Source organism: Tiliqua scincoides, chromosome 1, assembly GCF_035046505.1.
Source record: "Tiliqua scincoides isolate rTilSci1 chromosome 1, rTilSci1.hap2, whole genome shotgun sequence".
In the NCBI taxonomy this organism is placed as follows: domain Eukaryota; kingdom Metazoa; phylum Chordata; class Lepidosauria; order Squamata; family Scincidae; genus Tiliqua; species Tiliqua scincoides.
In genome coordinates, this window is record NC_089821.1 from 210,341,612 (window position 1) to 210,413,700 (window position 72,089).

The 72,089-nt window shown below is 44.5% G+C and overlaps 1 long non-coding RNA gene and 1 pseudogene across 1 annotated transcript; one reads left to right on the top strand and one right to left on the bottom strand.

Moving 5' to 3' along the window:
• Positions 1-16,536: 16,536 nt before the first annotated feature.
• On the bottom strand, positions 16,537-59,694 carry LOC136651743 (uncharacterized). The gene is made up of 3 exons (XR_010794543.1): positions 59,616-59,694; positions 18,312-18,499; positions 16,537-16,848 (listed from the first exon to the last, which is right to left on the bottom strand). It is a non-coding gene; the product is annotated as an uncharacterized lncRNA (long non-coding RNA).
• Positions 42,868-42,984, top strand: LOC136637526 (5S ribosomal RNA; annotated as a pseudogene).
• Positions 59,695-72,089: the final 12,395 nt, after the last annotated feature.

The following is a 72,089-nucleotide window of genomic DNA, read 5'->3' on the forward strand; positions in this document are numbered from 1 at the left end:
TGATCCATCTCTCTTGATGCTACTAGTACTAGATGATGTCACAGAAAACCTCTGGTGTTGCTATTCTGCTATTATTGAGGAACCAGGAAGCCAAGAACCAGTCAACTGAGGGCTAAGGGAGACTTTGAAGAAGAATCTTAGACTGGATTTTCAATTTCCTTGAGAAACTGTTCTGAAGTAATGCTTTCATCTTTGTTTGATTATGTGCAAATGATACCTCCTTGGTATTCATGGGATGAGATCCTATGTTCCCTATTGGGGAAAGCAGATGAGCCCTTTCTACTTCTGGTATGTGGTGATAAAAGGTACGATCTACTATTCAAATTATAGAGAGGTCAGGGCTTCCCACACTTCTTACCATTTGTTCAGTCCTCTTTGACTACTATTTTTAGGAGGCTATGGGGTCATAATATGACTAAATTGGGAAGAGGCTTGCTGATGTTATTAAGTCCCTGTTGTCCTATCATTTGAGCACTGGTAGAATCCATCACTTGCAGTCAATGGCTAAACTCTCCCAAATTGTTACTAGTACTCGATTGTGCTTCAACTTTGCAAGAGCATATTCTGTAGATGAGGTTGGTTTGCTTTTATGCTGAATGTATACCTTTCTTGAGAATGAGAATGGCTTTTGTACCTGGATCACAGTATTTTAATGAACCAGTATCCCTATGCTTGAGCCATGCTTGCCATGACATATTATTCTATACGTAGAGGAGTTTGAAAATGGTGATATTTTCTTACTCAAAAGTATGCCTATTGCGTGTTCAGTCAGTTTTAGGATGTGAACCTATCTTACTCACTAGAAACAAACACCCCTATCTATAAGCATTTATTTCCCTGTTGCAAAGTGCACACTCTTTGCTCTTGTTCATCAAAGAGCATTAAAAACTCGATGATGTAAGCCAGTGGTTCCCAAACTTTTAGAGGCCCTAGTGATTTTCAACCTTTTTCATCTCACAGCACACTGGCAAGGCACTAAAATGGTCAAGGAACACCATTCGTTTTCATGACAATGGACAAGGCACATTATGCTGCCAATGAGGGGCTCACATTTCCCAATGGCCCTACTAATAAATGACCCTTTTCCAAATTTTCTTGGCACACCTGGGGACCATTCATTGCACACCAATGTGCCATAGCACACTGGTTGAAAATGGATGCCCTAGAGGCTGCTGCTTGATTTATAAATGCCAAGGGGTATGGCTATAATGGTGATTAGGCAGCAGTGTTTGCCCCCCCCCCAAGTAGCAGCTTGTTTAACCCTTGATGCACATAGCCTTATCTGCCCTGTCCAGAACCCAACAAAAATTGGGTCATGACCCATTGGTGGGACCTGGACCCACAGTTTGGGAACTGCTGATATAGGCTAATCTTGCAAGAATTGTATGTGACCTTGAGGTCATTTCCAGGATCACAGTTTTATGATTTTCCATTACTGTGCTGCTTGTATCACATAACCAGTTCCATGGTAATCTTTCCTAAAAACCTAAATTAATTAGAACTTAAGTAAATATGCAGACTCTTGATGAGATATTCTAACAGATACTGAGATTGGAGTTCCTGAATAGCAGAGCCTGTGGGGGCAAAGAATGACAGATCCGTCAAAACCATTAAAGGAGAATGATGAGCATACATACACAGGATTGCATTTACTGATAAAGTCAGGAAGAGTGAATGTTGACATTTCTGTGTTGCTGTCTGTTTCGATTGCATTTTAAAATTTGATATCGGTGGGGATTTTGCTGTTTTGTCTACATGTGATATGCACAGTGGGGAAACAGCGATCCACTGGATCAATCAATTCCTTGAAGGTTATACGATTTGCTGGTGGTTTCAGGGTGGATAATTAAAAAAATATGCCTTACTGCAGGCTGGTGAAAGATATGTTTGCTGACAGGGGCTTGTGGGAAGAGGTGGACTTCAAAGTGGTTGCTTGTTCAGAGCATGGAAAATGTATCAGTGAAGACAAATATTGTCAGAGTACAGGGCTTGTGGTTTAAGCTCAGATGAATGAACACATCACTTCTGTAATGATACAAGGGAGAAGAGATGGCAAATCTGGCTTCTCTGGGAAAAGAGAACTTTGAGTGAATTCTAAAGGCATTATTTCTACAGAAAGTGCTTTCAAATTTACATCAAAAGCAGAGTACAAAGCTCCTTCTTCTTTCTTCCTGGCTCTATCCACCCAGCTCAGCAAGTAAACACGAGAAGGCATTTTAATAGCCAGCGGTTCACTGTTTACCCACCGCTTTATCAAACAGGATGGCTGCAGAGAGTAATCAAGGCTTCATATGGATTGCATTATTTTGATGCATAGTGTCATATTTTCTTACTGGTTCTGATACGTCAGTGACTTTCAGTTCCTTATCTCAGTTTTGTGGCATATAAACTGTAATTGACTGTCTCTTGGGACACAGCAAACTATTTTCCCCTTTGCTCTGTCATTTTTCCAAGCTCTAACAGTGTCATCCTCCCCCCCCCCAATAATAATAGGGGGGGGAAATGCAACGCATCTTCAGCTTAGGCTCCGTGTGTATTAATGCAACTGGGGCTATTAACCTCAGCTCTAGTCTGTTGATTTATAAGTTCTGTATTCTGACATTGAACAACTCACAGGAACTGTTTTTACCAGTCCATGGGATAGGATAATAAAAGGTCCCACAAAGGCAGGGAAAAGATTCCACACACTGTAATAATTTCAGTATGTCCCTGAATACATTTTAGCTGCAATTACTCTACATTAGTACAGATGGGCATAAGGCTGAGCACTTCAAAAGTAATCATTGTTTTCTTTTTTTATTTTCACTAAGGGAAACACTTATACACGTATTTGCAAAAAGTAAACATAGGGCAAGCTAGTGGTCTGAGAGGCTGTGGAGATGATCTATGAGCACTGGGGCACATTTATTATTATCATCGCTGTTGCAAGGGCGCCCTCCAATACCCTTCAAAATAAATGATCTGTTGATTGAAGGAGGGGTGCCATGATAAAGGCACAAATGACTATCTGGCAGCCACTGCCAGGGTGCTGAGGGCTCTGGGGCAGAACCTTGTGCTTGGCTCTCCATGGCTCCACCTGCAACCTGGTGCATTGGGTGCTGCCACTGCTATGAGAACTGAGGCTCCAGGGGCTGACCTGAGATACCACTGAGTTATGAGCACTCCTTGCTTCTGTCTCTGATTGTCCTGATAATCTGTCCAGCTGAGAACTGCATACTTGACATTGGCTGACATGAGATACTCCAGCAAACCGCATTTCTCAATGTCAGCTGAGTGAGCTGCTATAGCTGCAGAGCCTTTTACTTCTGAGTAGGCATGCGTAAGATTGCTCTGTAACTAAATCAGGACAGATACTCTATACCAGTGGTTTCCAAAGTTCTATTAGGACTTTGGGATTGCCGTAAGTATTGGCAGGGCAGCGGGAGGGCCCAATTACACCATAATGATTGCACTAGTACTGGGAGCAAGGTGTCTTTTAACTTACTTGGGAGGTTGCTCTGGCTTCCGGGAGGGTCCAGGAGTCCCCTCTGCAGGCCTCCCCACTGCTCCAAATAGCTCCCATCGAAGTCAAGTTAGACATCTTCTGAATTTTTGGCATGCTGAGCCCTAGAGGTTCACCATCACTGCACTACAGCATACATTTCAATTGAAAGTTCATATTTATCTCTCATTCCTATCTCCCAAAAGTAAGTGAAGGTACTAAATTTAGTCAGGCATAGTTATATAAAAGTAAACATATTTTCAGAGATGCTATGAGCACCTAACTTGTTTTTGTTAAGAGGACCCCAAATCAGAGGTCCAAATGGTTACTTTCATATGTGCTTCAGAATTTGAAAGTTACACTTTCCCAGAAGTAGCTCTTAACCCACCTCAGCTGACGAAAGGAGCTGGTCTTGGAAACTCCACACACAGACACACAGAGCTGGGCTCATAATTTTGCATTAAATTGAGTAACAAACATAGTATGTAAAACTAATAGATAAAAGTACAACAGCAGAACAGATTCAACATAATCGGCTATGAAGTGAACTGAAGATTCACGTAGGGACATTCAGTGTGCATAACAAAGAAGGCATTATTGGCAGCTTTAACACAATAAAGGCATCATTACTTGATGATGAACTTACAATTTAGATACCAGAGATGTGTAAGAGTCAACTGTTATGTCTGTTTGATCTATAGTGTGGTCAACAACATTAGCCAATGAATAAGAAAAAAAGCTGTTATGCAAAAAGCTGTGGAATGATATGATTGCCAAATCTTTCTTTATGGCTTTGTATCAAATGAAGAAATAGGACAGTGCCTGGGTGTAACAAATGTGACACAAGCCATCAATGACATTGAGCATGGATGGGTAGGCCATGTGGCTTAGCTGCAAAACAACAGGTGGACTTCTAGCCTTACAGTTTGGATTCCCAGAGACTGATAACTTTCTCTTAGCACAGCTTTGGCCAATCCAATGACAAGACTTTTTGGGCATCCATGGAAACAATGTTCTCAAGATAGAACAGGATGGTCTGATATAAATTTCTCTTGAAGGAAGTGCAGAAAAGGCAAGTCTACAAATAATACAGTATTTCAAGTTGGTTTAGTTTTTGGACTATTCATTCTGCTCTGGTTTATTTTAGAGAGGGAAAGGAAGTATTAGGCTGTGCTCCCACTTTTCAACTGGTTATCTTTCTATAAACAGAAATGAAGGTGCATGGGCTGCAGCTGAATGTCATGATTCTTGGGATGTGGCTCCATTTCTCGGCGTTCTGGACCTGCTGGAGATTCCTGCAACATCTTATATGTAGGGGCAGTCTAAAATGGTAAAAACCAAGTAGCAGGGAATAACTCCGAAACTGGGCTTATAAAATGATAAAACGCAATATCCTACACCATAACATCAAAATTTACCTATTAAAGTGGCTGTGGAGTGTCTGTGAACCATTCTTAGTTCTCCTGTGTTTCTAAGCCCATAATGCAGCTCTGCTGCTTTCTCCTATCTGGTTGTAGAGTCTTCTGAGCATGCCCAGAAGCTGCCAGGGAGTCCTATAGAAAGTGAAACTGAAACTGTGCATTTTCTGGAGAGTCCAATGTGCCTCAGTCTGTTAGGGCAGGCCAAGAGGAATGTGACACCACCAGAATGGTCCTGATCCGATGAACACAGGCCCCCAAAAAACACCCAAGAAGGAAGTCCCTCCCTCCTAGCTGACAAATGTACAGGCGTGCGCCGCTTAACAAATGTTCGCTTAATGATGGACTGCATATATGACGGTGGTCAAAGCACAATAAAGAAGCTCTTAATGAGGCAATCACATCTCCCACAGCCTGCAGCAGAGTGTCTGTTTACACAACAGAGAGGCTCTTAATGCAAAGAAGAGGCAATCTATCTCCAGTAGCCTGTGCAGCCAGCTAGTGTCTGGCAAGGAGCGTCTGTTTACACAACAAAGGCACTAGATTGGATTGAATGTTCACTTAAATTATCTAATCGCATAACAATGGGAATCGGAGAAAGTATCCCCATCGTAAAGTGGTGCACACCTGTATTGAGCCCTATGGAAAGCAAAGCGATACACATTTACTCACAAGTAAGCAACCATGCCTCAGTTCCAGTGGAACGCCAGGAAAAGCGGAATGGAAGGCCACCAGAACGGTCCCCATTCTATGAGCACGAAGCTTAACAAACGCTCCAGAAAGCACGTTCCCCACCTTGGTAAGGTTGTTGGTGTTTCCCCCCCCCCTCCAGTTTAAAACCAGTTTCCTCCCCACTCCCACACACACAGCAATTCTATGCTATGTTCAATTCTGTTGATTTAAGTTGCTATCTTCTCAATGTTTTAATGTTTCTTCTTTGTGTTTGGCTGCATTAGGTTCATTGTAGTTGTTCATTTAAGTAGCATGCAGATCTTAAACAGGTAGTGGACTATGTAGTTGTGCTCTTCGGGGGGGGGGTTGCTGTGTTTTATGCCTGCTTTATGCCTGTGGCTATGTCTGCTAACAGCCACAGGCATAAAACACATATATACTACCTATATGACAGCAGTTACACTTCATAAAAATGCTTTAAAATTGATTAAAATGTTTATTTGAAATAAAAACACACCACTGCCTTCAGCCTTTTTTTTAAAGAATAACACTGAAATTCATGAAAAAAGAAAACCATTTTAGACTGCCCCTATTTATATGCTTAAAGAGTATGATGTATGCTCAGATATATGTATTCTTGTGAGAATTGGCCCTTGCTGGAACTTGATGCTGATACAATCAGATCAACCAACCTTCAGAATTACATTTCTGAACTGGTCTTCAAATACCCTATTCAGACCCTAGGGGAGAAAGATTCTTTTCAAATTGATCTTTCCGCCAGAGTTTCTGACTGAAGTGCATGGTTATAAATGGATTATAGACACTCTCTTCCCCTTATTTCAATGGGAACTCTTCTCATATACTAATGTGTTTAGGATCGAGGTGTTAGAAGGAAGACTGCTGAGAAAATCTGAAGTACAGCAATAGAAACATCTCCCCAGGGACCTACACGATGAGACTTTTAGACGCATACACAATTAGTTCTGCAAAGAAACTGAAGTGATGCAGGCTTATTTTTAAAAGAGATTTTTAAAATTGCTCTTTTCTAGCACTTATTTGTGCAACAAGAATCAACAATGCCTTTAGAAAATAGTAATTCTGAAAGAGAAGAAAAAGAAACTAAAAAGATTAAGTAAAAATTACTCAGTAGAAAGCTGCATGCAAAGTTTTGATTTCTTTTTGAACTGAAACATGCAAACTTTTAAAACGCTTATTTAGGATAAATCAACAATCAAAGCAGTTTCCTGTGTTTTATTACCATTACAATATTCATTAGAGGCTTTTAAAAAATTAGCAAAGTTTTAAATTTTGGTGGCTACAAGAATATATTGTGTTTTTCATCAGCCTATGCTCCCTTGACCAGAATTACTATCAGTCAAAGAGATACACCTGAAATGAGACCCTAGCATCAGTCCCCATCTCCAACAATAGATCCTGTTACTCTAGTTAAGCAATTTTCATCCTTTTTCATCTCACAGCACATTGACAAGGCACTAAAATTGACAAGTACGCCATGATACCAGTGGAAGGCTCACATCCCCTAATGGCCCAACTAATAAATTACTCTCCCTGTCCCTCCCCCAAACTCCTGCAGGATGCCTGCAGACCATTCATGGCACACCAAAGTGTCACTGCGCAGTGGTTGAAAATGGCTGCTATAGTTGAAACCAAACCCTGCCAATGGCCCTTCATTCCTTGGTACAGTGAGAGTGACCTTAAGCTATTTATTGAATGTTGAATGGGAGACTAAAGATTTACTGAATGTCAGTTGGTTCACAGCTTCTAGCTCCATTGGTGCCAGTCCTCAAAAAGCTAGGAGGGGACAGTGTCTTTGTGGGATTCATTGTACTTGCAAATTCCATTCCAATGCCATCTATTTTTGTAAATTTTATAACCCCCCTCCCCTTTGTGTGCTTTTCTAGGAAACCTATTTATTCTCACAGACTAGTTGTCATTTCTTAACTGTTGAGTATTACTAAGGATGGATTTTCAACACAATCACTGTGTTCCATCTGTGACATGGTGAAGGTGATGTGAGTTGATACTGCTGAGTGATAAACTAGCTGCATATGCCCACATTGCTAGGCAGCAGGTCCTCATTTGCCATAAAGCCTGCCATTCTTTTTGGCCAATCATTTTGATCAGTATTGGTCATGTTGCCTTTCTGATTTTCTTCTCATTCATGTTTTGGTTCCTTCTTCATTATTCTAATGTTCTGCTTAACAGGTCTTCCCCTAGCTAGGTAGTATAGATGGGTGAGGACAAGATTTAACAATCATTCATCCTGAGATCTTATCAGGCCTTCTTTTTGATTCCTGCACTTTCTCTCCACAGTCAGCAGTGGGAAAATATGAAGGAAAAATTATTGCCAATTCAATTTTTTTAATTGATCAGTGCAAGATCGACCCATTAGAATTTGTGAATCTTCTTAAAAAATTGGAAGCTGAAGCTGCAAGAGCCAAAGGCTCAACTTTAATCAGGTTGTATTATATCCTCCTCATCAGGGATGATATTGGAACCTTCTACCCATGGCGTTTGTTGGACTAGGCTCTCTGAAGAGAACACCCTCACTTTCTGAGGGCAGGAGGTCTGGTCTAGACGGTAGAGCCTCTGTTTGCCTGAAGATAACAGCTGAAGGTCGCCAGTTCGAGGCCACCGGCACCGTGAATAGCGAGACCTTGAAGCAGCTGACAAGGCGAGCCGAGTTTTTCCATCTGCTCTTTGGCCGCCCTTCAAGTGAGATATGAAGGACTGTCGGCTTGCATGGGAGGAAACTGGAGGCTAGAATGTGATACCAGATCATAAAAGGATCCATCTGAAATGTTGTGGTTCTTGAAAGACAGAACCTTCTTCAATTGTAAAAATCCCTATAGGGATTTCGTATAGCCTGCCTGTGTAAACCACCTTGAAATAAAGTCTGAGGAGAAATCTGAAGACCATGAAAGGTGGTATATAAATACCTGTATTATTATTATTATTATTATTGTTATTATTATTATTATTATTATTATTTCTGAAGGCACTGAAAACAGATGATGATGATAACTCCCAGCACCACTGCACACAAGCTGCACTGAAGGCAGAGAACAGGCAGCATAAAAAATGACATGGAGAGTACTTCCATAATAGAAATAGAGAACCAAAAGTAACAGAGCAATATCTTGAAAAGTGTGGTGGCTTTTCATCATGTGATGAGTTTGCTGCCTGACTGCAGTGAGTAGGCCTGTCAACTGTTTCTGCCTTCAAGTGGTGCCTGATCAAGGTCAAGAATGCAAAGACCCTGTCTAAATCATACCACTAGCATACTGTGAAAAACAAAATTACATTTACCCATGGATAAATCTGAGGTGGATTCCTGAGGTGGAAAGGATAAGGAATTACATACACAGTAATGCAGTGAAATGATTCCAAGTATCATCACTTAACCATGAGGAAAGCATGTCATTTAAACCCCTTAAAAGAGAAGAGAGAGAGAGAGAGAGAGAGAGTGTGTGTGTGTGTGTGTGAGAGAGAGAGAGAGAGAGAGAGAGAGAGAGAGAGAGAGAACAGGGCCTCTCTGGATTTACAGAACTTATTAAGGAACTGAAGAATGAAGTAGCTGATCTCTTAACTAAAATATGCAACTTGTCCCTTAAAACGGCCACAGTGCCAGAGGATTGGAGGATAGCAAATGTCACACCGATCTTTAAAAAAAGAAGGAGAGAAATTATAGGCCAGTCAGTCTAACATATGTTCCAGGTAAGATGGTGGAATGCCTCATCAAAGACAAAATCTTAAAACACATAGGGCGCAATCCTAACTTGCGCTGGAACAGGCAAGCAAGGAGGCTGGCGCTGTATCCAGCGCAGGATTGTGGCCAGCAGCGGCTTAGACAGAGGCAAGGGAAAACTTTCCTCCTTGCCCCTGGGTAAGGGCTGCTGGCCACAATAGGTCTCCTCAGACTTGTGCCAACTCCTTAGGTGGCAGAAGTCCAAAGGGAGCGTTCTTCCCTGGGACAAGGGTTGGGATCCTGTTTAACTGCCAGATCCCAGCCCCACCTTCCTCTCCTTGCCCACCAGCCCATGGGGCTGCCCATCGCCCTCCCTCTCCCCACCCAGGAATGCCTCCCTCCCTCCTCCTCCCCGCGCCTACCTTTTCACTTGTGTCGGTACAGGCGGGCCAACACAAGCAGCTGAGGGGAAGCTGGCATGGAGGCATCTCTCAGCCTCTGCAGGCCAGCGCTTCTCAGAGCGCTGGCCTGGCTTCCCCTCGAGGAGGCGCAAACATGCTTTACTATCTAAAGGTTTGGATTGCGCCCATAGACGAACAAGGCTTGCTGCACAAGAATCAACATGGGTTCTGTAAGGGTAAGTCTAAAGCGTAAACCTCTTAGAATTCTTGAAAAGGTCAACAGGCATGTGGAGTGGAAGAACCCGTGGATATTATATATCTGGACTTCCAGAAGGCATTTGACACACCTCACCAAAGGCTGCTGAAGAAACTCCACAGTCAGGGATCTAGAGGACAGGTCCTCTCATGGATTTGGAACTGGTTGAGGACCAGGAAACAGAGAGTGGGTGTCAATGGGTAATGTTCACAGTGGAGAGAGGTGAAAAGCGGTGTGCCCCAAGCATCTGTCCTGGGACTGGTCAGTCTGTTCATGACCTGGAGACAGGGCTAAGCAGCGTGATGGCCAAGTATGCAGACATCAAACTTTTCCGAGTAGTGAAGACCAGAAGAGATTGAGAAGAGCTCCAGGAGGGAGCTCCAAACTGGGAACTCCAAACTGAGAGACTGGGCAACAAAATGGCAGATGCGTAAGTAAATGTAAAGTCATGCACATTGAGGCAAAGAATCAAAACTTTACATATAGGCTAATGCAGTGGTTCTCACATGTTTTAGGCCAGGACCCACTTCTGAGAATGACAATCTGGTCGGGACCCACCGGAAGTGATGTCATTGACCTGGAAGTGATGTCATGACCGGAAGTGACATCATCAAGTAGGAAGTGCCATCATTGTTATGCCAGAGCCTGAAGTGATGTCATCAGGCAGGAAGTGACATCACTGTTCTCACATAGGAACCCAAATGGCAAGTGATAAAATAAAATACTGCAGCTCAGAAGCTTTGTCCAATTCTCCCCCCCCCCCACTACCAATGGCTTCTCAGAGCACAGTAAGCCACAAATTGAAAGTCAGGCTCAGAAAATTGTGTCTTGCTCAGTATAACTTGAAAAGCCAAACAAACAGCAGTCTGCAAAGAGAGCCCAAGGAAGGATTGCCTACCTTGCATTTCAGAGACCATTCTTTGCAACATACATCTCTAAACAATGTCATTAACCAGCCTCTTAGAATTGTATTGCATACCGTGCACATGTTGTATTAACAGGACAATCCAATGTATGCCTGCTCAAAAGTAAACCCCATTGTGTTAAGTTGGGCTTAGTCCTTACTCCCAGGAAAGCGTGCATAGTATTGCAGTCTAAGGGTATGGGGACAGAGGGATGGAAAGGGCTGGAGGGCAGGGTTCAGTCATTGCAGAGGTGTGGGTTTTTTTTTTTTTTAAAGAACCAGAAAGAGAGAGAGGAGGCAAAGGCATGTGCAGATAAAGGAAGTAATGTCACAACATAGACCACTAAGCATCACACTGCAGTTCCAACTTGTGTGAGTGCATATTCCCCCCCCCCAATTAATTTGCTTAAAAAAAGAAAAAAGATCAACCTTCAGTCTGACTGCCCCATTTGAAGTAAGTCAGTCTACTGTTCCTATCCCAGAAGACCAACTGAAAAGCAGTCAAGTAATATTTGAATCTACAGTAGGCTATTTACACTTCCCCTAAGTGGAGGAAAGATGAGGTCAAATTATATTAAATAAATAGTTGTATTTTGTATCTGTGTGATCCACCTGACTTGAGAGTAAGTCCCACTGAACTCAGAGTAGGGCTTGCTTCTGAGTAGACTTCTGAGTAGATCTGCAAAGGATTTGTAGTGGCTCAATTGGAAGTTAATCAGGAAGCTCTTTGTGGCTGGAGGGGCAGGGGCCTCCCTTTGTTATTCCAAGGAGCAGAGAAATGGCTCTGCAAAGAGAGCCCCCCAGCCCTGCAATGACCAATACTTGGAGGCAAGTAATTGTCCTGTTGCAAGTATTTGTCCTGTTGCTGCAAGTAATAACAAAGGCAGGTAGGGTGACTCCCTACCACTTCAATTGACTCCCTGCCACCTCAAAGTGGGATTCAGCCTTGGAAGGTGAAAAGAGGAAGGGCAGATCCTTCAGAGGTCTTGAATAATTAAGGGGGGGGGAGATTAGGGGGACATTCAAATGGGGGAACATTCAAAAAAAGAGAAGGGCTCTGCCACCCCATCCCAAGGATTGCTGCAAGTAACAAAATAAGAGGTTCACTGCCATGAATAATTAAGGGGGGGGGGAAGAGAGAGCAAAGAACACTGTCTTTCCAGGCACTTTCCAGGCACAAGAAAAAGCAAAGCATGCAGCCCACCTCTACATCGATAAGCACACACTCTGACTAAGCAGGCTCAGCCTTGCTCCTGTGCCTCTTTTGCTCCTGGGCGGAGCTTACTGCTGTTCCAGCCAGGGAAAGACTGTAACAGCTTCAAAGGTGGAGCCGACAGTCTATTTTGCCAGGCTCCAGTTTCCAAGATGGCAGCACCCACTTCGAGTGCCAGATTCCAAGATGGCGGCTCATACCTTCTCCAGACCCACCTGACATCAGCTTGCGACCCACTTGGTGGGTCGCGACCCACAGTTTGAGAAACCCTGGGCTAATGGGTTCTGAGCTGTCTGTGACAGATCAGGGGAGAGATCTTGGGGTACTGGTGGACAGCTCAATGTAAATGTCGACCCAATGTGCGGCGGTAGTGAAGAAGGCTAATTCTATGCTTGGGATCATTAGAAAAGGTATTGAGAATAAGATGGCTAATATTATAATGCCGTTGTACAAATCGATGGCAAGGCCACACCTGGAGTATTATGTCCAATTCTGGTTGCCACATCTCAAAAAGGATATAGTAGAAATGGAAAAGGTGCAGAAGAGACCAACCAAAATGATTACTGGGCTGGGGCACCTCTCTTATGAGGAAAGGCTACAGCGTTTGGGGCTCTTTAGTCTAGAAAAGAGACGCCTGAGGGGGACATGATTGAGACATACAAAATTATGCAGGGGATGGATAGAGTGAATAGACAGGTGCTCCTTTCCCTCTCACATAACGCCAAAACCAGGGGACATCCACTAAAATTGAGTGTTGGGAGAGTAAGGACAGACAAAAGAAAAAATTTCTTTACCCAGCATGTAATTAGTCTGTGGAACTCCTTGTCACAAGAAGTGGTGATGGCATCTTACCTAAATGCCTTTAAGTGAGGATTGGACAAATTTCTGGAGGAAAAGTTCATCACAGGTTACAAGTCATGGTAGGTATGGGCAAGTTCCTGGTTATAGAGGTAGGCTACCTCAGATTGCCAGATGCAAGGGAAAGCATGAGGATGCAGGTTGTATCTTGTCTTGAAGCATTTGGTGGGGTGCTGTGAGATACAGGAAGCTGGACTAGATGAGCCTTTGGCCTGATCCAGCGGGGCTCTTATGTTCTTACAGGACTGCACATGCTTAGTGTCTAGGTGTGCTCTACTTATATTTGTAAATAAATCAAATATTATAAGAAGTTCAATAAATCTCCAGTGATCTCCCCTTGAAGGAATCCAAATCCAGGTCACAGGTCCCTGAAATTTCTCACTGCTGCAGGAAGTGGGCAGTGAATAATAATCTACAGATAACAGCAAGGAGCACTCATCTGACATACTGGAGACCTGCTGCCAGTCAGTGCAGACATTGCCAACCAAAGGTCTGAAGCAGTAAAAGGCAGCTTCCTAACAGCAAAAATGAAAAAAAAAAGCTATTTCAAGCTGTTTCATTCAGAAAGAGGGTTAGAGAAGAATACAGTCTTAGGTATGTACAAAGTCCTGGGATGTCAGCTGCCAGCTGTTTTTTTCTGCAAGAGTGCTGTTTTCAGCATCAATTCACAGGAGTTCCATGTTATTGGGACTGCTGATCATATTGTTATGGTCTTCAGAGTATGGAATGGGTTCAGTAGCTCCCAAGAAACTTGTTTTATACTCTTTATGACCTGTCCTTTAGATAGGAAGACTGGGAATTGGCAGTCCCACTTTACCAAAAGAGAAGCTGCAGCTAAAAGATAGTTAACTTCCCCAAGGTTACCCTTGGCTGACCTTTGAACTCAGGGTTCCATTCTCAGATCCTGCAGACACTGTTACAGGTGTACCTTAGAAGGAGTATGGATGCATCATACCAATGTGAATGGCAGCCAATGTGGCGCATACCAATGTGAATGTGTAGGTATTATTGACAGCATTTGACAGCTGAAAGCAATTACGGCTGCTTTGAAAGACAGAGTGACAGGGATGAACCTAGATGTCCTGGCTCACTCTGCAATTTACCAAACTATAATAGTTATCCCCAGCATAAGAAGGGCCACCAGATGGGGACTGCACCATCATCAAATAAATGAGGGATCTACACTTAATGACTGCTGATCGCAGGCAGAGTGTTTTGAAGCTAGGGGGAAAAATGTCTTGGGAGGAACATTTCAGGGTGTGATTATCCTGGATGAACTCTGAGGCTTTATAAGCAGCAGATACAGAAATTCTTGACACCCGTTCTAACCATCCTTAGGTAGTCCAGAGTTGTCCTGAGTGAAACAGGCTTCTAGTGATTAACTGAGAGGATGCTGAGGTTGCAGCCTTGGTTACTTCAGGCGCAACAAAACAGTCTGCCAAGAATCTGAAGCAGTCGAATGGAAACTGTGCATGTTGTTGGCTTTTTTTTTTAAAAGCTTTTTCTTTAATTGATCTCTGTCTATTGGGAAAGGAATGTGACTTAATGGCAGTATTTTTCCAGTGCCCCAAGCTGTTCAGGATTTTGGCTGCAATCCTGCTCTTGGTCAGGCTGCTTAAATCTCATTGATATCACCATGTGCAAGACTATCATTTTTTCTTTTCTCCCACATGTTATAATTCCCTAGCCTTGATGCTCCTACAAGACCTGGTATTTTCCCTCATGCACAGCGGTGTTCAGATTTCACATCTGGCAAGGTACTAGATGATGGAATCTTTTAAAGCTGTTTGTCTTAGGGACTATTTATTTTTTTCAAAATATGCAGCTGTGGTGTGATGCTTACAGACTTGCATAGCTGTTCCGAAACCTAAAACAAAAAAACCACTTCTAAATGAACCCTGTTTAAAATCATATGACAGGTTATTATTTTACTTAAGGTGAAATGTTTATACGACAAGCTTATTCAACTTGATTTGTGTACAGAACACCTCTGGAAATTGACAGTCTATCTGATTTTTCTTCCCTCTAAATTTGACATCAATCAGTATGGCAGCTTGAAAAGAATAAAAAAGGAATAGAAAAGCGAAAGGGGGGGGGAAGACACCTGGAGTATTAAAGTGATTTAACCACTTTGATTTATGTTAATGATACAGGAGAGAATATTTTTTGGTCCTCAAGACATAACAGGCAATTGATGTGCCATATTGCTGTATGGTTTTAGCTATCAACATGTCAAAATTTAGTTTTGCTGCTAACATTTTACGATTTAGAAGGCTATAAGAATATGTGCTGTGTAGTAACAACTCAGCCATCATTCCCTTAGCTGTATTTATTGGACGTTCCCCTTCCCTGTATAAACAAATTGAAAAAAGAAAGAAAAGAAAGTGAACTGGGGTGGTGGGGAGGGGGGTGCTTTCTTTCTTTGTTCTGTTTGGCAAGTTAAAAGAATAAAGATATGTATAAGCCACTTTGAATCATCTGGTTTCAGATTAGAGTGGATCCAAGGCAGGGGTATTCAAATATATAGCTTATTGGCATTACCAGTGACAGCTAAAGACAGCCTAAGCAGCATGTGTGAGATGTAGCTTGACATCTGCTACTCAAAACTAGGCGGATGTTTGTTCTGCAGTGGGGAAGATATTCCACATGTGCTAGAGGTTTGTTAAGCAGAAAAAAAGATATAACAGAGAAGAGGCTGGCATTAGTGTGAAGGGATTGGAAGCAGTGCTTCAGGCAGCTGATGCCAGAGGGGCTGCCATTTTCTTGTCTCCAACCTGTGACTCTCTATGTGATTTAAATGAATAAATAAATAAATGAGCAGTAGGAAGCTCATATTCTTGACTTTTCACCACAGGTATAAACATCGCTAACATCATTGGTGCTTTGGCATTTAACCATGCAACAAAACACCCAAAATGCACTTCTCAGTTTCAAGGCAGTGCATGAGGAGTGCTATAAGAGTTCGGGGGCTTTTTTTTAGTGGCAGGCCAGCACTACTGGACTGGAGCCAGCACCAGGTGGTGTTTCAGGTCTTGCTGCCCCTGAAAATGGGGTTGAGCAGATCTCCTCTTTAGATAACAAGGAGTATGGGAGGAAGGAAAACCCCATCTAACCTCATTAGGCAAGCCTGTTACCAGAAGTGTTTAAGTGTTTAAAACCACAGAGCACAGCAATAGCACTCTAGTCTCCCGCACACTCTGTTTCGTGCAAAGGGCACCCCCCACATCTGCTTTAAGTGTGAATGACGCAGACACACGTGCAGCTATTCCATCACATTAGTTTGGCCCTTAGCCTAGGCTATGCATTTGATTGGTGTGATGCTGGTTTTTTTGTTTTTTTGTTTGTTTGCAATGATGACTTTTCTATTTCTTATTATGGGTGTCACTCTTCAGTTGTTTTTTATTTTACCTTGAGCTTTGGAGAAGAGGTCCAAAATGTTTTAAACAAACCATACATTAACATTCAATATACACTATATGTACTGAAGGATAATTTAACTAAGATTTCAGCATTTGGATTTCAAACCAGAATAACCCACATCTTTGCAGTTAGGTTTATTCGTCGCTAAGCAAGAGAATGCAGACTTTTACATGTACAAAATCGCAAAATAATTCATAAGAGTTCATATTAAGAAAAGGCATTGTTTGTACTCTCCATGGAAATTAGGTTGTGTGTTTTCACTTTATGCATCAAGTATAGGCCTGCAGGTAACCCTGAGGGAGGGGGGAGGTGAAGCTGATTCCATCATTTGCAAGCCAGAAACCTGACAGCCCCAGATGTGAGCCAGTTCAGCTTGAGGTGTGAAAGCTGCTTTCGAAAGCCAGAATCGAGGCAATTAAGAAGATTCCCCTCGTTGTAAGCTGCTATTTAGCCAGGCTGTCAGTACTGGATGTGGTGCTCCAGACAGAGCCAGGATGAGCATGATAGACAGAACACCTGGAGCATTTCCCGGGAGGAAAAACATAAGGACAAATAAAATAAAGGAAATGACCACCTCCTGCAAAATATCTAGGCAAAAATGGCCAGGCACAAACTAATGAGGAAATGAATAATGAGGAAATAAATTACAGATAGCTGGATATCAGGGCAAATGTTCTGATACTACTGCTGAAAACAAAATGTACCCTATACTGAAGCTGTTCATAAGCAAGAGAACTGTTTACCCAGGAATACATTATTAATGCAGGGCAGCCTCTTTCTGGCATATGTTTTTTTTAAAGCCCATTTTATTCAGTGACTGAGGGCACTGAAAACATATCATCACCTAATTTTTTTTAACAGGGACCCTATTTTGAACTGAGCAAGGGCTGAAAGCAACAGGGCTTCACCCATGGACTCATTCCGGTGAAAATCGGTTTTGGACAGAAGGTTCAAGAACCTCTTTCCCAGCATGCACTGTGTCTGGCCGGCACTTTGGCAGAGACGCACTACATGTGCGCAATTTAGCTACTCACAGGTAGCCCCAGGCAACATATTGGTTCTCCAGGAAGCGAGAATGAGACTTTAGCCAGTTACATGGACAATGTAACTCGTGTTTAGGGCAACTTTCCCTTCAGTCTGAAGCCTGCTATAAGGAAGCTGGTTATGGTTTAAAGGCCCTTTTCTCTGCTAGGAGGCGAGTAAGTTGTGGGCCAGCTGATGATTAGTGTTCATCTCTGGGCAGGATTTGGCATAAAAGCCACTCATTCTTTATTTGCTTGACTCTACTGATATAGGATAACACTAACATTCAGCTGGAATAACAGGAAGTTTTGGACAGCCAAGTTTGTGTAACAAAGGTTCTGATGTAACCTCTGATTAGGGCAGCGGTTCTCAAACTGTGAGCCATGGCTCCCTGGGAAACCACGGAAAGCAACCAGGGGAGCAGCAGAATCCTCACCAAAAAAAAACAAACACCCCTGTACTATATCATGTATAGGATTATAGTCCTATAATGGTGAACCAAAGCCAATAGCCCAGTAGGTCAAGGGAGCTGCCAGTCAAAAAAATTTAGGAACCACTGCATTAGGATGAATGTTTAAAACATGGAGGATGTCAGTCATCACAAAAACATGTTTGTATGTTCCTAGATTCTCCACCCTCAGGCAGGGTTGCTACAAAAGGGCTGAATTCCACTCTTGTGTGTGCCCCGGGCCTGAGGGGTAAAAATGGGACTGCTGGCCAAGCAACCGGGACCTTCAACCAGGTCTTAGAGTTCAAAAGTGGGGAGGGAGTTGCTTCACCTTTCTTCTTTCTCCCCAGTCCCCTGACTCCCTTCCTGGGCTTGCACCAACACCCACCCCAGGGGAGAAGATACTGAGTAGACCTTTGCTTGCTCAGAGACCCTGGCCCTGGGTACCTTAAGAGTACCTTATAAAGCCCTGGCCCCCCTCTTCCTGGATGATCTCTACCCCACCCACCTGTCCCAGACCAAAGGGCCAGCATTGCCCCACAGTGGAGAGATCCTCATCCTGTGAGAAGCCGCTGCTCTGCGCCCTGATGGCCTGGGGAATGGTGGGTGGATCAGACTTGCATCCATATTGGCAAAATGGTCCAGTGGTTGCTCCCCCATTAGGGTTGTGCATACTATCCTGAATGCATCTGGTAACTGCAAAAAAAATAAAAAAATAAAAGGAGAAAGATCATTGAATGTGGGCAGTCATCTGATGGCCATTGTCAACATTTATTAAACTGTTCAAGGTCATAACATCCACCCAGTGAGGGGGATTTTCTGAAATGTGTTAACTATATTCTTTAAAATATAGCTAGCTAACAAAAACAAGCGAACAAACAAAGACCTTTGATATAGCACACTGATCTTCCTACAGTTAGTGAACAGGGGTCGAACAGGGGTCTCCAAACTTTTCAGCACAAGGACCACACTGTATATCTGACATAGTGTTGAGGGCGGAAAATAAATAAATAATAAAAACATGTAGAACCAATGTGCTGAGAATTTGATTGCATACAATAAGTGGGTGGGGGTGGAAGGAGGAGGGGAGCAGAGGGGAAAATTGACTTGCACAGGAAGGGGGCGGAATAGATTTTGAAATAGCATCAAGCAACCTATGAAGCAAATCATAATTTTGTTTTGTCTCAGTTACTGCTCTGTATAACGGAGACATTAACTTTAATTTTTATTTCTATTCCAGGTCTCCCAGCATCGGTATATATCTGATGCAGCCACTAGAGGTGCTGAATGTAATGCAATGGAATGGAATAATTTTGTTCCATTTGTTTGCATTACATTCAGCACCTCTAGTGGCTGAATGCAGTATGTACCCATGCTGGGAAACCTGGAAGTGCCCTTTTTGAACTAGTTTTAGCTCTGAGACTCTGGGGAACCTCATGGGTCTGGAGGGCTGGATGTGGTTTGGAGACCCCTGCTCTTGAAGGTGAAATCAGACCTAATTTTGACCGCAATAATAGCAGTTGGGCTGGTTATCACAAAACATTAAAATAGAAAAGTTACTGATCCATTGATGAACGGTTGTATGAAACTGGTAGATTTAATACTGACAACGTATCATTAACTAAAATTGAGGGCATGCAAAAAATGAAAGGGATTTTTAAAAAATCAGTGGATCTCATCAAATTGTTTCTGGACTTTTATACAGTTATGATATTAACTCAACATTAGTCATAGGAATTTATTATGAGAAATGAAATATTTTAAGATGATATCTCTTTATAGCTTTATTAGTTTAGAAAAATTATTTGAAAACATAAGATTCTTTAAAGGAATCAAAGAACATGATCTTTTGTATTCATCTAATGTTGTTCTCATTAAGGTTCAAACTGTGTCCTGGGAAACTAAGATGATAATACTATGGTTTTCTTTCTGTTGTGTCTAGTGTTAACATGAAACATCAAAGTTAATTACATCTCTTGTGTAGCAGCTATTTCAGATTTTGAAAAATCAAGGGGAAAAAAAGATACTTTCTTGGTAGAGTTGTTTGTTTCTGTTGTTGAATAAGATAGGATTACATCCCAAATCATACTGAACACAGTGGGGTTACTTCTGAGTAAGGAAAATGACACAATTTTCAAACACCTCTACTTCTACAGTGGTTCTCAAACTGGGGCATTCCAATGCCCCAGCCAGAGAGCCCTGGCCTCTGCACCCTTAAGAGGGGGGAAGGTAGTGATGCAATAGCCAGAATCGCATCCCTTTAGAGCAGGGGTGTCCAAAGTTTTTGACAGGAGGGCCACATCACCTCTCTGACACTGTGCCGGGGGCCAGGGAAGAAAATAATTAATTTACATTTCAAATTTGAATAAATTTACATAAATGAATATATTAAACATGAACTTATATGAATGAATGAAGGTCTTGCAAAAGGTCAAGGCCTATAAAAGGCCTTGCACTAAGCAAGGCTGGCCTTTCCTTTGCTGCTGCATCACAGACGTGAAACAGCAAGCAGTGGAGGGAGTCCTCATCCCACAGCTCACGCGAGAGGTCAAACAGTTGCCCTCATGCTGAGAGCAGTTGCATCAGGCCAGTGTGGGCCCCAGCAAGCCTTCGGAGGGCCAGAGGCTCACCGGATACTGGGGGCTCCCTGAAGGCTGCATTGGGAGTCCTCAAGGGCCGCAAGTGGCCCCAGGGCTGGGATTTGGGCACCCCTGCTTTAGAGGTGTACATGGGTTTGTTTCCACTTACCAGAGGCTGGCGAAGACTCCCTGGGGTACGCAGAGCCCTGCACCAGCCTCCACAGGGCCTCCTGAATTGCGCAGACACTCAAAATAATGATCGCGACCCACTTACGGTTTCTGGTCACAAAACCGGAAGTGGGTCACAATTGTTATTTTGACAGTTTGCTTGCTTTAGAGGGCCCTATGGAGGATGACGTGGGGCTCCCCACACCCCAGGAGCCTGCTCCAGTCTCTGGTAAGTGGAAGCAAGCCAAAACGATGTGATTCTGGCAATTGTGTCGCTGCCTCCCCCCTCCTCCGCAAGAATTCCTGGAGAGTTTGAGAACCGCTGTTCTAGGAGATAGCTGCTTTGGCTTAGGCATTAGCCCAAGTTGGTAGCCACAGGTGGTGACAAAGCAGCAACTAAACTGACAGCCCAATCCTATGGAACTTTTCTGACAGTAAGACTAGCATCCTGCAGGTGTTAAAGGCCTTGCAAAAGCCCAGTGGTTGCGCCACTGCTGGGTGATTTGAAGCTGCTGCGGTAAGGGAGCTGTAGCAGCAGATCCCTGCTTCCCCAGACCCTAGATGGCTTCAAGGCAGATAGGGTGGCATAGAGAGTGGTTAATGGGAGGGGAGGGCAGGGAATGTAACTGGGAAGGGGAGGATCCAGCAGCTGCAGGTTTGACTGGATCCTATTCCCCCTTTTCCCATCCGACATTCCCCTTTGGCTCTCCTCAGACTTGTGCTAGCAAAATGCCTGGTGTAGATCTAAGGAGATCCTTAGATTGGGTAGCCTACCAGGGGTTAAGTAAAAATATTTTACTCACCTCTGGCTGCCCAATCACTCCTCCACCATAGCATACAGTATGCCGTCCGTTGACATAGCTGCATGTTATAATGTAGCAGGGGATAGAATTGGGCTGTAAGAATTGTTTTTACTTAAAAAACAGGATCTGAAAGGGCATAAATGGGAGCCCCCCCTCCCCAAATGGACTGACTTATATCCATCCATTCCATTCATGTCCTCGATCTCTTCATTTTTGAGAATGGATAGAGTCAGAAAGAATGAACTCCTTTTGTTCCAGATTCCATTGATTATATAACCAAATGTACATCCCCTGGAAATTCTATTTACTTCCTGTATTATTTTATTTAATGTTAACAGTTTCAGTATGGAATTGTAGCTTTGGGGACTTTTAAGGTTGTGGGAAAAGGGAACCTTTCACCATTGTGTTGCCATGATGGAAAAACTTTTGCTGGCAGAAATTCCTACTTTGAATCCCTGGCAGCCCGATCCTATCCAACTTTCCAGCACCCGTGCAACTGCAATGCAGCCCCAGAGTAAGGGAACAAATGTTCCCATACCTCAAGGAGGCCTCTGTGACTGCATCCTCAACACAGGAAGCAGTGCATACCCCATAGCCACAGCAGCACTGGCGCTGGAAAATTGGATAGGATTGGGCCCTAAGGCCTCATACTCCCATTAATGCTTGATATTGGAAAGGGGTAACTGCTCCTTCAATTTTCATGGAGAACCTCTCTTTTCAGTGCTCCCTCTTGTCATATGAAATTTTCCTTGACTGGGTAAAAATAATTTCAGGGCTTCTCCCTGATGTGGTGAATGCCAGCCAATGTAATGGCTTTCAACAGGGTTGCACAGTTCTCCAGTTTCATGTGTGGGCAGAAATATGCAATTTCAGTGTAGACTCCTCCCCTTAAAAATACTTACGTTGTGCAAACATTGTTCTTTACTGATCCATCATCTTTTATTGATCCAGTGTTACCTTGCACATGCTTGATCTTGTCTGATCTCAGAAGCTAAGCAGGGTCAGGCCTGGTTAGTACTTGGATGGGAGACCGCCTGGGAATACCAGGTGCTGTCGGCTTATACCATAGTCTTTCGAGACTGAAGGTTGCCAACCAAGTGTGCAGGAACTCTCCTGACTGGCCACTGTACCATAATTTGCTGGGTTTCTGGTATCTCTTTTTTCCTGGATGGACTCGCATGGTTGGACCAACCTAATTACGGATCACAACAGTGTATGGAGTGATTTCAGAATGTTCAACAGCCATTCGGGTTTGACTAGGTGAGGATATCACTGAGGGCGAGTGAAGGAAATTGAAGACTGGTAAAGGCAATACAGTAACACCTCCCAGAATGCTGTATCCTTTGGTATTGATTTGTTACAACATTCTTCATCCTGGCTGCAATTGGCAGCCATTGTGTGCAGTAGTAGGAGTAATGCGTTCTGAGAACTGTGGGGCCAATCAGTGCATTTCTGGTCTAATTGGAAACGGTATCTCTGATACCACCATTTCACATATCGCTCAACTTTCAGGTAACATTCCTCTGCACTATATGAGGCAAGACTACATAAATTAATATTTAAACATCTTCAGAAATCACTGGAAAGATGATGGATTTTCTAGCAGTGCCAAGAACATGCACCAAAAATAGTGAGCAGATTCACCTCTGCTCTAGTTTCCATGACTTGTTAGAAACATTTTAAAACTGATAAATTTCAATGACCTTTAAAGGTGCCATTAAAAACACTCTTACTGATGCTTCTGAAATTGTTTTTATTCATTTTATGCAATGTACCTTTTACAGCCTCTATGCTAAGCACAAATCTAAAGGGAGTGGATGGACTGCCAAACCGCTGTGCATTTTCAGACAACTCTTTCTTTTTCCTAAGAAGCATCTTAAAGCCCATTCATTGGGATCTGCTTCTAGCCAAGACCTATTGGAGCCAAGTACTAGTTTACCAATGGACAGTACTTATTGTTATTTAATTTTTATCTCACCACCCTTTGCATAACATCTTGTGGTTCAATGACATCTTTTGTAGAATAAGACAAGAAAGCCACTCTCGACCTACATGTTTATGAATAACAAGCAGCACTGTGGAGAAGATTGTATGTGTCCTGGACAATTGTTCGGGCTGTCAGTCAGGCCTTTGGGCAGGGCAGGAGGTCTGGTCTAGAGGGTAGAGCCTCCGATTCAATCCTGGTATGTCCAGTTAAAAGACTTTCACCCTGGAAAGCCACTGTCAGTCAGAGTAGACAACAGAGCACTGGTACCCAACCTATGGTTCGTAGACCACAGGTGGTCTGCAAGACCCTGAGAAGTGGTCCATGAGGCCTCGGGGAAAAAAAAATTACTTTTGATCATATCCAGCATCTTGATGAGCAAGTGCTCCCTCACAGACCATCAGAGAGGGCAGAGAATAGATTGTCTGCAGCTGGCACTAAACTACCAGTTGTGGGCAGTCTGTTCTCCACCCTCTCTGGTAGTCTTTTGGGGAATGCACACTGGGGATGTGCTTCCCCATTGACCACCAGCGAGGGAGGAGAAACTGAAGGCTGTGGCACCCTTTCTGGTGGTCCATGGGGGAGTGCTTACTAGGGAGGTGCTTCCCCACAGACCACCAGAGAGGGCAGAGACTGCCCACAGCTGCTATTGCATGTGGTCCATGACTATTCCAATTTTTGCCTTAGTGGTCCACAGGCTCTGAAAGGTTGGGGACCACTGCAGTAAAGGGCTAGATCAGGGGTCTCTAAACTTTTTGGCCAAAGGGCCACATCAAATATCCGGCATGGTGTCGAGGACCAGAAAAAAAATTAAATATACAATTTAAATAAATACATTAGAGATGGAACTTAGATGAATGACTGAAATGAATGGACCCAAATGTCCAGGATTTCTCCAAGCACTGACACAAACCAAGAAATAAAGCACACACATTTAAATGGACCCTCATTCCCCCACCCCAAAAGCACAACTCTGGTTGTGTTTGGACATCTGGGCCAGAGGCTCTCAGGGGATCAGAGGCTGAACGTGGGCCAGATAGAGGGTCTCTGTGGGCCACATCTGGCCCCCGGGCTGGGATTTGGAGCCCCTTGGGCTAGATGGACTGATGGTTTGAGTCAGGAGAAGGCAGCTTTGGATATTCAAAATGAACAGGTAAATCCCTATACAGATGAAGCCTATGCTTCCTTTGTAGCTGCTAGATCACAGATCTGTTTCAACACTGCCTTTTCACTTGAGATGTTTGTGTGTGATCTGGAAAACTGGGGAGGAAGCAAATTTGGGCATATTCTTTTTTTCATTTAGAACTGTGTGAAATGCATTTAAGAACTTTCAGTTTTGCTTTTTAGCATAGAACTGCACAACTTGCAGCCAAACATTACTCACTATCCATATATTGGGGAGTCTGCCTACCTTCCCCATTTTCGTTGTACTGGGCATGCAGCAAAAGTACAGGTAGGGTTATTTTTTCCCTATGGGCTACCATATGCGACACCCCCCCCCCCCTTGGATTTAAAAGTAATGGCAACTGATAGCATTTGAGAAGAATGAGAATCAAATATGGGGGTAGGGCTTGTAGTGACAGGAATCTGGATACTAGCCATCCTAGAAGACTTACCCATGTTTGCCTGGAATGACCATACCTTAAACATAAAAACTCTCTTAAGACCAAAAAAGAAAAAAGAAAGAAAAAAGAAAGAAAAAGAACAGTTGGAAATGTTTCAAAATATACTTGACCTATGACTTAAAACTGACTGGTAATGGGAAACTAGAGTTCCAGTGTTGTATCCTCATAGTATCCGATAAGAGTGACATGCCGTGGTAGGGAAACAAACACTTCACTCTATTAGAATTGAAGGCATCAGGCAACCCAATCGAGAACTTGCTGTAGCTGGTATACTTAAGAGCAGTGGTTTCCAAACTGCTGGTCCGTGGCCCACCAGTGGGTCATGACTCAATTTTGCGTGGTTTGCAAAATTGACAGGGTAGATTAGGTTATGTGCACCAAGGGTTAAACAACCTGCTACTTGCAGGGAGCTCTGCTGCCCAATCATCATTATAGCATTATAGAGAGGCTTGAGTAGCTGGCTGGTAAAGTGAAACTTTTTTTTTTAGGTGGGTCCTGATGCTAAAAAGTTTGGGAACCACTGACGTAGAGTAGTGTTCACCTTGCTTAATTGTTTCATGATAGACCTGAATTATGAACTTTTCAATGAAAGCTTAAAAAAAAAAAACAAAGACAGTGGGCATAGCGAATGTCAAAAGAAAATAAGATATATCTCCCCCCCCCTTTTTTTTATTTGGGAACTAATTACCCAGGTTTCTTGACAAGGACCCAGGTATCGGCAGGTTACATCAATTTTATCGCATTAAAGAAATGCTAGAATCACAGCTGGTTTTCCCAAAGCAACAGAGCTGTCATTCACAGGGAATCTCATTGAAGTGCAAATGCTGTCAATCCTTGCTTCAATCCATTCATTTTGGAAGAAAATGTATTTGATGCCTGAGGGACAAGGACAAATTAAGAGAGATTTTTCTTTATGCCATGGACCCAGCAAGGCCTCGAGTGTCCCGCAGCAAACGGCACTACCTGCAGGGTGCTCATCCACCATGAAAGTCCTCTATTATCTCATTCTTTACATGAATGAAATGTGAATACAGTTCCTCCTTCTCAAAAACCATTACACTGATTGGATTTTGTCTGGAAGCCACAGAATAAGTTTTTCCACACAATTATTTTCAACAGATTGAAAATGTGTGTGTGTGTCTCTCTCTCCTGTCAGGTGGGGGTGTAAGCCGCTCCTGAGTTTTAAGAATCTGAAAAATAGCAGTGTTTGGTAACCTTTTTTGAAGACTTCAGCCTCCAGGAGATGGGGAAAGAAAATCAACAATCAGACAAATTCCCTGGAATATTTTCTTCTAAAACACTTACTGGCTTTAGTGCTCCAGATGATTGGAATTGATTTCTACAAGAACATATGTTTTGAAGAAATTCATTCATAGGGAAAAAAGGAAAGAGAAAAATAACACTAAATGCTAGTATAATTTTAACACTAAATTATACTAATGCTACTAAATAATACTAAATCTATATTCATTTACACAGAGAGAGAGAGAGAGAGAGAGAGCGAGAGAGAGAGAGCGCATTAAGAGGCTTCTCCCATACTACCCTTAGTGAGGGGATCTGTAGTGGCTGAATGGTATTGGAAGGGATCAGTCCAACAAGGGGTGATCCTTGTGGATCAGGGTCAGCCCATTGATGAAGCTAATGAGGCAGCTTGCATTGAGAGGTTGGTTGCAGATTGTGGCGTACAGACTCAGGGTGCCTTGAACTCAAATCTGCTGCCACTGCCTCCATCCAACCAGATTGGGCTACTACAATCTGCAAGCAGATTAGGAGGCAGTGATTGGACCCCCTCCCACCTCCCCTCACTCGTCATTGTGCAGTCCCTTTAAATAAAATAGGAAGCACGGGTCACATTAGGATCCACCAGTGCGGGATCACCACCTTCTGCCCAGTTTATGGGGGGGGGGCAGCTTGGTAGCTACAACACAGATGACTCCTTTATGTTGTTCCTTCCTCCCATGGTCCCTTTAAATAAAAGAAAGTGTGGAACACACTAGAGTTACTCCCAGCATACCCTACATTTCCTGCATTATTTAAAGGGAATCGTGCAAGGAAGGAGTGAGGTGAGGAGATAGGGGGTCAGATTGCCATGGTCTTTATGGGTTTTTCCCACTGGCAGCTACCAGTGTGTTTAGAGATAAGGGGGTGGTGGGTTGACAAGGAGGTGGCAGTGGTGGGGGTGATAAATTGTCTACTCCTCAGGCATGACCTGCATTTGGGCCTGACTTGCCTCTGATGGGTGTAGGACAGTGCCTGATTTGGCTGACCTTTGACACAACCCCTTAATCAAAGATATAATCCAGTGGTTCCCAAACTGTGAGCCATGGCTCTCTGGGAAGCCACAGAATCCTCACAAAGAACCCGCTGCCCTATACAATGTATAGGATTGTAGCCGTAATGGCGAGCCGTGGTCAGGTGGCCTAGCAGGTCAAGGGAGCCACCAGTTGAAAAAGTTTGGGAACCACTTAACTGCAACCCATTCCAACACAAACTCTTAGAATGTTCTATAGTAGCTTAAACCAGTGGTTCTCACACTGGGGCAGCATGACACTCCAGCCAAAGAGCGCTGGGTCGGAGAGGCAGCAACATGCTCACCAGAATCGTGTCGCTGTCAAGGGGCATTGGGTCTTGCCTGGACTCACCACAGCCTGGAACAGCCATCTGGGGGTGGGAGGAGCGCCGCACCACCCTTCGCAGGGCTCCCCAACATGCAGAGATAATGATCACAACCCACTTCCGGTTTGCGATCGTGGAACAGGAAGTGGGTCGTGATTGTTATGTTGACTGTCTCCGCATGTTGGGAAACCCTGCCCCCCTGGAAGGCTGCTGCAGGCTTTGGTGAGTCCAGGCAAGACCCTGTGCTCCTCAACAGCGACTGTGTTGCTGCCTCCTCCCCTCCCCCACAAGAACTTACAGCAGGGCTCAAACTCCTTGTGAATTTGAGAAATGCTGGCTTAAACTAAGTATCTAAAAACTGGAAACTGGGATTTCAAATGTTCCAAATAAACGCACAATGAATATTAGAGTTTTAGTCTATGCCTGTCACCTGGGCCCAGCCCAGGTGGCCAGGAGTTCCCTGGGAGCAGGGATCTCCTCTAGAGTCGAGGCCTACTTGGGAGCAAGCCCCAAGTGTCATCAGGACTGGGGGCCCTTGCAGAACACCTACCTGGGAGTAGGGACAAGGAACAGCTGGGAACAGGCAGACACGAGGTCAGGAGCCCTGGGGCTGGACCAACCTGAGGTTGGCCTCATAAGGAGCTTGCAGAGGGAAGAGGTAGGTCATTCCTCTCCAGAGAGGGGGGAAGACCAGAGTGAAGCCAGAGGGGAAAAGTTGCCCCTGCCTGAGGGGAAAGAGAGAGGCCTCCAGAGGGAAGGGGCTGCGATCTGCTCTGGAGAGAGGAGGCTGGGGCAGGGACCCAGGGGGCGTACCCTGGAGAGACTGGGTTTTTGAGCCGGGTGCTCACCGCCAACTATACCCCATGGTGGCTAACTGACCAAGGATCCAGCACAGAGGTACCGTGGGCCCTCCCAAGGCCAGCCAGCCTGACCCCAGCCAGCAGGGTTGTGGCCCTCCAGAACCCGGGTTCTGGGCCAAGACACCCTGGCAAGGAAGCTTGGGCTGGAACCTCCAAGGAGCCGGAAGGGCCGGGTCCTGAGCCGATCAGACAAAGACGGCACAAGTCAGCATAGAGTGTGGTGGGCCGTGCAGTAACGGTCCACATGAATATAAAATGGTTGACGCAATTAAATTGCCTGTGTAGAGTTACCATACCTGCTTCCCGTCCTTTAATTCACCACCGACCACAGCTCATCGACCGGGTAAGCCCCTTGCGCTCGGTAACAACCCCAGGGAAGGTGCCTCCTCCTGCCATGGACGTTACAGCCTCCTTTCTCAGAAGTAAATCTCATTGTGTTCCATATGACTTACTCCAGAATAAATTGTGCATAGGATGCAGTGACTGTACTTAGGGCTGAAGTTCAGGTTACACACTTGCAGTCAGGATGCCTGGCTGTCCCTGCAGTCCAGAGCCTATGGCAGTGTTCTGCCTTTCCCCATGGATGGAAAAGAAGCAAAAGCAAGAGGATCTCCGTCTGAACGCACTCGCAGCTGGCATGCTGCTTTTTTCCGAGGCACTCCCTTTAGGATTGGGATATAACAGCCTTTAAAAAAATAAAAAGTCTTGTTTCCAGGCACAAGCATTTTCATGAAAAAAGGCTATCATATGGAATTTGATTGTGGGTTTTCCCCCCCCCCCTTCAATTTGAGGAAATGCCCATTATAATAAAGAGTGTGAATGTGTGTGCACAAAGAACAAATGTTTATATTCAGAAACACATGTAATTAAAATGGCTAAACTGGAAGAGAGAAGGAAGATATAATTAAGCTCGATCGTTGTTCATGCTAGTTGTTCCTCCTCCTTACTTATCTGATCAGCCTGTTAATCATATGCCCCCCTCTGTTTCAAGATGTTTGAAACTTTCCTAATTTGAGCTGGCAGCTCCTCTCTTAATGTTATTTTAATAGACCTTGTCTTGCTTTCAGAGAACTATGAAAGCAAAGGTTTCGTCAAGAAAGAAAATTGCCTTATCCCTGCTGAGTTGTTGATTTAGTACAGCTATTAATGACTCAAAAAAGTAAAAATTCTTGTTCCTCTATCTTAGAACCAACCATGGATTTGGAAGTCATCAAAGGTCATCTACTAAACACTCCTGCAATGGCAGGAAGGCCTAGACCAATACATTGTGAATTTGGCCAGCTTGATAACAATGAATGTGTGGTCAAGGAACTGATAGAATAATTTTTTTTTTTTTTTTCAGTGCCAGAGGAGGGTTTTCTGAATGGAAAAATTCATTAGAAAAGACAGTGGAACTTTTTACCACTTGGAAAGTGGGGAATATTACATTGGCCTACTGCCAGAAGTTTTGATGGAGTCTAAAGGTACACTGGGGGATAGGTAGAGAATCAATTAGAAGAGCCAGAACTTAAAAGATGACTCAAGTCTTTCATTGTGTTGGGTATTAAATAATATAATAGGTCATTTTTGGGACCGAGGTGAAACATGTTCCCCAAATTTGCTTCCCAGTTTGCAAGCACTGCAATTTATAAGGGTGGTGGTGAGAGCAGTGGCAGACCTGCCATTAACTAAAAGGGGCAAATGCCCCAGGCGCAGAACTTCGTGCACCTCTAGGACCACACAGAAGCCTCTCTGAGACTCCCAATGCAGTCAGAAACTGTGCTTCCAGTTTGCTGGAAGCACAGTTTAAGATGTCAGGGAAGCCTCAGTAGGTTTCCCCAACATGTCTTGGAGCTGCACGAGGCTCTGTTATGTTTTGGTGAGTGGGGGGTGGTGGATTTGCATGCTGGGGCAATGGCATTCTGCAGGGGGGGCGCCATTGGGGACCTTTGCTCCAGGACGTGGGGCTGGGGAAGTCCACCACTGGGTGAGAGTTCCCAGAAATGCTACAGCATCGCACTGATGGGGTTTCTCGGGAAAATTATACCTCCAATGTCGATGAATACGTCATCTTGCTTATTATTATTATTATTATTATTATTATTATTATTATTATTGCTTAGAAATATATTCTTCCCGGACACCTGGTAGTATGGAATCAGGTGTTAACAGAGCTGAGGCTGTTAGTTGGTTTCACAAGAAAAAACTGCAGCCATTGTTAGGCAGAAGAAAAAATAGGCTAAACAGAAAGTTGATCAGATGTTGGAAAACAGCAGCAATTAGCAAATTCTAACCAATTAACAAGAAAGGTGACTGTTCCCCCAACTGGTGGAGGCCAACATTTATACCCTTTGCTACTATATTCTGGGTGGTTCTATTCACATGCTGTTGCCTCTCCAACAGAAACAAGTCTCTGGTCTCATTCAGCTGTTGTTGCAAGCAAGTAAGGGTGATGGTGCATCTACAGGGAGTTGCAGGGAATTCGGACCTGACTGCACTCTCAGAGACATGGATGAAGTCTGAATTGTGTAAAAAAATGGAAACTGAAAACAAGGAAGGGACCTAGAATCTCCCTGAGGAGCCAACCCTCAGGGATGAAAACTCGAGTCAGGTGACTTGGAGTCACAAAAAAGTGTGTTTTTGGCTGACTTGTTTGCACTCGAGTTGCACACTTGGAAGACTCAGAAAAACACTCAAGGGCCCCCTGACTTGGCGCTTGTCCCCACATGTGAAGACTCGAATCTGTCTGTGTCTGGGTGTGCTTGCTTACTGTTTTTGCAGTGTGAAAAACCTTGTGGGGCCATCATTCAGACATGGCGAGCACTAGGGAAGTTCCAGTCAGTAGGGGGAGGAGATGGGGATGGAGGAGAGGCAGTTCATAGTGATCGTGCTTTACACCACATGGCTGCTCTGAGCTCCATTGATACTTGGGGGGAGGAACCCTCATTGAATGATTGGCTGAAATGAGACTACTATTGAGTAGAGCTGCCAAGGATTGGATCATCCTGGTAAACCTCACAGCTGCTGTGCCTGACCCTCTTCCCTATTGCTGCTTCTGTCTCTTCTCTCTTGCAATCCCTCCCATCCCTTCTACCCTTTTTACAGCTGAGATGGGGCAGCAGGGGAGTGTTTAAAGTGAACTTCGACACACACTTACACACCCTTGCAGCAACACCCTTTTTCCCCACAACTGGCTTTTTAAAGGGGCAACTTGACTTGAATCCTTTAGAGTCACGAAAGGGCGACTTGGCAACTCAGAAAGTGACCCCGTTACGACTAGTTTTTGAGTTGAGTCGCAGGGGGGTGCTTGCGAGTCGAGTTGTGCAGCGCTGGGTTTTCCCATCCCTGCCAACCCTTCACAGACCCCCTTATACCTATGACCACAATATGAACCTCACGCTGGGTAAAAGAATGCCTTCTCCATTTTACTCCCCCATGTGCTTTAAGGTCATCCTGAAAGCACTGCTCTACCTGTGGTTTTATGGGCAACTGTGAGAAGCAGAGTCTTCTTCTAGTGGTACCTTCTCTGTCTAATTCCTATCAACGAGGACTTGTCAGATCAGCTAGTTTGGAATTTGGTGTTCAGCACTGAAGAAAACTCCTTTTATACACATGTTAACTTGTCACAGGTAGGAATACACCTCTGTAGACACATTAGTTGGCAACCTTCAGTCTCAAAAGACTATGGTATCGCACTCTAAATGGTGGTTCTGGCACAGCATCTAGTCTGGCTGAAAAGGCTGATTCGGGAGTGACAATCCCTTCCACACTGGGAGCAAGTGCAGTCTGTCCCTGGTGTGTCTCCCTGGCTATGGGCCTTCCTTCTTTGCCTTTTTGCCTCAGTCTGTTGGCCAAGTGTCTCTTCAAACTGGGAAAGGCCATGCTGCACAGCCTGTCTCCAAGATGGCTGCTCAGAGGCCAGGGTTTCCCACCTGCTGAGGTCCATTCCTAAGGCCTTCAGATCCCTCTTGCAGATGTCCTTGTATCACAGCTGTGGTCTACCTGTAGGGTGCTTTCCCTGCACAAGTTCTCCATAGAGGAGATCCTTTGGGATCCGGCCATCATCCATTCTCACAACATGACCGAGCCAATGCAGGCGTCTCTGTTTCAGCAGTGCATACATGCTAGGGATTCCAGCTCATTCCAGGACTGTGTTGTTTGGAACTTTGTCCGGCCAGGTGATGCCGAAGATGCGTCGGAGGCAGCGATGTGGAAAGCATTCAGTTTCCTCTCCTGTTGTGAGCGAAGAGTCCATGACTCGCTGCAGTACAGAAGTGAACTCAGGACGCAAGCTCTGTAGACCTGGATCTTGGTATGTTTCGTATGCTTCTTGTTGGACCAGACTCTCTTCGTGAGTCGGGAAAACGTGGTAGCTGCTTTACTGATGTGTCTGTTTAGCTCAGTATCAAGAGAAAGAGTGTCGGAGATTGCTGAGCCAAGGTGCACAAAGTCATGGACAACCTCCAGTTCATGCACAGAGATTGTAATGCAGGGAGGTGAGTCCAAATCCTGAACCATGACCTGTGTTTTCTTCAGGCTGATCGTCAGTCCAAAATCTTGGCAGGCCTTACTAAAACGAATCATGAACTGTTGGAGATCTTTGGCAGAGTGGGTAGTGATAGCTGCATTGTCGGCAAAGAGGAAGTCAGGCAGACATTTCAGCTGGACTTTGGGCTTTGCTCTCAGTCTGGAGAGGTTGAAGAGCTTTCTGATCCGTTCTGGAGATAAATGCCTTCTGTTGCAGTTCCAAAGGCATGCTTCAGCAGGATAGCGAAGAAAATCCCAAACAAGGTCGGCAAAAGAACACAGCCCTGCTTCACTCGGCTTCGGATGTCAGAGGGGTCTGATGTGGAGCCATCAAAGACTACAGTGTCCTTGACGTCCTTGTGGAAAGATCTGCTGATGCTGAGGAGCCTGGGTGGAAATCCAATCTTGGGGAGAATCTTGAAGAGGCCACCCCTGCTGACCAGGTTGAAAGCCTTTGTGAGATCTATGAAGGCTATGAAGAGTGGCTATCGTTGTTCCCTACATTTCTCTTGCAGCTGTCTAAGGGAGAATACCATATCCGTGGTGGACCTGTTGGCTCGGAATCCGCACTGCGATTCTGGATAGATGCTTTCTGCAAGTACCTGGAGCCTCTTTAGTGCAACTCGGGCAAACAGCTTTCTACAACGCTAAGGAGAGAGATGCCGCGGTAGTTGTTGCAGTCACCCCGTTGCATTTGTTCTTGTACAGCATGATGATGTTTGCATCCCTCATGTCTTGAGGTACTCCACCTTCTCTCCAGAAGAGACAGAGGATTTCATGCAGCTCAGTGACGATGATCTCTTTGCAGCACTTTAGGACTTCAGCAGGGATGTTGTCTTTTCCAGGTGCCTTGCCAAAGGCAAGGGAGTCCAGGGCCACATGAAGTTCTTGTAGGGTTGGTTCACTGTCAAGCTCCTCCAACACAGGCAGGCACTCAATGTTGTTCAGTGCTTCTTCGGTGACTACATCTTCTCTGGAATATAGCTCAGAGTAGTGCTGCACCCAGCGTTCCATCTGCTGCGCCCGATCCTGGATGACCTTGCCTGTAGCCGACTTTAGAGGGGCAATTTTCTTCTGTGTTGGACCTAGGGCCTGCTTGATACCATCATACATCCCCTTGATGTTGCCCATGTCAGCTGCTATCTGTATCTGGGAACAGAGCTGGAGCCAGTAGTCGTTAGCACATCTCCTGGCAGTCTGCTGGACTTTGCTGCGAGCAGCTTGGAGGACCTGCAGGTTGCGCTTACTGGGACAGGCCTTGTATGCTGCTTGAGCTCTCCTCTTTTCCTCAATGACTGGTTTTACCTCCTCAGAGTGGGCTTCCAACCAGTCTGCCGTCTTGTTGGTATTCTTGCCAAGTATGGACAAGGGGGTGTTGTAAACAGCATTCTTGAAACGTTCCCATCTGTTGGATGCATCTGCATCGGCCGGGCCTGGAAGAGATTCCTCAAGCGCTCTTGCAAATTCCTCCACTTTTCTCTGATCCCTGGTCTTGCTGGTATCAATGCGAGGTCTTCCTTCCTTTTTCGTGTGATACAGTCGCTTTGTTTGTAGTTTCACTCTGCTGCACACCAGGGAGTGGTCAGTGTCGCAGGCAGCACCCTGATAGCTGCGTGTGATCTTGATGCTGGGAAGGCTGGAGCGTCTAGAGAGAATCAGGTCGAGCTGGTGCCAGTGCTTTGATCTTGGGTGTCTCCAAGAGACTCTATGTTGGGGCTTCATGTTGAAGGACGTGTTGCTGACATAGAGACCGTGATGACAGCAAAACTCTAGCAGGTGTTGGCCATTTTGTTCATCTTCCCAGTGCCGAACTGATCTAAGCAAGTGGGCCACAAACTGTTATCAGCACCAACTCTAGCACTGAAATTGCCAAGGATGAACAATGGCTCTTTTATGGGGATCTTCTTGATAGTGGTGGCCAGGTCATCGTACAGTTTGTCTTTGGCTTCTGCTGGAGACAACAGAGTCGGTGCATAAGTACTGATTGTCGTATACTTGGGTCTCATTCCCAGGGTTTTGGGATGCTCGGAGTTGTTGGTTCTGAACCCTAGAGCCCTCAAAGATCCCTGTTCGGTAGTACTGCCACCACCCTGTAAGAGCCAGTGCCTCAGTCCAGGGAACCCAAGACCCTCTAGGCTTAACTATATCCCTTGTAGGCACTGAGCACTTTCTTTACTTAAAGTCTCAGTCCTCAAATTACTAGTCCACAATGAGGATGTTTGGTAGCTTGCTGAACGGCTAGGTAGGATTCTGAAACTTTGTCCCCAGCAGACAATGAACCAACATGTTAAAAAAGATTTTTACTTTATTAAGTACATAGGGTTACAAAAAGTTACAAAAGGCAGCAAATGCTAGAGGCATAAAACTTCTAGGAAACGTATCAGCATAAAACAACAAAGCTAACTGGCTAACTCTATTAATCTCTGACTCTCACCTGGGTCAGCTTCTTTTGTAGATCCTCAGTTACCTAAGAGGCCACATGGTCCTGGTGGGGCAGGATGTGCACCCACCACCTCTCAAGAGACAAGGAACAAAGACCCTGTCCTCTGGAAGTGGGGCTGGAAGCTCGCCCTCCCAGCTCTTCCCTCCCCCCTGGAGATCTGCAGCTGCATTCTATCCTTGATGGGCGTCTTTCTGGCTGCCTAGGTGCTACATAATCACCTTCCATTGAATTGTAAATTCTTAGCAGCTAGGACCAAAAGCCCCTTGCAAGCCCCTTCTGTGTTACTGGGTTACTGTGGTTCAGGCTTGCAATGCTACTAGGCCTAAACTGTACATATTCATGACACTGATGAGAGTGACAGGTCCTGCTGATGACTGGAGCTGCAGGGACTAAATTCTTTCACTTCCCACAGTAGGTGGGATGATGGATTCCAGCAGGGTATTTCTGACCGCAAAGTCAACGCCATGTTCCCTGGCTTTGTTTGGTGGTTTTCCCTGCCAGAAAAATGAGAAATTTCTCTCCTTGACAGATCCTGAATCTGGCACCCTCGTCTCTTGAAGGGCGACGATGTCCATCTGCAGTCTGCTCAGTTCCATGTCAATGACAGCTGTTTTGCGTGCGTCGTCTATTTCTTGCAGGTAGTCAGAGAAGCCAGGTGTCATTGTCCTTACGTTCCAGGTGCCCAGCTTTAGGGCAGGAGTTTTCTGTTGCATGGTGCAGAGTTGTCGATCCGCTTGTCGGTTTTCACCCTAAACCCCACGGACCCCGTGAGGTTAACGGACCGTGGCGAGGCAACACCTTACTGGCTGGGGACTGTCCAGCTTAAGGCGGGCGGTAGCTGCCCAACGAGATGCAATGATCTCTCCCACTGTCGGAAGCATCCCCTGGTGTTGTGCTCTACGTCAATCGAGCGAAGACTTATAACTGGTAAACTACTGCTTCCTGTGTTGTGCCGACGCTGTATGGCAAAGTTGGAGTGTCCTCTCCAGTGTACGAAGCCTGGGTAAAGAAGGTATGGCGGATAGGCTGTTACCCATGCAGCAAATCCCCCCTCTCCACGTCACTGGAATGGTCCAATGGAAAGGCAAAAGCCAATACGGTTGGTTCCAGCGGCGTCGCAGGAGTTGCCAGAGCATGACTGTGTTCAGCCGCGAACTGCCTCAGGGACTCTGGCTCCGGATTTTTCCTTGAGGTTGACTCTTGAAGCCTTTTCCACAACTGGATATAGCCACAAGGCAGTGGAGGTTTGAGGTCAGAGTTTCCTTCTCTTAGATGAGCTGCCTTCCCAAACTGACGAGTTCCATCTACCTGTGGCTGTTTGGTCGCCTCTTACAACAAGTACCAAGCTGAGGGCCTGTTCTTATCCGCAGCCCCCAGGTGTAGACACAATTGATTAATAAATGGTAATTATAACCTCCTATGACTTTGCTCACAAGGTTAGAACATCAATTGAACCTAAATCTTTATCTTTCATTTAAAAGCCATGTCACATATGTTAAATCTCTCTCATTGGAATTCATGGGAATTGAAAATGATGAACTCTGTCTCAAAAATGCACTCAGTGTCCTGCAAAATCTGATTTATGAAGCTAAAGAGAAACCTGAAAAGAGTGATCCACTGAACTCAGACTACAAGCTTAGCTGGCCAAGAATTTTATACAAGATGACTTTACTGAATTCTAAATGCATGCTTGGACCAGGCTGTTGAACTACCCTTGCAATGGAGGTATTGGACTCATAAGGCAAAAATGCAAAGAAAATCGTATGCTTGGCTGATAGCTAGTCACAAAAGAAATCCCTGATTAATCTGGATGTTTCAAAGTGTGATGCCTTGTTGAGCTGTTTTGGCTATTTCATAATATTCAGGCTCCACTGACAATTTAAAGTACTGAATGAATGCTTTAGTGGAAGAGATATTCTCTTCATAAAGAGAAACATTATGTCCAATGCCATTTTTTCCTACCATTAGGAACAACTTTCCAACTTTCCTGCTCTTATCAGAAACTATTATGAAAGTTGCATCTTGAAGAGTCCTAGAGTATGAGAAGTAGGGGATAGTAATAGATGTGCAATGTTATCCTGCAGAAAGACTATTCTTTTTCCTCCAGCTAGCATGTTTTTCAAACACTCCCATTCTCCAGGGATAACCTGTTCCTACAGTGGGTTCTGCATGGAGGAGAAAATTTTTCTTTCTTTCTTTGTATTACTTTCTGTGGGAACATTTAAATTGATTTGGAATTAAAGTTATTGCCATGGGTTTCCAAAGGCCAAGGGAATTGTAGTTGAGTGAAGGTGTTTCAAATGCTCTGATAGGGGTCCCAATCTTCACAACTCTAGAATTTCCAAGGTCAGGGTTTTTTCTTTGCTTTTTGTTTTTGTTACGACACATACTGATTCCACAGGCCTTGTAGGACAGCCAAGTCGTTGTTGTTGTCAAATCAACTGCTAGTGAAATTAAAAAAAAAAATTCTTTTTAGCTTTCATTGAAAAGTTAATAATTCAGGTCTATCATGAAACAATTAAGCAAAATGAACATTACTCTAAGTCAGTGGTTCCCAAACTTTTTAGCATCAGGACCCAGTTTCACTTTACCAGCCAGCTACTCAAGCCTCTCTTTAATGCTATAATGGTGATTGGGCAACAGTGCACTCTGCAAGTAGCAGGTTGTTTAACCCTTGGTGCACCTAGCCTAATCTACACTGTCAAGTTTATTTACAATTTTCTCTTATTGTTTTTTACTGCAATCCTACAAAGTATGTTCCCATTTTATAGATACAAAACTGAGTTTAAGGCTGCAATCCTGTGCACGCTAACCTAGAATCAAGCCCCATTGAACAGAGAGGAAATTACTTATGAATAAACAGCTATGGAATTGGACAGCGTGACCATAATCCTAAAAATATTAAAATAAAATAAAAAGTCTGCAATCTTCAACACACTTACTAGGGAGTATGCCCACTGAATACAGTGAGACTTACTTCTGAGTAAACATGTTTAGGATTATGTTGTTACAGCACAATCCTGTTCTCTCATTGTGCCAGTGCTGCAACCAGTTCAATTCCAGCCTAGGATGCAGCGCAGTTGTGCTGGCCCTGCTGCATTAGCACTGGTTAGAATTGAGTTGCTGGACCTGCCATTAAGGGGCAACCAGGAGCAAATGCCCTGGGTGCGGAACCTTGCATGACTCTTGGATTGCGCGGAAGCCTCACTGAGGCTCCCGACACGTTCGGAGACTATGCTTCCAGTTTGCTGGAAGCACAGTTTAAGAGCCTGAGGAAGCTTCAGTAGGCTTCCCTGGTGACTCCTGAAGTTGCATGAGGCTCCTAGCACTGCAGGTAAGTGGGGGGGGGCAAATTTGCATGTGGGGGCGGTGGCATCCTGCAGTGGGCTCCATTGCAGACCTTTGCCCCAGGGCACGTGGCTGGGGAGGTCCGCCACTGCTGCCCATCCTATTAAACTCAGTATGTCTTACTTCTGGGTAAGCGTATTGAAGAACACTATCTTGAGCTAACTGACTTTCATTTAGGAAATTGATGGCAGAACATGAATCTGAAGTCAGGTTTCACAGTATCCTGTCATGGCTGAACTTTTCACAAGGAAGCACACATATGGGAGTTTGAATGGGAAAGGCTATATGGAGCATTTTGCTGACTTAAAAAAAAGAAAGAGATTACACACTCTGATCTCATTGGCATTCACTGGAAGTTGGTTCTCCTGCCCCCTTAGGCTGCTTTTGAAAGTCCTAGTTCATAACAGAAAAACACAAGGCTGTGCATCCTTGTTTTTACTGCATTTTGGCAGATTGTTCATGACTAGAATATTGATTGTGAGATTGTATCTGCAACTGCCAAGCACTCACCTCCCATCAGCCTAGTTCTCCTTTTCCATTATGCCATAAATAGATTGCCCTGCACAATAGACTGCACAAATATGCAATATCAGTCAAATTGCATGAGCCTGGGTGTGTGTTTTAAAAAGAAAAGGTTTCTCAGATCCAATCGCAGATTCAGTGTATAGATCTTGAAACGCATTATAATAATGGTGATGGGTAAGGCTAACACTCACCACACTTAACATCCCTGTCTTAAAACCGTTACAGCACTTGGCAATGAGAACCGTGCACTGCAAGACATATGTTTTCTAGGGTTGAGGGTCAACATGGTATGCACTTATAAATAATCTTTATTGGCTTCAGAATAATCAAACTACTGTAAGGTGATAGTGCTTTGTTTTTTGCAAAATACTCAGTTCCACACAACCACGTGGGCACACGCACACATGCACTTATGGTGAACCTTGTCACAGGTAAAACTGAAAGAGTCGGATATTAGCATGGATTCACATCCCTGAAATTGTTTACAAACAAGTTCAAGGATAAGTCTGTACTTTGTCCATAGGTGTAAGAAAATCCCCCATGTGGTCTAGCTCCACATTATTCCTGTTGCCCAGGAAAACAAAGCATGAGCATTCATGCTAACACCCTGTGGTCAGGAGACCCCACTCATGTGATTTCTTGCCTTCCATGTTTTCAGGGATTGGAGGTCAACCTGTGCGTGTGCGTGTGCGTGTGCGTGTGCGTGTGCGTGTGTGTGTGTGTGTGTGTGTGTGTGTCTGAGAGAGAGAGAGACCCAGCTCTGTTTGTGAGGCTCGCTGGAGACCGCAAGCACCAGACACTGTGTGCCAAATGCCCTTCTTCCTGGTGGTGTGCCAGCCACTGCATCTGTCTGCATATCCCCCTCCTGCTTCCTGGATTCAAACAGAAGGAAAGGAGTGGAAGAGGAAGTTTGGCAGTAAGGAGACTGATGGGGGTGGACCAAAGGCTCAAATGGAGATGGGCAGGGGTACCCCCACCATTTCCCCTGCTGGCCTCCTGGATGGTCAAGCCCTGTCTGTCTTAGCTCTGTTTACTGACCAGAATGTGACTGAAAAGCAGAGAAATACTTTGGATTCCCCTGCTGTTTGCCTAGTGGTTTGATGGAAGGTATTTTTACGCATCCAACATGCTCATTTTGACACAAAAATTGAAACTCACAAGCATTGTGCTGCAATCTAATTTTAACTATGCTAACAAAACCTCCCTAAAATGAGGACTGTTTGACAAGAGGTGACAGTAAGACAAAAGAAATCTCTCTCTCTGTGTGTGCTCACACTATGGAAAGTGTTGCCTTTCTCAATTCACTGTTAATGACATCTTGTTAGCTGCCTTAAAGTTAAGTTACTTAAAAGGGATTGTCTCCTTCCAGCCAAATGCTTAGGGAGAGCAGGGGGCTCTCTGCTCATGAAATTTGGAGTTGTGGCCAGTTGTGCACTCCTATCTCATCCACAGACCATAGAAACCCCCCACTTTGTAAGCAGCCCTTGTGTAAACATTAGAACGGGGCCCCACCAAGCACCAATGTAATCAAGCCAGGTCTTTCTGGAAAGAGTTAGGCTTGTTTATGTGATGTAAGAAAGTGGCAATAATCTGTGATGCCTGAGATCGACACACTGGGATGGAAAAATACAATAAAGTGGAATGAGAACTATTTAATATCCTTTTAAGCATGGTCAAATTCAGATGAAAACAGCAGCAACAGGATGAAGTGCAACTGAACTGAAGGAAGTGAACTGTCAAAATAAAATATGTTCAGGAATCGCTTTAGTAAAAAAAATTGGAGGCTTGATTTCATTTTCTTCCTCTTATACATATTTTTCAGAAAACAGACCATGAGCGACAACAGAAAACCAAAACAATAGGCATACTTAAGATGACACTGACATTGCAGCCTGTAGACAGCCTGCAAACATCAACCTAGCTTAATGTATGAGCTCCTATTTTCTTTTACTACTGCTCCTACTCGGAAGTGAAGCCTGTTTTCCGAAGCCAGTGGGGAGAAACCAGGACAAATTAGGATAATTAGAGATGCACTTTATGCTTGATTCTCATTTGTGTTTATTCCTTGTTACTACAATTTTTCTTAATTGTGTTCTGCAGTAATTCTAGAAAATGCTAAGGTAAGGCTGACTTTACCTCCAGGCGACTAGAGGCAGCCAGCTAGACTGTCATACTGCAAGGGCAGCACTTTTTATCACAGCAACAGCAGCAAATGGGGGAGAAAAGGCTCTCCTTCCCCAACGCCATGCTTTTCGTGACTGCTAGCGTTGCTCAGAAATCTCAGCCAAGACAGGGATGTGGGACTGGCACAACATGGGAGCCAGGATGTAACAGGCACCAAACCAGGGGGATTAGTCAGCAGTGGCAGAATTGGGATGGTGCAGGAGCTCTTGTATTTAGAACTGCTTTAAGGCAGCTAACAAGATGTCATTTGGGAGCTCTCCAGCAATCTTCTAACACTTTGGGAGGTTGAAATATTTTCTGCCTTCTGCACTACCCAAAATGGTTACAGTTCCTTAGAGGAGCGACTCAACATAGAAGTGAGCTCCTCTCTTATCCAGTATTGACAGCATGATCTGCTATGTGACCTATGTTCACGATCAAGGCCTTGTGAAAAGGGCAAACCACCTGGACCACAGTACAGCATTGCTATTTGTGATCTATGTTGTTAGCGATGCTGTCCTTAGAATTTGTGTGATTATGATTTTCAGTCTGGCATTGTACTGTATCCCATTGTACTGTATTTGATATTGCTTTTACAATAAAATACACTGATTCCTATATCAGAGTTTATAATATACTTATTTATATGTTATTGGTTTTTTGGTTAAATCTATCATTGCTGATTGTGGTTTTTCTAATCTTTCTTGTTCAAAGGAAACTTCCCTTGGGGCTCATAGCAGTTTCAGGGTTTAATGTGTGTTCCTTGTGGTGAAGTTGAAAGGGTTAAATGCCTTCCTCTCATGGGCCACGATCGGTTTTTTCCCTGCCCAGTCCCCATGGCTACTGCATTAAGTAAGGGGGGGGGGGAAAGCACACAAATAGCACCAAAGTGTTCAGCACTGTGTCTAGTCTGACCATCACACACCCAGTTGTGTTCTGGATGTGTGAGTAAAGCTTAACTTGGAAGTATTCATAGCCAGGCCTGGTTGAGAAAAATCATAATTGATGGGCTGATGGTGGACCAGCCATGCAAGGACCTAGGAGAACATTGCCTTTCCTTCTTTCTCCTGGCTGTGACAATGTCAAGAGTTTCACCATATCAGTGCACAGATGAAGAGCTTCTTTGTTTGCGTCCTGGCTGATGCTGACACTCTGATTTCATCACAATTGACTTTCAAGTAAGCTTGCACAGAATCACAGCCCCAGATGCATGCTGAATATAATTAACATGTCACTTGTCGAATGTAGATCACATCTCTTCCTGTTACCTCGCGTGAAGCTGGAAACATCTGGGTTTTCTTTCTTCAAAATGCATGGCTTAATGAATATAATTCATTAAAATGACAAATGAATAGTAATGCCAAAAATCTGACAGCTCAGTACTAAGGAAGATGAGACATGTGATTCATGTCTGGATTCATGACTGGATCTCCTATTCAGTAGTGTTGCTAGCTGTTACCCTGCACATGCCCGATCTCGTCTGATCTTGGAAGCTAAGCAGGGTCAGGCCTGGTTAGTGCTTGGATGGGAGACCGCCTGGGAATACCGGGTGCTGTAGACTTATACCAGAGTCTTTCGAGACTGAAGATGGCCAACCAACCAGTGTTGCTAGGAGCAGCAGCACCCAGGGCGAAGATAACATTGTGATGTAATGTGACATCTTAATATGACTTCCAGGTTCTCCCAGAAGAGGATGAGGAGGCGGGGGAGGCTTTGCAATTTGCCTGCTGCCCTCCTTTGGAGGAGGAAGGGGTGGCAGCTAGATAACAACTCTGCCAAGCATGAAGAGGAGGAGGCAGTGGCCGACCTCACCCCCCCCCGTACTTCTCCTTTGGAGGCTCTCATTGAGTTATGAGGGCCTCCAAAGGAGGAGGTGGCAGCCAGATCACAAAGCTGCCAAAGGACAAGGAGGAGGAGGTGGCGGTGGCAGTGGGGGGATGTACGGCGCCCCCTTATGGCTTGTACAGTACCCAGGGTAGCTCTATGCTTGCTATGTCACTGCTCCGATCTCTTTATATTTCTTCAAAAATCAGCTATGTAGGGAGGACCAAATTGTCTTGGGACAGTGGCGGTGGAGGAGCAGGAATTTAATGATTTTTCTTTGCACTGTTTTCTCACCATAAATTGCCCTCCTACTATTTCTTGCCCTATTAAGGAAACTATGTCGGTGCAGATATGTTTTATGGAGCAAATAGCAGCTTGAGGGGTCCCTTTACAAGGGGAAATCAGTTTTGTGGAAATGATGGGCAGCCCAGTCCTGCCGCCGCATCCTCCGCACTTCAAGCAACCACGGGCGGCACCTCGGGAGAAGGGGATTTCATCCCCTTCCCACGGGTAAACGCAGTAGCCCTGCAATGGTGCTACTCGATTCACCGCTCCAACTCACCCACCCACTCCTATGCAGCTGTCCTAATGTAGTTCTTCCCCCCTTACACCCCACAGCTCATTTAAAAAGAAATTTAAAAGGCAGGACATCTGATCATAGCTCTTCAACATCTTGTCTTCGTTGCCCCTTGTTTGGGTCTGAGATAGTGACTTAAGGCTTTTGTGTTTAAAATAGGCTCCAGTTCATCAGTAACTGCATGCGTACTTTATTAATGATCTGTTTCTCCAAGATAGTCAAGTCATTATTCATCTTAAATTCTTATACAATATTCATTAATTAGGCCTCTTAGTTTAATTCATTTATTAGCACTATGCCATGATTTTATATTGTGCTAGCTGGACCTTTTTTTTGTCATTTTGGTTTGATCAGCCATGAGTTATTAGCATTTAAATCTGCTAACAGTATAATATGATTTTGTTTGTGGAAAATCATTAGTGCAATCCAATACAGATCAAAGGCAAGTAGTGAATACAAATAAAAGAATAGACAGTTAATATGACTAGCATTCATGTGTTAGTGAGGGTGGTAAAAATGACAAAATCAAGAGTAGATGACAAAGGGAATCCTTTGCTAGAACAAAGAAGTGCAGAAAGGCTATAATAGTCTATGGTCCTGAAAATGGGAATATCTCCTGGGATTATGATACATTCATATGGAAAGCTACTTGATGTTTTTGCTAATTATTAGATACAATTTAATTTACTGAATATAGCAAAAATGTTTGCATAGTAACAAACAAGATCCAGAGACAATACGCTATATTTCATGTATAGATTGTTCATTGAAAGTAACAACGTGTATAGCATTGATGTATAGCATAAACACAATGATACAGTGGCCAGATAGCTAAAACAGGGCAGCTGCAGAATAGATAAATTAAGCCCAGTACTAAACTCACTGACACAGCCAGGCCGCATGGCCTGTGCTGTATCCAGCGCAGGTTAGGAGGTGGCTGGAAGTCTCCTTGGGGTAAGGAGATGTATTTCCCCTTACCCCGGGTAAAACCCCAGCCACCCCATGGGAGTTCTTGGATCTGTGCCAGCTATCTAGCTGGTGTAAATCTGGGAAGCCTAGTGTTAACGCTGGCTAGGCTGGGAGGGGGGTTAGGATATGTCAGAGGCCTGCTCCACTGATCCCACATACCTCCTGGCCCCAATCTATCCCTGTCTCACCCTCTGCCCCCAAAATGCCACTTCCCACCACCAAAATACCCTCCTGACACCCTCTACCACCACCCCCTTCCACTGCTTGGCACAACCTTACCTGTGCCAGCCAGCACTGCTCCTGGATGCAGCACAGGGACGCTGGCAAAGGCTGTTGGGCCGGCGCTTCTAGCTCATGAGTAGCCACATGTTTGCGATACTCAAAGCTGGCGCAGGGACGGCTGTACCAACTCACAGACAAGTTAGGATTATATTGACAGGCTGCAATCCTATGTACACTTTCCTGGCAGTAAGTCCCAATGAACACAGTGGAACATACTTCTGAGTAGACACGCAGAGGATTGTGCTGTAACTATATATTCTCATACAGTCTGGTCACAATCACACTTGGAACAGTGCTGTTTTCACTTGGCATCCAGAGAAAGGAAGGGGGTCAAGGTGATCTCCTGGGACACAGAATTCTATACTATCAGCGCTACTACTGAGAAGGCCCTGTCCTCAGAGCATCATCCCTCAGTTGCAGGGAGAACATGAAACTGGGCCTCCTCTGATGATCAAAACATCTGTCTCATATTAGAGGAGGTGACCCATTAGATACAAACCAGTTTTCAAGTGTTTGGGGTTCTGAAGGTCAAATCATCACTTTGAATACCACTCAGTGGTAAAGTTAGTTCTTTGCATGCACAAGGTTCTAAATTCAATCTCTAACAACTAGGGCTTAGAAAAATACCTGTCTGCAATCCTAGAGAGTCACTGCCGGGTGTGTAGGCAACACTGAGCAAGGTAAAATTTAACTTAGTATCAGGCAGTGGTACTCAAACGGTGAGCTGTGGCTCCCTCGGGGGGCTGCAGAATGCAGTCAGAGGAGCCATGGAATCCTCGCAAAATACATGTTGCTCTATATAATGTATATAGGATTGTAGTCCTAATGAGGAGCTGTGGCCGATGACCCTGTAGGTCAAGGGAGCCGCCAATTGAAGAAAGTTTGGGAACCGTTGGTATACTTGGGCCAAGAAACAAACTGAGAGCCAATGAAGTTGCTAAGATTTGCAACCAGAACTGCAGCCAGATTTGCTTTATGCAGGAATGGGTGCAGCTGGTGCACCAACATAAGCTGTGTAAAAGTCCTCCTAGCTACAGCAGCCACTTGGTTATGCTGGCTTTGACTGGCACAGGTTTTTTGAAATGTTTGCATCAATACAGTTAGCTGCTAATCAAGTGACCTTTAAACCTAGGGTGCCGTGCTTGCTCTCTGATCCTGGGAAATGTGTTGACCACAAATCTGGAGACAAGGGACTTCTGTAATTTACTTGCATACTTTCAAGTTTCAGTCTGCCTGGAAGTGTCTGACAAACATTTTCTTGTTGTGGGCTAGGTGCTGAAGGTAGTTCCAGCTCCCCTTCCCTCTTTCTAAGCATCCACTCTCCTAACTTTGGACTGTACTGAACAGAAGCAAGACTAGAACAAAAATGTATTCCAATTTCTCTTGTGCCGTCTATTATGTTTCCGTTTGCTGAGATACAAAAAAGGTCATGACCCAATCTTGAGGTACACTTACCCCCCACTGTCCTTGGTCAAAGGTTTTGCAAGTTTCTTTAGAAAACTGCAAAACCATTGTGACCACATAGGATTAAAAAAAATGTGCGTACACCATGGGCAATGATGCCTGTGTCATACTGCCTTTAATTCTCTGAAAATGTATTGTCCAACCTTAAGGGAGAGCACACTCATTCCTGTATATATAACACTTTGTTTTGATACCTCTTGTGTTGCTGAGGCATTTTTCTCCACGCCCTTTCTAGGGTCCTGGCAACTTTCCTCTCCACCCCCTGCATGGCTGTCCCTGAGATCCTGTCTGAAACTCAAAGGCAATTGGGGAGCTTGACAAACTGTATTCTAACAATGTATAATATGCGTTGATCCATTTCTCTCCAGTGGAATTTAACGCTGTGAATTCTCTGTTAGGTGTAATGATCAAAGATGATGCATCTCAAATGCTCCGCGTTTTTTTGTTTAAAATGGATAGAACAATGAAGAGTTGTTCACAGCAGAGATAAATATCCACTGCAGGCTTCTGCAGAGTGCCAGCCAAGTGATATTTCTAGATGGTTCATTGTGTCTTGTTCTTTGTTGATTTTTCTTGTTCAGTATTCTTGAACTGCTGTTGCTGGAAGTACTTAGCTGAGAGATTCACAGAAAAAGTGCATAGCATGGGGTGGATGACCTATGAAGTCAGACATGAAAGGCTTCTGTTTCACTCTCTCTTTCTTCCAATGCTGTTTCACTTGATTCTGAAGCATTAGTTGCAGTGACACTACACAGCAGTCATTTTGCTCCCCAGAGTAGCCAGTTAAATTTGTCAATCTCTCTCCTTTTCTCTCTCGGTTTTTTTTAGGATCAGTCAGCGACAGGCGCCTAAAGACAAATTCATTATCCAATTTCATTTGCCGCTTGTAGTACTCTGGGAAAAGATTCACACAGTGTACAAATATTTTATATGAGAGGTTGCAGACCTCTTAATGAATTTGGAGGCCAACGGAAAGCAGTTGTAAAACCATTTTCTTTTTTCTTCCTTTGCCATGGAAGGGACAAAAAGAAAGAAATATTAATAGTGTGGAACTGAGGGTCAGGACTTCCTCACCATTTGCATCTATCTAGATTAGATCTGAAGCTTGAGTACAGTAGGGTGCAATCCGGTTCCATTGTAGTCAATGGGAACTTTGCCTCTGGTTTTAGTGAGAGATGGATATCGCTTCAAAGAGTAGCCGTGTTGGTGATGGGGAAATTAAAGGTAGATTTAAGCTGGAAAGATTCGAGACTGAAAAGATCTTCCATATAAGAGCAAGGAGTTATCAAAAGGAACAATACTTGCCTCACCTATTGAAAAGAAAGTGTGCCTTCACTGAGTTGGGTCTAGAGATGAAAACACTATTCACTCTCCAGATCTATTCAGCTTTTTTCAACATCCAACACTTCAAGTTAGAAGACTAAGTATGATGTTATAGTAGCTATCTTGATTGGCAGGATCTCTGCAGTAAAGAACTGGCAACCAATTTGGCTCTGGACAACCACAGGGAACAGAAAAAAATGGTGAGGGAAAGTGGCTCAGTCAAGGATTGCTCCTTAAAGGTTTCTTTAAATACTACAGAGCCTAATCTTGTGGTCAGTGGCACAGTTCTGTGCCGCCAGCCACAGTCACAAATGTGCCGTAAGGCACGTTTGCGGGGCTCACCGCTGGGCTCCCACCAGTGCTAGCTCAGTGCCAGCTGGTGCTGGGCTAGCGCTGGGCAGTGGCCCAGGTTCTGCAGCTCGGCGGTCTCCCGGACCACCAGGCTGCGGAACGGGAGGCGGGTGTGTGGACAGGGGCATGGGGGAGGCATTTGGGGAGGGGGGAAGCTGGCGGGTGGGAGGCATGCTGGGGGTGGGTGGGAGGAGGATCCGCGGAGTTGAGCTCTGCAGGATCCAGGGCGCTTGTGGAGGGCTGCGCGCCCTACATGAGCGCCTTTACTCTACCACCAACCTTTTGGTTGGTGGAAAAGTGAGTAGTCCCATTGCGGGGCTGCTTACCTTACTCGGGGGAAGGGGACGAATGTCCCCTTCTCCCGAGGAGCCTCCCGTGGTAGTGCGGGGGGGGGTGCAGGATTTGGTGACAGCCCTTTTCGGTGCCGCCAAGCCTGGGTGCTCTGGGCAGCTCAGGATTGGGCTATCCGACTCTTGGTGGACTTTAACCCCTTTTCTGCCCAGTCCACAGGTGTACACATTTGATCCCTGTTGTGTATATGCAACGTTGGGCAGAATGGCTTAAGTAGACCAGAATTGGCTGTGCCACATTCAGCTTTTTTATTGTCTGAATAAACATGCAGCTGAGTGGTAGTATTAAAGATCACTGCCATCATGAAATGCATCCATTGTATGTTGTAATAGTGGTGCTTTAAAAATATCAGAATAGAGCCAGAAGGGCCTTGAATGTCATACAGTCTATCAATCTTTCAGAGAGAACTGAAATAGGATCTTCTCTACACGCATAAAACAGACGGGGAATAAAAGTTAGCTGAATGCTGAAGAGAGTGTGCCTAGAGGATACCAAGCATACAAGCCAGTGACAGTACAATACATCAAGAGGTAAATGTTTAAAATTAGGCTGACTTAAACTGCTGGAAGCACAGAGAGTCGCTTTATGCTGACTCAGATAATCTAGCTCAGTATTATTATGTAGACTGGCAGTAGCTCTTCAAGCTCTGCTTCTCTGCACCCAGAGCCTCCATGTTGGGCCCATGGTCCGACACGGAGGCTCTTTATTCTACGGCAGCCCAAGGGTTGCCACAAAATCAAGTAGCCCCATTGCAGGGTTACTTGCTTTCCCCCAAGGATCTGCCTGCGGCTGCCCTGTTATGTGCAGGATGCCACAGCAGCTGTTTCGGTGCTGCAGCTGTCCCTGTGCAATGGGCAGCTCAGGATTGGGCTGTGAATCCGGCACTTGCTGCATGCAAAGAAAGTACTACCCACTAAGCAATATATCTCTATCTCACTCTGGTCTCTTGGAGCAGCACTGTTTTTAGGGTGCAATGAAGCAGCAACTCATGTATTCCAAGAGTTATGTTCTAGGATCTTCTATGACGTTGCAAAGGAGCTTAAGATACACTCAGTGTAGGCTTTTGGTGTGCCTAAGGGCCAAACTAGGTGGGCACTTCAATGTGCAGTGCAGCCAGGTGGAGCTAAGGAGGAGTTTTTGTTTTGTTTTGTTTATACAAATAGCATGTGGGGCATGCAAAGTATTGCAGAACTGTGGTGGGGTCACCTGCCTTCTCATCAGGCTAAAACAAAACTTGCAGGACAAAATAATCTCATAAGGACTTTCAATATGCTATGAAAACAGGCCTACTATTGATCAGCCTGGGTGCTATGTGCCGTGTCCTGGATAAGTACCCAACAGTAGCAAAGGCGACAGTCCTATACACAATTTCCTGAAAGTAAGCTCCATTGTACATAATGAGACTTACCTGTGAATAGACATGCCTTGGATTGCCCTTAAAAACAGCTTGGCAGGTACTGACTTGAGTTTTCTGGCACTGCCATTGTGAATGTAGGATTGTTAGAAGGCCTGGGACAAATGATTCCCTCTTAGAACCTCTTTCTGATAAGAATGGTACATTCCCAGGACCTTTAGACAAATAATCTAAACCTCCTTCCTAGTGAAGCTACTTTATTCTCTTATGTGGCATTGTTTTATTTAAGGGGAGGAAGATAGCACTGATTTCCTGATTTGCAAGACCGGTAGTCAAAATGTCCGTTGCTCAGTCAGAGGTTACCTTCTTTATCCAATGCTTCTGATGACATTTGTGTTGAAAAATCTGCTTCTAATACTGCCTTTACCAACATGAATGGATTAGTTAGCAAACTTTCAGGGTAGAGATTGGCTTACTGTATAGGCAGGCAAACCACAACTGCATATTCTTTCTTAGGGCCTGGAATTCTTGGAGTTGCTTTTTGACCACAGACTCAAGCACAATATAAACCGGTTACCATTGGCCACTTTTGTTGTCCTTTGTGACTTATAATCATGCTAGATTGTGGGTTGTTAAATGGCTGTAGTTATCCCCCTTTCTTTCAGTGTAGAAATACAGGTGGAATTAGACCTAAATGGAGTTAGTAAATGTATGGCCTCAAGGGATAATAATCATTCCAGAATAATTAATAAAGAGTAAAAGCATGTGATCTTGTATATATGCCCTTGGTGAAAATTCTACTAGTACACAGAGATATTAATAATATTTGAAGACTAAATAAGTGTATTGAATTAATTGTTTATTTGTAAATCCATTCATTCTTCCTACAACTCATATTTTAATTAGGAAGCATTCTTATGTGAAAAGAGTTTAGCACACTTTTAATGACTTACATTTCTTTAGAAAAGAATCTTATGCAATTAGTTACCACTTCCTTTGTACTACACCCACATTATTTTACATAATTTTTAATAACTATATAGATTTCATAGATCATATTTAATAGGAAGATGTTCTAAAAATTGAGCAAGCTAATTACTTGTAGGTTAATAATTGACTTGCTTAAAATTAACTATCTTTCCGGGCTTGCCTGTGATTAAAATCATTTTGTTAATTTGTATTTTCAGTAAAAATTTCAGTTGCTAATGAATTAAAATGAACAGCAGCTACTTTTGAGATTCGACATGAAAGCTGAAACTGTAGGAAGACTCTGTTATTGCCCATGGCTCTTCCACACTCTTGTAAATTGTGTCCTTTATAAAATTGTAGCAATATCTATCTACATAATTGAGGTTGCCGTCTGACATTATGAGCTACCAAAAGCCAGTTATTCAGTGCTGTTGAAGCTTTTCAAGCCATAATGTATGACCAGCCCAAAATATATATGTTTTTTGTGTGTGATTTCTAACAGGGGTCTTTCGTGGAGATGCCAGAAATTGCATCTGGCACCTTTTGGGTGTTAGGCACATGCTCCTCTAGTGTGCTATGAACCCTAGTTGTTCACAAAGATCAACAAGGCTTATGGAAAGGCATGCATGACCAAAATCATGTGGTTCATTTCTCCATTCCAGACTTGGTTTTTACTCATGTCTCCCTTTCTGTCTTCCATGTCTAGCTTTGTGCTTTCTATCATGCTGCTTCCTGCCTAGAGCAACTTTCAACTGCTACCATCCCAATCCTTCCTCATGCTATCTTTGATTGGCACTAAATGCAAGTTATATGGCTAGTTGGCAACCTTCAGTCTCAAAAGACTATGGTATCGTGCTCTGAATGGTGGTTCTGGCACAGCATCTAGTGTGGCTGAAAAGGCCAATCCGGGAGTGACAATCCCTTCCACACCGGGAGCAAGTGTAGTGTGTCCCTGGTCTGTCTCCCTGGCTATGGGCCTTCCTTCTTTGTCTCTTTGCCTCAGACTGTTGGCAAAGTGTCTCTTCAAACTGGGAAAGGCCATGCTGCACAGCCTGCCTCCAAGCAGAACGCTCAGAGGCCAGGGTTTCCAACCTGTTGAGGTCCACTCCTAAGGCCTTCAGATCCCACTTGCAGATGTATCCTCTTGTCCTTGTATCGCAGCTGTGGTCTACCTGTAGGGTTCTTTCCCTGCACGAGTTCTCCATAGAGGAGATCCTTTGGGATCCGGCCATCATCCATTCTCACTACATGACCGAGCCAACACAGGCATCTCTGTTTCAGCAGTGCGTACATGCTAGGGATTCCAGCTCATTCCAGGACTGTGTTGTTTGGAACTTTGTCTGGCCAGGTGATGCCGAGGATGCATCGAAGACAGTGTATGTGGAAAGCGTTCAGTTTCCTCTCCTGTTGTGAGCGAAGAGTCCATGACTCGCTGCAGTACAGAAGTGTACTCAGGACGCAACTTCTGTAGACCTGAATCTTGGAATGTTCCGTCAGCTTCTTGTTGGACCAGACTCTCTTTGAGTCTGGAAAACGTGGTAGCTGCTTTACCGATGCATTGGTTTAGCTCAGTATTCACTCTACTCAGTAGCTCACTCTACTCAGAGAGAAAGAGTGTCAGAGATCGTTGAGCCAAGGTACACAAAATCATGGACAACCTCCAGTTCATGCACAGAGATTGTAATGCAGGGAGGTGGGTCCACATCCTGAACCATGACATGTGTTTTCTTCAGGCTGATTGTCAGTCCAAAATCTTGGCAGGCCTTGCTAAAACGAATCATGAGCTGTTGGAGATCTTTGGCAGAGTGGGTGGTGACAGCTGCATTGTTGGCAAAGAGGATGTCACGCAGACATTTCAGCTGGACTTTGGACTTTGCTCTCAGTCTGGAAAGGTTGAAGAGCTTTCCGTCTGATCTGGTCTGGAGATAGATGCCTTCTGCTGCAGTTCCAAAGGCCTGCTTCAGCAGGACAGCGAAGACAACAGTGCCCTTCATGTCCTTGTGGAAAGACCTGATGATGCTGAGGAGCCTGGGTGGACATCCAATCTTGGGGAGAATCTTGAAGAGGCCGTCCCTGCTGACCAGGTCGAAAGCCTTTGTGAGATCTATGAAGGCTATAAAGAGTGGCTGTCGTTGTTCCCTGCATTTCTCCTGCAGCTGTCTAAGGGAGAATACCATATCAGTGGCGGACCTGCTGGCTCGGAATCCGCACTGCGATTCTGGATAGACACTTTCTGCAAGTACCTGGAGCCTCTTTAGTGCAACTCGGGCAAACAGCTTTCCTACAACGCTAAGGAGAGAGATGCCACGGTAGTTGTTGCAGTCACCCCTGTCGCCTTTGTTCTTGTACAGCGTGATGATGTTTGCATCCCTCGTATCCTGAGGTACTCCACCTTCTCTCCAGCAGAGACAGAGGATTTCATGCAGCTTAGTGACGATGATCTCTTTGCAGCACTTTAGGACTTCAGCAGGGATGCTGTCTTTTCCAGGTGCCTTGCCAAAGGCAAGGGAGTCCAGGGCCACATGAAGTTCTTCTAGGGTTGGTACACTGTCAAGCTCCTCCAACACAGGCAGGCACTAAATGTTGTTCAGTGCTTCTTCGGGGACTACATTTTCTCTGGAATATAGCTCAGAGTACTGCTGCACCCAGCGTTCCATCTGCTGTGTCCGATCCTGGATGACCTCACCTGCGGCAGACTTTAGAGGGGCAATTTTCTTCTGTGTTGGACCTAGGGCCTGCTTGATACCATCATACAACCCCTTGATGTTGCCCGTGTCATTTATATTTCTATATCAGTCATTTTCAACCACTGTGCCATGGCACACTGGTGTGCCGCGGGTGGTCTACAGGTGTGCCGCAGGAGTTTGGGGGAAGGTCATTTTTTAGTAGGGCCACTGGGGGTTGCGAGTCCCTGCTGGCAGTGCAGTGTGCCGTGTCAATTTTCTGAAAACTGATGGTGTGCCTTGACAATTTTAGCATCTTCTTAGTGTGCCGTGAGATGAAAAAGGCTGAAAATCGCTGTTCTATATAATATACTATATATTACTATAGTGTAATATAGTAATATATATTCCTATATAATTTATTATATATTATAAGTTATATAGTATTACATATACTATATAGGCCTTGTGAGGCATCCTCTAGCTCTCCAGAAGCCTTCTGGGGCTTCTGGAGGGCTGTTAAAACATCATTTCTGGTTTTCTGACAAAAACTGGAGGTAATGTTTAAAGGACCTCTGGAGTCCTCAGAAGGCTTTTGGAGGGCTAGAGAACGCCTTGTGATTCTCTAGGCATGACCAATAAGTGGGGGGCGGCAGTCTCCTGGGCAAGGGGTGGCATTCTGCAGTCCTGGCTCCAGGCAGCACTTGGCCCAAGTTTGCAATTGACAATGTGGACACCTGTGTAAGAGGAGGGTGACATTTTTGCTTCCGCTTTGCTCTCCCTTTCCCTTGTCTGTCTCATTCACATTCCTAAGATTCCATATAGAATGTCTCAGGCTCAACTTTGTTTTGGCTTTTTGACCGTGCCTTCTCGTTCTTGTAGTCAGTACTGAACTTATTGGATGAGCCCTGAAGAGAACCTTCAATGGCCCTGAGTTCAACAGAATCCTTTTGTGTTGATACAGACATGGAAAATTCATGGATCAGTTCTATGCTCCCCTGAAAAGTTTCCTTCAATCCTCATGACACCCAGCCAGCATATATTCAGGAATGCTCAGTTTGTTGTAAAGGAGCAAAAGTCACATAATGCATGCAGAGGGAGGCACCTAGGTCAGAAATTTCACCAAACTTTGGAACAATCTGGTTTGGAGTATGTATTTTGGCATGTCAGTAAGATGCACCAGTATTTCGAACTGGGCAATTCCCTCCGTTGCTCTTCAGCTTGTCCAGATTGTTCTCTCTACTCTGTCCATCAGACACCTGGGAAAATAACAATTCCCACATCCATTGGCAACTGGGATGCTGCCATAGTTGCATTCTGAACATCAGGGAAGAATGACGGGGAAAGAAGGGAGAGACCTCCTTCTTCTTCATCCTCCTGCTGTGGTAATCAATCAGGGAAAAGAGAGAGCTCCCTCTTTTCCCGCCACCATCACCTTCTGTACACGACCCCCGTAGAACGATGCCTGCATTTCAGCACCCAGTAACTTTTCCAATTGTGAGCTTTGAATTCCAATAATGAAATTTGACCCCAAAATTCAAGATCTGAATTTTAGAAATGAAATTTGCTAGTGTAGTTTTGTTGTTTTGGTTGGCTGTGTGAATGAGTGATTATAAAATTTTCTTAATTATATTGCTTTGGCTGTCCTGACAAGTACTGATTGCTACTGCATGTCTATTGTCAGATGCTGTCAAACACTGATGGCTGCATGTCTGATACTGTCAAATATTGACAGCTGCTACAAGCCATCTGTTAAATTCTGTCAAATATTCATTGCTACATATCAGAAACTGTCAGATATAGACTGATACTCCATGGTAGTTGTCAATTATTGCCAACTGCTGGTTGTTACATGGCTGATACAGTGAAATGCTTTGGATTTGCTATCAAAGGTGGCCAGCTATCCTATACCATCAAATTCTGATTGCTGTTGGAGAATGTTGATGTTGTAGAGAATATCCTGAAGATATTCATCGTGAAAATTTATACAAGTGAATGCTAAGGAGACATGGCGTGGGTGTCTGTGTCACATCTAATCCAGATAAACATAGAGTCCATTTTACCCTAGTATGTGTGAATAATATTTTTGAGGTCACATCCTATTAAGAATTTCTTTCCTACTACTTAAATATTGTCTTTAGTTTTAGCTTTTTTCCCCCAGTTAATACGCACCCTCACAGCTAATCACCAAAGCTGTCCGAACTAACATCAAAATCAGAACTGTCAATGGGGTTGCACTCAAGCAATGAGAAAAATTGAGCCAGTAATTGAATTAAAGGTTGATTTCTTATTATTACAAGAAGTAATATGTGGCCACTCAGCATCCCATCCACCTCATCCCTGAGGGTTCCCTGATCTCAGGAGCAGTTTTTTTTGGAGGGGGGGGGCTCATTGGGCTGCTATGGAGAGGAGGGGACTTCTCAGATCCATGCCAGCCATTTAGCTGGCACAAATCTGGGAAGCCCAGTGGAACACAGGCAGGCCAGGAGGTGAGTTAGGATATGACATGTGCCACTGTCGCCAAGACTGCCCCCTCCCAGGCCTGATCCACTTCCCATTCCACCCTTCCCTGCCCAAGTGCCCCCACCATTTCTCCAAACCGCCCTCCCACCACCCTCTCCCAGCCCCAACTGGGCCTGCTAGCTTGCGAGTTGTTGCAAACGTGCCTTACAGTATTATTCAATTGCACCATGAATTTGTTTCTACTTTTTTGATTTAGAAAAAGAGTTGGCACCCACAAGGTTTGAATGAGAATCTGCACACTACACAAAAGAGCATTGGAATCCTAGATAGAATGTACTGTCCCAGCTCCATATGCCATGGAATATAAATAATGATCATTTTGAAATTCTTTCTTGGTACTAGCTACAGACACTTTTACTGATGTTTCTATGCCTCTCACTGATGCTCCTAACATAGCCAAAATGATTAGCTTACTCTGGGACATCCAGGCAACTTGCATAGTCTCATTTTCAGCTTCAGATACATAATTAAGGAGGAAGAAAAGATCTGATAGAGTTGAATAAGGGAGACAGAAGTAAAAGATCTTCCTGGCAAGGTTTTCCTTTATTGTAACGGACTCTATAATTTCTGGGCATCATGCCTACCAGTTCGTATATCAACTTTCCTTTGGAATATATTTGAAATATATACCACCAGCAACACTTTATTGTCTCAATTGATCTTCATTCAATTTGGGGAGAAGCCAGATTATTACAAAATGGACTTCTGATTGCATCACTTTTGTGGAGGTCAGCCTATTTCTTTTTCAGTGATGAGAAATGACTTAATTGGCTACAGAAAGCACATTATTCAGCCAAAACAGGAGAAGGACTGTATTACCTAGGATGACTGAGAAGCTTCAGATCAAAAATGAGGCTTCAGTGGTTGCTGGGGATTTGTTGTTGTGTGATTTTTGTGTGTGAAAAGGGTGGCCTTCTGTAGGCCATCCATGACACTTGTATTAAATGGGGTCGTGTTTAATTTGTTTGCACAATATATCACACTCTCTGCTCCAGCCTCCTGGATACTAACAACAGTATAGGTTTTATGCTGTTTGTTAGCATGCACTAAGGGAGATCTTCCCAACCCACTAGCCATGTATCATGGGCTGGGTGTTTGGCAACCCTCCACTTTTTGCAGTTCCAACTGGGCAGCAAAATCAAGAGTCCCTTGTGGGACTATTTACCTAGTCCCTTGTGGACAACCAAACGTGACTGGTGAGCTATGTCAGACCTTGTGGGGCACAATTTGTGCATATTTTCCATGGATTAACATGTTGTCCAATAGAGCAGATTGTGGTCTGATGACACAGAAAGTAGTATTGGCAACCTTCAGTCTCGAAAGACTAGGGTATCACGCTCTGAAAGGTGGTTCTGGCACAGCATCTAGTGTGGCTGAAAAGGCCAATCCGGGAGTGACAATCCCTTCCACACCGGGAGCAAGTGCAGTCTGTCCCTGGTCTGTCTCCCTGGCTATGGGCCTTCCTTCTTTGCCTCTTAGCCTCAGACTGTTGGCAAAGTGTCTCTTCAAACTGGGAAAGGCCATGCTGCACAGCCTGCCTCCAAGCGGGCCGCTCAGAGGCCAGGGTTTCCCACTTGTTGAGGTCCATCCCTAAGGCCTTCAGATCCCTCTTGCAGATGTCCTTGTATCGCAGCTGTGGTCTATCTGTAGGGCGCTTTCCTTGCACGAGTTCTCCATAGAGGAGATCCTTTGGGATCCGGCCATCATCCATTCTCACGACATGACCAAGCCAACGCAGGCGTCTCTGTTTCAGCAGTGAATACATGCTAGGGATTCCAGCACGTTCCAGGACTGTGTTGTTTGGAACTTTGTCCTGCCAGGTGATGCCGAGGATGCGTCGGAGGCAGCGCATGTGGAAAGCGCTCAGTTTCCTCTCCTGTTGTGAGCGAAGAGTCCATGACTCGCTGCAGTACAGAAGTGTACTCAGGACGCAAGCTCTGTAGACCTGGATCTTGGTATGTTCCGTCAGCTTCTTGTTGGACCAGACTCTCTTTGTGAGTCTGGAAAACGTGGTAGCTGCTTTACCGATGCGCTTGTTTAGCTCGGTATCGAGAGAAAGAGTGTCGGAGATGGTTGAGCCAAGGTACACAAAGTCATGGACAACCTCCAGTTCATGCTCAGAGATTGTAATGCAGGGAGGTGAGTCCACATCCTGAACCATGACCTGTGTTTTCTTCAAGCTGATTGTCAGTCCAAAATCTTGGCAGGCCTTGCTAAAACGATCCATGAGCTGCTGGAGATCTTTGGCAGAGTGGGTAGTGACAGCTGCATCGTCGGCAAAGAGGAAGTCACGCAGACATTTCAGCTGGACTTTGGATTTTGCTCTCAGTCTGGAGAGGTTGAAGAGCTTTCCGTCTGATCTGGTCCGGAGATAGATGCCTTCTGTTGCAGTTCCAAAGGCCTGCTTCAGCAGGACAGCGAAGAAAATCCCAAACAAGGTTGGTGCAAGAACACAGCCCTGCTTCACTCCACTTCGGATGTCAAAAGGGTCTGATGTGGAGCCATCGAAGACAACAGTGCCCTTCATGTCCTTGTGGAAAGATCTGATGATGCTGAGGAGCCTGGGTGGACATCCAATCTTGGGGAGAATCTTGAAGAGGCCGTCTCTGCTGACCAGGTCGAAAGCCTTTGTGAGATCTATGAAGGCTATAAAGAGTGGCTGTCATTGTTCCCTGCATTTCTCCTGCAGTTGTCTAAGGGAGGACACAGAAAAGTACCCTGAAAAGGCTGCTGAATCATCAGACGCAGGTTCTGCTATCTTTGCCAGGATGGCGTAATGGTTGTGGCATTGGACTTAGACCTGGAAGATCCAGGTTCAAAACCCCTGCTCAACCATGTGGCTTCCTGCATGACCTTGGGCCAATCACTGTCTCTAAGCCTAACCTACCTCACAGGGTTGTTATGAGATAATAAAATACCTGTATCCTATTGCCCACTTGCTTGCACCTTGCATTCAGGGAGGGCATTCCCTCCTTGCATTCAGGGAGGGCACCAGGATGAGGTCTCTTGTTATCTGGTGTGCTCCCTGGGGCATTTGGTGAGCCACTGTGAGATACAGGAAGCTGGACTAGATGGGCCTATGGCCTGATCCAGTGGGGCTGTTCTTATGTTCATTCAGAGATAGGTTACCTCTAGAATCCAGAGGTTGCATGTATAGTCATCTTGTGTAACCTGTGGTGGGCTTTTCCTTTTTGCCTTCATTCTGGCTGAAGCGAATGCACAAGACAGGAATGGTGCCTGACCTTTTCTCATTCTTTCTCTATTTATCCTGTGCAGAAATAGGAAGTTTCTAGGAACAGCAGCTTCATACCACTGGCCAGTGTCTATTTTCTGAAAAGGATTCTTCAATCCCATCTTTTGCTTCTATAGCACTAGACATCATGCCATGGTGGAATGCAAACTTTTCCTACATACAGAACTCTTCCAAAAGGCTATTTGGACTTTTGGGGAAAGCTACTTGCATTCTGCAATGCTAACAACGAGTTAAAAAAAAAAAGCCATACAACACTTTGATGTACAAAGGAATCCAGAAATGTACTTACTTAGTCAAGAATGTGACTGGCTTGACTTTTGTATCATGTTACACATCATGGTTCAGGCATCTTGTTTGCCTTACAAGGTTTTACAGGCAGAGTCGGGGATGTTGTTCTGAGCTGCTGGAGTAACTCTGAGTGCAGCTAAACAGCTGATTTAATGAGTTAGGAATTTAGCACAATGCTGTATTCAAAGAATTCAGGCACCAAAGGCCAGTTGTCAGCAGTATTTCCCTCTGGCTGTACATCCACAAGCAAAACAACTTTCTGTATTATCTTAACCCACATGTCAATTACATTACGGCAGCAAATGATACATTCTGAGATTCATTGACTTTCTCTTTTTTTATGGTATACTTAGGGAAATTATCTTAGAATACATAAATATGTGTTGTAAATAATCTCCTGAAAACACAAAATGATAAAAAAAAATGCTAGAGGGCAATTGAAAATGGACAGCATAACCTTGGTATCAATAAAGTCATTCTTTCCTGAAATATTTCAGACTATCCAACGTTAAGTGGTTGCCCAGCAGACAATTGCAGTGATTTCTCTGCTGCCCCTTCTTTGAATAAGTCTCATGCCAGCATTAAGCTTGTTTTATGTGGTGACCGTGTGACAGCAGCTGCTGTGTGGCCAGGCAGAATGGGTGGGGAAAGTAGGAAGGGCACAGTTTTTTGTCTCTCCAATGGATCAGCCAGCTGGATTTTGCCTGGGGACACAAAGTGCTAGCTCCCTTGTAAAATATTCATAATGGTGTTTGAATTCTGAATGCTTCTTCCTTGTAACCACATTTAACAGCACCTTTTTTCTTTTCTTTAATTAACACATATGCTCCTATAGTTGGTATTCCTAAGGCTAGCCTCCATTATTTTGGTGCCTTGTACAAAATGTTAACTTCTTCCTGCAGGTGCCCACTCCTTTCTTAGTCTTGCTGCTGTGCTTTTAAGGGTCACCTTATGCCAGTTAATCAGATAGAGCTTGCAGAAAGCACAACCTCCTAAATGTCTTCATGTCAGGCTGCTGTTAAAGACACAGGAGTTGGGTGATTCATCAGTAATCAGAGTGGAATTCTGATATTTGAGCAGATGGAAACCTTTATAATGCACCTATTACGGCTTGAGTATGTCCACAGTGAGTCTCTCTCTCTCTCTCTCTCAGGCTCCCATGCCATATCAAAATCTAATTTTTAAAGTTTTTCCGACTTTCCAAAATAAGTTGTCTTTTGGTGAAAGCTGTGATTCCTGGACACAAGAGCCCCCTAGCATACACTGTATGGCTTTTCTGATTCCAGCCATTGACATTACAGCAGACATTTCATTGGCTGGACAGCCCAAGTAAAGGATTCCACAGTGAGTATGTGGAGCCAAGCCATTCTGGGCACCACAGCCATGACACTAGTAGCTAAGATCCAGGTGTCTGAATAACACCACCCGCCCATACAGCCAGCTATCTTCCATAATTGCTCTCCCAGAGAAATCGTATTCAATTCCGTCTATTAAGGAGAGAGGTGAAAGTCTCTGGCTCCATTTAGCAGTCCTTTGAGCAACAGGGTGCATAATTACCTTTGCAATTCCTTTTGTACTGTTGGATGATTTGTTAGCCTTAAATCATTGTGTTTCAGTTTGTTTTCAAAACATTAAATATGGTACCACATGACCCCCTAGATGTGATTAATATAAGTAATGATAAAGCCAGCATATAATTAAATATCCCTTCCATAAATAGGCTGCAGAAGGAAGCAGCCATTAAAATAACATTATATTATTGAGAGGGGAAGCATTAGTGCACTCAGTCTTAATTCTGAACAACAGATACCCAACAATATTCTTTTTCCCCCTGTGACTGTTGATAACTATTTATATGGTGGCATCATGATGTGAGCTGGAAAAGGGCTGCACCATTTTTCAAACATGAGAGGAGGCTTATGGCTGTGAGAGAGTAGTCACACTTTATTGATCTAGCTACCTATGAGATAGCAACATGCTAACCTTATCCCCAATTAAAGGGGCATGTGAATGTAGCCCTCACACCAACAGGAAATATCCCTAACATCACACATCAGTGTATATGCTCTAACACTTGCCTGACTGGGCAGGGACATCTAATGGCTGACAGAACAAAGTACATTGTCCTGATCATGAGTAGGAACCTACGGGTACCTGAGGTTGACATGTTCCATGGCACTTGAGTTGCAAGACCTTGGACAGCTCTGTGTGAGGAACTTCTTCCAACAAGGATAGGAACTCAGGTGTATCCCTTTCAGCCCAGACTATCCTACTCAGATTTCAACCCCACCCTGGAGAGTGACAAGACTTAAAGGAGCAGTTTTTTGGCCAGGAGCTTGGTGCTCCGTCTTCTCTCCCATCAGCTCCCTCCTAGTTTGTGGCCTGTGCTGGTGTGTGGGAACAGGGGAGTGAAAAGCCCCTGGGGTGGAGTGGTTCTTTGGGGATTGGTTCTTTGGTCTCTGAGAGTTCTTCTCACCTGGCTGACTCCTCCTTGTCTGGCTCCAAGTTTGAACTCAGGGTGTAGCACCATTGAACAAAATAGGATGTACAGACACGCATAGGATTGTGCAGTAAATGTGGCTAGAGTTGGATTATGGTGAAAGTGCTTGTCATGCAGCACTGAAAGGAGGAACCACCATCGCTGCACAGCAAGACAGGGAGCATGACCAGGTACCTCGGCGAAGGAGATTTGTCCCCTTTTCTTTCACATTCACAGGAAATTCATGGGAAGCGCTTAATTTGCCTTCAGTCATTCTATAGCCAGATCCGATTAGAAACTTGGTGTTGTGATGTCTTCATGTCCACTACTTCATGGTTCCTGATTGATCAAGGTCATGCAGAAGAAAGAACCCCTAAAATGTAGCATACCATGATTGTAAACAAGAACAAGACCCCCTTGAAGACCACTATAGGGTTGGAAGGGAGGGGAGAAGCAATCTGTGAAAGCACCCCCTTCCTGTGGTAAAATATCCCACCGCCTGGCTAGTTGCCACCTATGAGAAAGAATAATATGGGGAAAATCCAAGAAAGAAACAGTGTTAGGACCACACCCCCTGCAAGAACTACAGAGCGGCAGGTAAAGAGATCTCAAGTGACTGGACAGTGCACTGTTCTCCAGAGTCCTGTAGGCAGTGTTGCATCCAAATTCCAAAATATAGTGGTAGGCTGCTTTTTAAGATGCTTTTGGCATCTCTAGAAAGCCCAGCTTTTTGTGTCAGAAATCAAGCAGAATTAGTGCCAGGGATGGGGTCTCATGAGTCACAGACCCAACTTGAGTCACAAAAATGCACGTTTTTCACAACTCGTGGGAACTCAAGTCACGTGTATCAATGACTTAGGGCCAAATCCTATCCAATTTTCAAGTGTCGGTGCAGCTGCGCCAATGGGGCGTGCACTGCTTCCTGTGGTGGGAGGCAGTCACAAAGGCCTCCTCAAGGTATGAGAACAGTTGTTCCCTTACCCCAGGGCTAAATTGCGGATGCACTGGTGCTGGAAAGTTGGATAGGATTGCTCCATTAGGCACTGACTTGCGACTTGGGGTTTTTACATGAAAAGAGTCATGATTCATATAGTCTTGAGTCACAAAGGCTGCAATCCTAACCACACTTTCCTGAGAGTAAGCCCCACTGAACAAATAGGACTTTTTTTTTCTGAGTAGACCTGGTTAGAATTGTGCCCAAAGACTCATAATTTTGGGCCCAAGACTCAGCTTTGTGTGTGCGCGTGCTTCCTTATTTATTTTTCCTCTGCTTCCATGTCAATATTTGCCCCCCAGCATTAATCCCCCTTTCAGTAATTTTAAATGGTAATGCCAGGAGTTCAGCTCTACTGCTGTCTCTCATTTGGGGCCACCTGTTGCTGAAGGAAGTCCTTAATCTATCACACTGTGCGCTAGGCAGACTACTATCCGTTGCCCACTCATTTGCCCATGGCTACGCTAGATCTTGCTGGCACCTGCAGCATGCCCTTGTTAGTCAGATATTTATTTAAACATTTATTTCTTGCCGTTCTTTGTAGCATCAGTGCAGCTATGGTGCTAGTTAGAGCCTAAATGAAATTAGATGTGTATATCTCGGTTTTATTGCTTGAACATCTGTAAATGGAGTTGATGGAGAAATTTAATGAGCAAAAGATGATTGTAAATCACCAGTGAATTGCAGATTTCATAAAAATGTGATCAGTTTCAGGGCTCACGGCATCCATATATTTGTGGGTCCAAGATCCCCTAAAAGTAAAAAAAAAAAAAAGGGCATGAAAATAATACAGTAATTAGTTATGATCCTTTCAATTGCTCAACAAGAAATGAGAGGATGCTCCTGGGGCCGCAGAGCTTAAAATAGTAAGCGGCAGCAGACTGCTCTCTGAATGCGTTAAACATGGCATTTTCAGCTCTTTAATTTCCACTTGTTCCAGGAAACCTTTGAGTGTGCAGTGGCAAAAGAACTCCAGCTTTACTTTCTGGTTAAATATTACAAAAATGAATAATGCATGGGCAGAATATATATTATTAATCTTGTTTAGCAGCTCGACAGAGGCTGTTTGCAAGTGGCTGCTCTGAAAGATACTTAGTGCTCTTTCCCAACAGACGCCGCCAGGTTTCACTGGGGGCATCTATGCAACTCCTTTGCCCACTTTGGGTTTGTGTGTGTCACACACACCAAAAAAGCCATGAAAAGGAGAGAAAGCTGCTCTTTGCAATGGAAAGGGAAAGCCATGTGGGTTTTCTGGGTGTTCTTTTATTTTTGCTTTTAAGTCAATGTATCTTTTTCAGCTTTAAGGACTGATAGTTATTCAGCCACAGGTAGACTGCCTTGGATGGGACTGTAGTGAAGAGGCTGGGGTGGGGGCATGGGACGCGGCAGAGCCTACGCCCTGCAGGCAGAAGGTGCCAGGTTCCATCACTGGCTTCCCCAGATAAGGCAGAGAAAAATTCTTGTTGGGATCCCTGACAAGCTGCTGCCAGTCAACATCCATAGCTTTGAGCTCTGGTCAATGTCTTAGTAAAAGACAAGTGCCCATGACCCAGCTTGATCTACTACTGTAATCTACCCCGTAGATTCTACCCTGTAATCTACCCCGTAGACTACTTGATCTACCCCATAATCCATTACGGGGTACAAGCCATGATGTGTATGCGCAACCTCCTGATTTTAGAAATGGGTTATGTCAGAATGCCAGATGCAAGGGAGGGCACCAGGATGAGGTCTCTTGTTATCTGGTGTGCTTCCTGGGGCATTTGGTGGGCCGCTGTGAGATACAGGAAGCTGGACTAGATGGGCCTATGGCCTGATCCAGTGGGGCTGTTCTTATGTTCTTATGATCTGGCTTTGCTTTGGAATGCACCAGTGTGGAATGCACCATCTTCTATCAGCTTCAATGGGTATGCCAGCTTTTCCTGGTGAAGACAGAGCTGGCCAGGGTGGTTTGTGCTTTGGTAAATTTCAGAGTGTGGAGTGCCCCTTAAATTTTGACCAGAAACGTTGGCTGCTGAAAATGCAGCCACCAGACTGCTGTCTTGACCTGTGTAACGGGCAGCCCGATCCTAACCCATGCTGGAATGAGGAGCCTGGTTGGCCTGCCCCATATCCAGAGTGGGGTTGGGGTTGCATGCAGCTCAACCAGGGCAGGGGAATGCATTCAAGGAGTTAATGCCGCAGCAGCCACAATGAAGCTACTTGGACCTAGGCTGCCTAAAGAGGTGGCGCAGATCCAAGCAGCCCAGCTGTGCCATGTTGCCAGGGACTGGGGAAAGGATTCAACCTAAGTTTTGGATCCTGGCCCCACCCACCCCCACTCTTCCCCAGCCTGCACATGAGTCCGCCGGCTGCCCTTCCTCCTCCTGCCCTGAAACGCCTCTGTTCTGCCCCGCCCCCCGCTCTCCTCAAGCCACTGCACCGGCCTGAGTTGACTGGCACAATCTTACATTTGCACTGGCTCCATGGGGTTCAGGGCAGCCTCCGGAGGCTGGCACATGCCCATGTGCCAGCCTTTCCTGGTGGCACTAAAGTGCCTTAAGGCACCTCGTGACACCTCCAGGCTGGCAAATGTGATGTGCGCTGGCCCAAGGGCCCATTAGGATTGGGCCCTGAAGAATATTACTCTGGTGCTTTCATTCTTTGTTTCCAGGCTCAGTTTAAAGTCCTGTTTCTTACCTTCAAAATCCTAAATGACTTGCATCCTTCCATAAGTATACCTTCAGTTTCTCCACTTAACATCTGAGATCTTGATCTGAGTCCCCAAAGCAACTCTATTTCAGTGAATGGTTACAAAGAACAGGGTATTGTCTGTTGTGGCTCCAGATTTATGTTATTTCCTCCCTCAGTTGGTGCCCCTGACATCATTGTTGTGTGTCTTCCAATGCTTAGTGAAGATTTGTGTCTTTGGGGAGGGTTTCCTGCTGTTATTAGCATAATAATGTTTTATAGCTTTTGATAAGGCTTTTGCCTCTTTGATAATAATTCATTATCTGTTGCTGTATTTTCTGGTTTTATTTTGTTAATGTTTAGATCCTGATGGCTTTGATTGTTTGCTGTTTGATTTCTGTTGCAGATGAAACAGAATAAAAGCTTCTTAAAATAAATGGAAAATGTTATGTTTTTCTTTCATTAAAAAAAAAATATTATATGATACATTTTGAAGACCCGGAACAACGACCTGCTACTGACTGATGGGCCCTGGCCAAACAAGTGGGAATAATGGCTGCATTGCTTAAATATTACCAGTGTTTCTGAGCCACTTATCACTATGATAAAATTATGTTACAATTAACTTATTACACATACCTGTAAGGATATCTGCGAGATATTTCTGTACGTAACAGATGGAGAACTGGGATCTCTGAAACATTACAATTTTTGGTTTACACTAAATATGTTTTGAGTGTGCATTTAAATGTTTTATGTGTGAATATAACAGATGCATGTCATAAAGGTATGTTCAATTGAGACCCAAGCTGGCTGAAAGTCCGTGCTGTGTATATACTTCATGGAAAAGCCAGGTTTGCTGCAGTGTGTAGTTATGAAAGGGTCATGACTCTCATTCAGAGAGAGAGAGTGAGTGAGAGAGAGAGAATCTTTTCCTAAGCCAGATTCTGAATTCAATGTCCCACACAGCACTAATGTGTCTTTTTACTGATACTTGCATTTGCCTTAAGTTCTCACAGCCCTGCCCTACAGGCCTTGTACAGCAATAACTGTTCTAACGGTGCAGATATTGTGCTGCTGTTGTGTGCAACAGAGTTGCTGGTGGAAATGGCAAGCAGCTCCCTGTAAGTGTCAGAAATGTCTGGACGCGGTGACATGGGCAATTTGGGGGAAGTTCAGGGAAGGGAGAGGGTGGATCCCAGAAGCAGCAACTTGCAGGGAATGCTATAACATTTTGCTACTTGAAACGTCCCCTTCCTACCCTTGGACTTATGCCAGCTATGTAGCTGGTGTGGGTCCCATTGCTGACCAGGCAGACTACCAAGAGATAAGATTTTTAATTACCACTCTTTAGCCTTCTGGTCCCCCCCCCCCCCATAGCAAGCAGTATGCGCTTCCTTAGCATGGCTACATGTGTTGGAGTGGCAGGGTAAGCGTAGGACTGTAAGATAGGGCAAGATTGGGCTGTCGGTCTTTTCACCATGCTAACTTTTGCTTTTCCATTTATGTGTTTGCTGGTTACCTATGTATTATCTTACATTAAAGAACAATATTTTTCTGTATTGGCAATGGAGAAATAATAGAATGGACTGGAGCATCGACTCCTTGATAGTTCATTGTCATTTATTTGTCAGATCTAACCACTTGACTTTGTGGAGGCAAAAAAAAAAAAAATCTAACATCACAAGTTTTAGATCTGGAAGATTTCCTGTGTTTTCGCTACAGCCCCTTGTCTTTGCCCATCAACACCCACCTTATTCATCACGAAGACTGTCAAAACTGACAGAGCCTTAGGCAGCGTGAGAAGTGGATGCTATGGAATTTGAATGAAATGTCTTCATACTCACCTTTAAGAATGGCAGCTATTCACCAATCTTAGCATTTGAGGCTTGCTTGTGACAAGGCTTCCATTAGTACTGAAGGGGCATTTCAAACAGACGTGTGTGTGTGTGTGTGTGTCCATGTGAATGCGTAGGCCAGACTTGAAATATAGCTCTGCCTAAAATACAACAAGGCAAAGTTTAGTTTGAGACCAATAACAAGAGTTAGTGTTGCCTGACACATTTTTATATGCATATGTACCCGCTGCTGGGTGCATGCCAGGGAAGTGTGACTCAGACCAGTCTGGTGGCATTAGGCTTGGGCTGATGGCATGGAAGCATCAGGTCCCACAGGCCTTAGGGAAAAGGTCAGACTTTGGTTCTTCAGAGTAACCCCCCCCCCCAAGCTGACTGAGGAGAAGCCTTGCCTTCTATTTTGGGAAGTGCCATGCCAGTTGCACCTTGCTTGGTCAGCAGATTTAAACTGGTAAACAAGTCACATCCTAGAGTTTACCCTACTTTGGAGTAAACAAAATTGTTTGCAAACAGAAGAAGTGTGAAGCAGCCCTCAGGGCACCCACCTTGTGTCACATAGGAGCTCCACATCAAACAGAGTAGATAGGCTTATGGGGAGGGGGACCTTGGGCATCTGGAAGAGGGACAACAAAAGTGGATTACCATTCAGCTTCTGCAACAAGTACTTGTAATTTACTAATGGGATTGGTACAGAATCTTCCCTTGGCAGATCCCTTCTCCCCAAGTCTTTATTTTGGTCTTCTCACTCTCCCCAGATGATACCTTCCCAGTGGGCTGCCGGGGCCTTTCCTTCCACTGCCTGTTTTCCTAAACCGAGCATAGCTGGAGGTCATTGTGAAAATGCACTTAAAGTGCACTATTTGAATTGTTAGCCCTCTGGGTGGGAGTATCTCACATGTGGATTATGTGTGTGATCTTCTTGGGGCTAATTAAAATTGACAAATAGCACAAGATTTCAAGCAGTAGAAATAATATTTATTTATTTATTTATTTATTTATTTATTTATTTATTTCTTTCTTTCTTTCTTTCTGACCATTTTGAAATATGATTTATCTGTCTTCCTTGCCTCCTGAAGTGGTACATATACCTATGGTATACGGACTATAAGGACTATACATTCTCCCCCCCCCCCCCCACACAAACATCCTGCATTTTGGAATTGGCTGTTACGCTCAAATCATCAATTACTAGTGCATTCATCAGTTCCTTCTATATTCAAGATTATGTTGTATTTGAAGAATTTTTTGTTCTTTTACCTTGCTGTTATTTACATATCTAATGAACATTATGCTCATATTAAATGACTCTAGTATAATTATATTCCCAGTGTAGAATGATAATTGTTAGGACTAAATAGTGTACACTGTCATACCTTGACATTTAACCAAATAAGGTTGCAATCCTGAACACACTTTCTTGGAACTAAGTCCCACTGAACAAAGTGAGACTTACTTCTGAGTAAACTTGCATAGGCTCATGCTGTAAACGTCTCTGTAAATGTCTCTCCTGCACTCCTTCTTTGCATGAATGAATGCTTTCTGAGATACTTTTAATGTTTTCTTCACTACCATAATGCCACATCTACTGATTTTTCTTCTTTTATGTATAATTGCAGGGCCTTTTTGACAAGCCTCATCATTTTGTTGAACTACCCATTTCAAAAATGCAATTGTCACTGTCAGATTTTTTTTTACAGTTTATCTCCCCTTAGGAGGTTGAAGTTAATTGTATGGAAGACATTATTCCTTGATATTTCAGCCTACTGCTGCTATGTCAATAAGTTCTGATGTTTTATTTAAGATGAAACTGGGCCTTGACTCCCCACCTAAACACCTCTATTGTGGATTGAAATACAATAAGGAGGCATATCTGAAAAGTTAATTGAGTGAACAGCAGCAAATGCACAAAACTCTGTGACATTTCAGCAGGACATGCAACCTAGAAGCTTGCAGTCAAACTGTTGGCTGGCTACTTAAAATCAATCTGTGAAATTCAGTATGCGTGCATGCAAACACATGTGGACATGCATGTGTACATGATGCACTCACATGCGTGCTCATGCAAGCACGCCCACACACACTGTATTCTGACCCTTGTTGGTTCCTTGGAAATGCTGCAATGATAGTAGAAGCCACAACTAGAAAAATTCCCTTGTTGGTGTAGATCAGCCATTTTCAACCACTGTGCCGTGGCATACTGGTGTGCCACGAATGGTCCCCAGGTGTGCTGTGGGAATTTGGGAGAGGGTCATTTATTAGTAGGGCCATTGGGTGATGTGAGCCCCCCACTGGCAGCAACTGTTACCCTGCACATGCCCAATCTCGTCTGATCTCGGAAGCTAAGCAGGGTCAGGCCTGGTTAGTACTTGGATGGGAGACCGCCTGGAATACCGGGTGCTGTAGGCTTATACCAGAGTCTTTCGAGACTGAAGGTTGCCAATCATCATCATCACTGGCAGCCCAGTGTGCCTTGTCAATGGTCAAAAAACCGATAGTGTGCCTTGACCATTTTATTGCCTTGCCAGTGTGACATGAGATGAAAAAGATTGAAAATCACTGGTGTAGATTCTTGACCAAGTAACCCCTTCCCTTCATCATTGAGCCTTTTGGTCTTCCTGTCACCTCTCTTCCTCCTCCTCGGTAGCATATATCCTGATTGCAAACACTGTGAAGTTTCTTTGATTTGGCCTTTCTGCTTCATTTCCTGGTCTCTTGCCCCCTTCTCCCCAAGGCACCTTTCCTTTAGGATTTTCTGTTCATCTTCTACCCCACAATCTTCCATCTGCTACACTTCTGCACTCTCTGACCATTGCCTCCCTGCATCCTTGTACTCTTCACATCCTTAGTCTTCTTCATGTGAGAATCTCGACCAAATTTACTTTCCCCATATTTTAACTGAAGTTGAACTGAAGATTTAGGGCTCAGTCCTAACTTACCTGAGCGCCGACATTGATCTCCATCTCTGGTGCTCAGTGTCTCAAATGAGCCATAAGGCACATCCACAGCACCCTGAGAGGAGTCAGCACCAGCCCAGTGCCAGTTGGCGCTGAGCTTAGCACTGGATGGATGTTACCTGGAGCTCGGTAGGAGCGCCAGGCGGCGGTGAGGACCGTGGGGCAGGAGGAGGCATTCCATGGCGGGGTGGATTAATGGGTTGGGAGGGGGTGGGACCGGCAGAGACCTGCTCCACTGAATCTATGCTCTTGGGCTGAGAAGCCCAACACAGAGCTCCTCCAATCTGCGCCAGCAAAATAGCCAGCGCAGAATAGAGGAAACCCATTGCAGCCGCTGCGCCCTTACATGGGGGAAGGAGATGAAAGTTCCCTTCCCCTGAGTAGTTCTCTGGCAGCCACAGTGGATACAGTGGTAGCTATTTTGGCGCCACTGCACTTGGCGGAGCTATCAGGGATAAGATTGGGCTGCCTGTTCCTTGAGTGGATGAGCCTTCTGTACACAATATCAGCACAACCAATCAGTGTCAGGGGCTTCACTGCTACAATCACAATGCAAGAGAGATATGTGTTGGTCTTACAAGAGAGGAAGGACAATCAAAGGGTAACGCTGCATGCTGGTGTAGACCAGGGGCTACTGCTGAAAATGACATCCTTGCATTGCATTCCCCCATCTCTCCACAGTGTGCAGTTTCTTTTTCCCTGTAATTTGTAATCACGTCATATGTTTCCCCACCCTGTGCCACTTCACTGACTGCTACTGATGTGTAGTGTGGGACAAATGTACACCATGGCAATGCTGTGTCATGAGGCGAGCCTACATTATGAAATGAGTGTCTTTACATTCCCCGATGCCATTTTCAGCGGCAGCCCCATGTCTGCAGAAATGTACAGCTTCGTCTGACATTTTGAACATTGTTAAACCGCTATTGAATGGAGTCAATTGGAAAGTGACATTGGTACCCAACAGCAATATTAATTTACTCATTACCTTCCATGATTATTTCCTTTCCAGAATAAGCATGATCTATGAAGGCTGATGGACGTGTAGGTGATATGTGGTGTTGACATCTCCTGCCTATCCATCACTGTTGCAAGAGGTTCCATTCTAATTAGTTTCATTTATCTTAATTTATATACTGCTTCATCAGAAATAGCAAGGGTAGTTTACATAACAAATAATAAACTATTACTACTGTTAATACTCATGGGTGTTTTTTTTTCTTTCTTCCTGAAACTCCAATCAGGTGGAATTTTCTACCCTGAGTGATCTACCTAAGTCTAAGCCTCCAGTCAGTCAGCGTCACAAAGGTGACAAAGACCAAATGCCAGCTTTTCACTTTGAAATTATTACAATCAAATGAGAAAAGGTGAAACCAATCCTTCACAAATCTACACATTTGATCACATAGAAATTATGAGAGTCACAAAATATGAAGGTCAACAATTTCAATTTTGGGGGATTTTCTGCAGTCAATTTGGGCTCTGCAAGGCTGAAATCCTGTGCACATTTACATGAGAGTAA